This window comes from Nannobrachium achirus (genome assembly GCF_963921795.1).
Source record: "Nannobrachium achirus genome assembly, chromosome: 15".
In the NCBI taxonomy this organism is placed as follows: Eukaryota; Metazoa; Chordata; class Actinopteri; order Myctophiformes; family Myctophidae; genus Nannobrachium; species Nannobrachium achirus.
The window spans coordinates 43015200-43087288 of record NC_137822.1 but is presented as its reverse complement, the minus strand read 5'-3'; the positions used below and the strand labels follow the sequence as shown (position 1 = coordinate 43087288).

Below are 72089 nucleotides of genomic sequence, written 5' to 3'. Positions count from 1 at the left end.
ACAATATCACGAAAGGTGGCCCTACGGTGGAACTTTTCCTGCAAACTGTAGGCAACCTCTCTCCATTTCTCCCTGAGCTTATAAGGCAACTTCCTGACAACTGTTTGCATGTTACCAGGGACATCCAGTTCATATGTGGCCTCGAACTCTCCCAGAGCGTTGCAACAAGCTCGCAGCAAGAAGCTATATGACTGAAGAGCCTTAACGTCCTCCGACTTCAGCGCTGGCCACAAGAAAACCTTGTCCATATAAGCAGAGGTGATCTTCAGTGGGTCCCCAAAGTACTCTTGCAGCAAGGATTTAGCTCTGGCGTAACCGCTCTCAGGTGACATAAACTGACAGCTTCGAACCATGTCTTTGGGCTGCCCTTTAGTATATTGCTCAAGATAGTACAAGCAATCCTTGGCACTTTGAGTCTTCTCCTCAATGCAGTGTTCAAAGGCTCTCATGAAGGTTTGGTACTCCAAAGGATCACCATCAAAGACCTGAATGTCGCGCCTAGGAAGGAAGAACAACGACTGCTGTTCTGCAAGCAAGGATGTTATCTGGTTTTGTTTCTCCAAGATGGCTATCAGCTGACCATGATCAGAGCTGCCTTGCCTTGGTGCAGGTTGGTTCGACTGCAACTGCGGCTCAGGACATGCTGGAGGGTTGTGCGTTCCACTGTGTCGCACCCTAACAGTATCAGGCCCTGGCTGCGACGGCAGCCCCACATGATTCACCTTAACCCGAGCATCCAATTGATGAGGACGTGGCTGCTTTGGCTTAGCATCAAGCAAATGTGAACGTGACTGACGTTCACTAGAAGCACGTTGAGATGGCTGAGCGACTGGCTGCCTTACAGACACGGGCACAAAGGGCTCAGCATCAGCATCCAATGAGTAAAGACTTGGCTGCCCAGGCCAAGAATCAAGCAAATGTGAACGTGACTGCTGTTCACTAAAAGAACGTTGCGGTGGCTGCCTTACAGGAACAGGCACAAAGGTCTCAGCTTCAGCATTTTGTTTCTCAAGGTAGGAATTCATCCCATCTGCCTTACTAGCTGCAGAACTAGACACTCGAGAGGTGCCGGAGATCCTTAAGACACTTATTTTAGCTGCTGATGCCGCTATCTCCATTTCCAAGTTCAACCTCTCTTTCTTTTTTCGGAACTGCGCCTCTCGCTCTTCCATGGCCTTTCTATGGTTCTCCTCTTCCTCTTCCAAAGCGTGCTTCTCGTCAAGCACCTTTTGACGAGCAAGGAGTGCTGCCATTTCTGCTTCTGCAAGGACACGTGCAGACGAAGTTGAGGAGGCAGCAGACCCTGCTTTACTCCCAGCAGTGTTCCTTTTCTTTGATGCTTTAACTGCAACATTAGAAATGCTATCAAGAGGGGTAACATCATCTACAAAAGCAGTTCCCACCTCAGGCTCAGGGTGTTCTGAAACACAAATAATGTCATCGTTATTCACTGCATCAGGTGTTTCAACAGAAGGTGGGTGTGGCTGAGGTAAAGCAGGAGTAACACTAGCACCTTCACATAACTGCACTGTACTTTGAATTGGGCCACTTGCATCTGAAAGCCATTTATTTGTACTTTCAATGAAATCATCCTTATGTTTTTGTATTTGTGAAAACCAAATGTTTTGCTTCTCTTGTTCATCCGGAGGAAGCAATGGAATAACAGCATCATGAAGCTGACTTGCTTCATCGTACAGTGCAGACATATTGTGAAGATGGGACTGTATTGTTTGAGCATTATCAGTACTTTGCATAAGATCATTAATTAATTTGACACCTGCTTTGATTTTGTTAACCTTAGCTTTTCTTTCATTTTGAAGATGTTCCATTTTATTTGCTAGTGCTTTGGGAGTAGGCTTTGGTTGTCTTTTCCGTTTCAGGATTAGAACCAGGCATTGGTGAATCCATTTGCATTCAAAGAATGAATAAAGAACAATAGCAGTTCGCACCTAATCAATACAGCAGTTCACAGCCCTAGTATGTGCGTGTAAAATGTAAATGTAAATCAATAGAGAAAACGGTTAAATAGTATGTGTGTAAGTAGGCCTATTATTCCCCACTAAAACTGCCTAAAGAAACTAACCTACCAAACAACTCTATGGCTTCAGCAGAGGGACGATGGGTATTTACGCACCTGTATATCTCTTTTCAGAACCGCGGTGAAGTTGGATTCAGGTTGGATATTCACCCAGATGGATATTCGACATTTTTAGGGACCGTCCACAAATAGACGGCACTCCCGGGCCAACCCAACCGGGCTTTGAAATGCGGGCCGAACCCGTCCATGCACAGAAAATAACAAACCAATAGCACGTACGGCCGAAGCCGTAGGCTAAAGCAGCTTTGCCTACGGGGAACAATAGGGAGACCTGTAGCAAGCGCTTTTAGCGCGCGTGTTTGCGTGTGTGTGCGTGTATAGGCTGCATGCGTAACGTATCGACTCGGTGAGAGAATGAATCAAAGTTTCAATCAACAACGAATGCAACCTTACGTTGCGGTGCGCGGCCATGCGCATTCCAGTTTCCTTTGTTTGAAGCGAGACAAGCCAGGAGTTCAACGTCAAGTTCAAGTCAAGATCAGCGCTTCAGAAACATTTTTGTTGACTATGTTGCGGCTGCTAATAACCCCAATAGTTAAAAGAGCCGGTAGGCTAAGCATGGGAGGTTAAAAGACTGTATGACGCGCACATTAAAACACTCACATCCACAAGATCGCTCATAAGTTTTAAAATGCTTTACTTGAATTCTCAGTGACACCAATTATTACAATTATATATACGATAAAAATGCAATAAATCTGTGTATGAAAATAAATAATCAGTGAGCAAATTACAACAATAAAAGTACGATTTAAAGCTATGAAAAGTGCGTGTGCGGTCAACAAAAGTTTCACTCCCCCAGCTCACCCTACCTCCATGGACCAAAACCAGCCTTGAAGGTGAGCATGGGAGAAGTGTCTTTTGTAACCCCTTGAGGCCACCTTCAGAGACACTCCCACAAAATGAGGTGCCAATGGGTGCCTCCACCAAATAGCCAATTAATTAACCCAAATTAACCAAGTGCCCAAATACCATTTAACCAGTTTGGCTCCTACACTATGTCTACACTCATGTCATCAACATGGATCTGTCCCATATAGCGCCACCATCAGGCCGATTTTTGGACACTGCCCTAAAATCACGTTGCGCTTATCTCCCGATAAGGGAGTCTTAATACACTCACAAGGATTATATATTTACAGTAATGCATCCATGGTTTCACTCCACCCTCAACATTTTTTTTTTTTAATTTTTATCCCGCGATTTTGCAACCCATTTTCACCCAGTGCCAATTGTCTATGTAATCCTGGGCTCTGCTCTCCCTCTGCCGCGCCTGGGGAGACAACGGACTGACCTCATGCTTCCTTCAATGCATGAGTAGCCCAAGTTGTTTCTTTTCACCTGACAGGGGGGATTTCCCCGGGATGGACATAGCGCGTGGAAGGAACACGTTATTCCAACCAGTTCCTTTCCCCTCCATCAAGCGCCCCGGCTGGCCAGGGGAAGGCATTATTGAGACCAGGATTACTGCATGTTTTTGTGAGGGTATCAACCCTAGGAGACACGGGGAGAACATGCAAACTCCACACAGAAAGGCCCTATCGCCGACCCCACCTAGGGTGTGGGCGCTGATGACGCGGAGGGAGAAACACGCCCCCAGCACCCACAGCTTCCCCCGGCGGGAATCGAACCCAGGACCTTCTAGCTGTGAGGCGAAGAGCTAACCACCCTGAACAGTTTTAAAGTACCATCTCTTAGTACTATTGATTATTGAACTCTTTTGTATGTTAGTTAGTAAAGTTGAAATACTCAAGCATTTAAAGCTACATTGTGCAACTTTACTATTCTACCCTGTGTTTATCTTTTGATTGATTGAATACTTTATGAATGGACTGCAAATCGTACATTGTGTATTCAATGATGCTACACCAGAAAGCCCTCACGCAGGGGTTGTTTCCATTGTGGTCCTGATACCTTAGTTACTTTGTAGATTTAGATTATTATAAAACATGCACATCAACCACTATTATCCAACATCAGAAAGTGTACTGTTTGCAGCTTCCACACAGACATATCAAGATGCACTGCACCGTGCACTCCTTTAATATGTTTGTCGGGGAACACGGATTAGGAGTTCCTAATGTATGGCCCCTGGCGTCCAGTTTAGGCAGCCCCAGAGCAGAGCCCACTAATGTTCATGATAAAATAGCACACATTTTTTTCTTATCAGCCTATGACTCACATAGACTAGATATTGTGCCCGCAAACTTCTAGTTTAAAGGGCCACTTCACCTCTGGGACAACCCTATCTTATTTTATTATTGTTTGGGACACGATCAACACAATCCTGAGTTATTTTTTGTGTTCAATCTGTGTTTTTAGATATTTTAGTATTTCAGCATGACTAGTGATGCATTTTGCATCATCAGTGATGCGTTTTGCATCATATGATGCAAAACGCATCACTAGTAGGCCTACATGCTGAAAAGAATAACAAAAAATAACTCAGGATTGTGTTGATCGTGTCCCAAACAACAATAAAATAAGATAGGGTTGTCCCAGAGGTGAAGTGGCCCTTTAAGTAATGACAGTTTCTGCATGCCTACTGCAGGGGTGGGCATCTTTCATGGTGGCGAGGGCCACTATATTTCCACCTTCACTCCAGAGGGCCACATTGCATATTGCTACGTCCTACTTTGTCATTCTAGTATCTCATACAAAAGAAGCAAAAATAGCAGATCTAATTTTGAGCTTGCAGATCGGCTATTTTTGCTTCTTTTGAATTAGAATCCTGAATATTTTTTTGTTATTTTTTAATTGGAATCCTGAAATGTTACATTTTGATTTAATTTCATTTAGTTATAAACTCATGTTAACTTTATGAACCTAAATACAAATACATTGGACATAAAAAAATACATTTTAATACTACCATACTAGTCATTAAGCTACTAATATAGACTGACGGAATTCAAGCAGGTCATGTTTGGAATTGTAACAGCTGAAATAAATAATATATCCTGCGGGCCACATAAGGTGGGGGCCTGTTGCCCATGTATGGCCTACTGTTTGCGTTTTAAGAGGTTTCACAAAACAAGTCTGTTTATTTCTTCCCTTTTTTGTAAATGCCAACTAGAGTGAATGCCCTGACCTAAAAACGCACCAAAAGATACCTAATAACATCAACTGTTCTAATGTAGATCGTAAACTATGGGAGATTATAATAATGCACGTTTCTCTCTCTCTTTCTCTCTTTTTTTTACTGCAACACTGGGTTTTCTATACTGATTTGGTTGATGAAAAGAGAAGAAACTTGTTTTCGTTTTCTTCATAGAATAGCTATTCGCTGGGGTGAATTGCATGAATTCCTGAACCATCTTGTTATTTGTTATGGATTTATTTTAAATTATTTTCATAATTTGGTAAATTGTTAATGTTAACATTTGGATATATGGGGCTATGTGGGTTTTAGGGTTATAATTTAATACAGTCAAAAGGATTAAAATATGTTGGCTATTTTACAGTAATGCATCCATGGTTTCACTCCATCTGGAACAAAAAACTGTGCACATCTGAGAAATGGGCTGATTTTCCTGCCCCTTTACCTGTCTGTAAAAGGTTCTCTCTCCAGACCATGAATGCAGTTTTTAATATGGTGAAAGAAATGCAAATGCCCTGTTTCCATGCCATACCTGAAGGCAGAAAGCAGTATCCAAGAGAATTGCCTTGTCCAAACTCTCCTGAACATGAATGCAGCATCTTATGTTGAAATAATTGCCCTCCTTGTGTAGAAATCAATGCCATACTGTACGTAGGCCACATCTCCAGTATTGACTTGATTATGAGCTTAGAGTGGTATAAGCACAGAAAAAAGCCGACCTCCAAGCTCACAACGCGGCCTGCTGTTTTCAATATTTTCACTTCAAAGGCCCTTTTAGAAATGTCAGCCCTAACTCTCTAACATTCTCTGCACGTCTCTGTAACACAGAGTTGGAGTCACAAAATCATACAGATTCTATATGTCATTGTATGTTGTAATGTTATCATTATTCTAGAATGTCATTGTATGTAATGTTCATTTCCCTTGTGGAGAAAGGAACCTGGAGCCCCAGACCATCATTACTCGTCCATCAGACTTACAGTAACAGGCTTTTAGACCAGTATCGTTCTCCTGGCATCTATGAAACCCAGATAGGTCTGTCAGACTGTTTCACTGCAACCGAGTCCAATGTTGCTGAGCTTTAAGCTTCTCCAGCAGACACTAGGCACTGTGCATGATTCTCAACATGTGGGTTGGGAGGTCCCCACATTATTTTGGGAGTCCCCAGATGATTAACTTAATGTGCAACATTGTTTTCTCACTCAACTATAAACAAACCAACACAAGTTTAAGTGTATAGAGGGCATCTGGGGCACATTTCTAAAGTGACAATTTAAGGACTTTACCTCTAAAATTACAAAATAAACATTGGCCAAATTGTGAAATATTAGTCAGAAATTGTGAAAATAGCCGAACTACATGCTCACATGAAGATCTGCCATTTTCACAATAGAACTGTGTTATACAAAATGTAAGAGCCTCAACTCTTCAAGCACATCAGGGTAGGGGGTTCCCGCAGATCATCTTATGAACATTAGAGAGGGCAACTTATATGAAGATAGGCAATGTTTCACAAACTGTACAAATAAACCCCTGTATGATGAATCATTAAACCAGTCTTTACCAAAAAGAAAGAAAAGTATTACATTTGGGAACATAGTAGGCATTTATAATAATGAAATACATATCACCAACAAAAATGCATCCAAATGAAAAGTAAAGGAGAAGTACTGCAGTGAGATTGTTATGCCTCTGTCAACCAGTTGAAGTTTCATTCATCATTACAATATCATTTTAATAAATACTTACTCCACTCCACTCACCACAGTACAGACATTAGCAGTGGAGTGGTGTGTTCTACTTTTTTTGAGGGCATAAAATCCGTGGCTATTCTTGGCGCCAGGGCAGACGCCAGTGCATAATCCCTTTCAAATGCAGACGCTATTCATATTTTCTTTTCCGTTAGCAGACACTGTATACGTGCATTACAGGGCGTTAGACAAAAATCAAACCTCGGTTCGAAGTGGAGCGGTGAATCTGAGCGTGCGTGCGCGTATCTGTTTTGGATTCTATGTGTTCTATATCTATGTTTTGGATTCTATATGTTCTATATCTATGTTTTTGATTCTATGTGTTCTAGATCTATGTTTTTGATTCTATGTGTTCTAGAGCTATGTTTTTGATTCTATTTGTTCTATATCTATGTTTTTGATTGTGTTCTAGATCTATGTTTTTGATTCTATGTGTTCTAGATCTATGTTTTTGATTCTATATGGTGTTTTGTTTCTATATATTCTAGATCTATGTTTTTAATTCTATATGTTCTAGATCTATGTTTTTGATTCTGTGTTCTAGGTCTATATTTTTACATTCTATGTGTTCTAGATCTATGTTTGTGATTCTATATGTTCTAGATCTATGTTTGTGATTCTGTGTTCTAGGTCTATGTTTTTACATTCTATGTGTTCTAGATCTATGTTTTTTATTCTATATGTTCTAGATCTATGTTTTTGATTCTGTGTTCTAGATCTATGTTTTTGATTCTATATGTTCTAGATCTATGTTTTTGATTCTGTGTTCTAGATCTGTTTTTGATTCTGTGTTCTAGATCTCTGTTTTTGATTCTGTGTTCTAGATCTATGTTTTTGATTCTATATGTTCTAGATCTATGTTTTTGATTCTGTGTTCTAGGTGCGTGTGTGTGCGTGCGTGTGTGTGATGCGTGCGCGTGTGAGTGAGTGGTGAGTGTGCCTGGCCTGCACAAAACAGCGCCCCTCCTTTAACTAGTGTGTTGTGTGTGGCCACTCAAGGTATTGCCAGGCTACGGACGGACACGGCCAGCCAGCCACCCAACCACCCACATACCCACGGACATACCTGTCTATTGGGAGCGCTTTCACCGCTCCAAAAAGTGTTTGAATGCAGCAGAAATGGGTAACATTTCCATAGTAATGTGAGCTCCACCAATCAGAGACATCACTGCTGCACATTAGGATTGAAAACCCCTGGTCTAAGGCACATAAAGAAGTTAAAATGACATGTAATTTATTCAATACATCATCTGACACCCTCTTCTCTATGTAAATTATAATACCTGTGTGTTTTCCAATTAAAGTGCAGTCAGTTAACCACATGAACCCTAGCATCCTTATTCTGGGGCACATCCTACTGGGACGACATTCAACAGAAATAGATCATTATTTGTCTAAAATAGCTCACAATGTTGTGGGCTTGTAGATCAGCTATCTTCACTAGTTGACCAACGCACAACAAAGCAGGGTTTAAGTGGTTAGAAAGTTGATCTGTCACAGTAGTTGTACCAAAGGCAACATGCAGTAATAAAAAGAAACACAAGAACCAACCAGATGTTTTCTTGGCTTTTACTCTGAACAAGATAACACACTGCCTCCAAACAAGGCTGTTTGTAAGAGCCCTTTGACTTCTTATACAAAGATTGAAAAGGAAATGCACAGAACTTTCAGTTTTAGGGAAGTTTGGAAAATACACTTGAACAATATATGCATACATCCAAACGAAAAGTAAAGTAGAAGTTCTGCAGTGAGGTTATATGCCTTTGCAAAACCAGTCCAAGTGGACATTTCATTTGTGCCAAATGTCATGAAGTTCCTGAGGTGTGTACGAATTGACAGATGGACAAAAATACAAACAGATCCATCTGCACTGTCATATAGAATTACCGTGAATGAGAATACATTTGAAAGAAATCAAGTCACCTCAAGATTACGTCTCTGAACAAAGCATTTTATCTTCATACACTGCCAAAGACACCAGGAGCTTCCAGCCAGCAAATTGGTACTGTGGGAGCCAACACATGGGCACCGGTCGCGAGGACGTCCCACAAAAACATACGTGGACGTACTCAAGGAAGACGTAGGGACACAGAACACCAATGAGCTGGCCAGATGTATGGAGAACCGAGATGACTGGAAACAACGATGGAGAGTTCATAGAGGGGAAAAGCTCTTTGTCTGCTCTGAATGTGCTAGAGTTTTTCTTTACTCGAGTAACCTGAAACATCACATGGTTCACCATGCAGGCCAAAACCCCATCAGATGCACGGAGTGTGGCAAACCCCATGCTTGTATATCTGATCTGAAACGACACATGAGGGTTCATACGGGAGAAAGACCCTTTAGCTGTCACCGGTGCAGCCAGGTCTTATTCACGTGAGCAAGCTTTTCCACACTCGGTACAGTTATAGCTATCAACTGTACTTTTTGAACCTTTATGAGTAGCCATGTGTCGCATCAGACCACGCGTTCCACTACAGACTCTGCCGCACTCAGCACAAGTACAGACTTTCATGTCGGGTCTACCTGCATGAGCCCTCGTGTTTTCTTTCAGGGTTATCATACCGGTAGAGCATTGTTCACCTCTATGAGAGCTCATCACGTGTTCTTTCAGGAGGCTCCTGTCATCAAAGACTTGGCAGCAGTCGTGACAAGTAAAGGGCTTTTCGCAGGTATGAACCCGCATGTGTCGTTTAAGTTTATTCAAGCAGAGTTTGCCACCGAAGAGTTTCCCACAGTCTGTGCAACTTATGGGGTTTCCTCCTGCATGAGTGACCAGGTGGTCTCTCAGGTTACTCACTGTAATGAATGCTTTGTCACATTCAGAACAGGTAAATATCTTGTGGCCTGTATGAATGCTCATGTGTACATTCAGATGTGTCTTGTACCTAAACACTTGGCTACACTCGCTACAAGCAAAGCCTTCTTTACCTGTATTGACCCTCAAGCCCGTGGGTGGAGTTTGTTGTGATGATGAGGAGTCCCGGGACAGCTCGTTATATATCTCGTCCATATCTTCTGTCTCATGCGAGTTTAGTTTGTTTAAAGCGGGCTGGTCTTCCTTGGGCTCCTCCTCACAGTCATCACAGTCTTCAGTGATGTCAGATTTAGAACAATTTGAAGAGAGGACCTGGTCATCACCAGCTGGTTGTGATGATGGCACACAGTAGTTTATATAAGCTTGGGTTTCCATGTGTTCATTTGAGGTGCTGGCTAGAGGCTCTGTGTCTCTGTTTTCATTGCCGTCTTTTTCTCTTTTCTCTGCTAATGTCAACGTTGACCCAGCAGCCTCCTCCTCTGGTCTCTGAAGTGATTCCTCTTTCTGTTCCTCTTCAATCTGTAGCGATGTTGGACTCGAACCGAAGCCTTTGATGTGAGAGCTCATCACGTGTTCTTTCAGGAGGCTCCTGTAGTCAAAGACTTGGCCACACAGGTAACAATTAAATGGTTTTTCTCCAGTATGAACCTGCATGTGTCGTCTCAGATGAGTTATTCTATCAAAGGGTTTGCCACAGTCTGTGCAGCTAAAGGGGTTTTCCCCTGCATGACTATAAACCAAGTGATGTTTCAGCAAACTCACAACGTTAAATCCTTTCCCACATTCAGTACAAGCATAGCGTGTTTCACCTCTATGAGAGCTCACGTGTTCTTTCAGGAGGCTCCTGTCATCAAAGACTCTACTACATTTGTAACAAATAAATGGTCTTACTGTGGTATGAGCCCCCATGTGTCGTCTCAAATGGTGAGAATAAACAAAGGGTTCCCCACATTCTGTACAATTAAAGGGGGTTTCACCTGCATGACTAACCAGGTGATCTTTCAATTTACTCACGTAAACGAATCCTTCGCCGCACTCGGTACACGTATAGCTTTTACTGACTGCATGACGCCTCATATGTCGTTTCAGATGACCCAGTTGTACAAAGACTCTGCCACACTCGGCGCAGCGATTTTCAACGGCGTGAGCTTGCGTCGTGTGTTGTCTAAGGGCACTCCGCCAAACAAATCCTTCTCCACACTGAGTACAGGTAAAGCGTTGCTCGCCTAAATGAGAGCTCACGTGTTCTTTCAGACGGCTCCTGTCGTCAAAGACTCGGCCACACTGGTGACATCTAAATGGTTTTTCACATGTATGAAACCTCATGTGTCGTCTCAGATGATTCAAGTAACTGAAGCCTTTGCCACAATCTGTACAGCTAAAGGGGTTTCCTCCTGCATGAGTAACCAGGTGTTCTCTCAGGTCACTCACTTGAATAAATACTTTCCCACACTCGCTGCAGATAAAGCGTTTGTCACCTCTATGAATGCTCATGTGTTCTTTCAGAAGCCCCCTGTAACGAAAGGCTCGGCCGCACTGGCTACAAGCAAAGCGTTTCTGGCCAGTATGAACCCTCATGTGTCGTCTCAGGTGAGTCGGGTAAAGAAAGACCATGTCACACTTTGTACAACTAAAGCATTTGCTTCCTGTCTGACTGCTTGTGGGTGGAGTTTGTTGTGATGAGGAGTCCCGGGACAGCTCGTTGCTCAAAGACAAGCGCCGTCCTTCCATATTCTCTGTCTCATGAGAGTTCAGTTTGTTTAAAGCGGGCTGGTCTTCCCTGGTCTCCTCCCAGCCATCGCTGTCTTCACTGATGTCAGATTCGGAACAATTTGAAGGGTGGAGCTGGTCGTCCTTTGCTGGTTGTGATGATGGTACAGAAGCTTGTGATCTCACACGTTCAGTTGAGGTGCTGGCTAGAGGTTCCGTCTTTCTTTTTTCATCGTCTTCACATTTCACTGCTGGTGATGTCAACGTTGACGCAGCAGCCTCCTCTGGACCATGAAGTAGCTCCTGTTCCTCTTTAATCCTTAGACGTTCTAGTTTCAAACTAAAGACTCTGCTATTAACTGTACTGGTCAAGTTCTTTGAACCTTTATGACCCTTCATGTGTTTTTTCAGGTTACTCATGAAAACAAACACTTTCCTACAGTCAGGGCAGTTAAAGAGTTTTTCACCTTTATTATGAGAGCGCATGTGTTCTTTCAGGAGGCTCCCGCGGTCAAATACTTGGCTGCAATCGGTACAAGCAAAGGGTTTCTCTCCTGTATGGACCATCATGTGTCGTTTCAGATTACTCATGAAAAAAAACACTTTCCTACAGTCAGGGCAGTTAAAGAGTTTTTCACCTCTAGTACGAGTGCACAGGTGTCCTTTCAGGTGGCTCCTGAAGTCAAATACTTGGCTGCAGTCGGTACAAGCAAAGGGTTTCTCCCCTGTATGGACGATCATGTGTCGTTTCAGATTACTCATGAAAACAAACACTTTCCTACAGTCAGGGCAGTTAAAGAGTTTGTCACCTTTATTATGAGAGCGCATGTGTTCTTTCAGGTGGCTCCCGCGGTCAAATACTTGGCTGCAAAGGGTACAAGCAAAGGGTTTCTCCCCTGTATGGAGCATCATGTGTCGTTTCAGATTACCTATGTGTGCAAAGACTTTTCCACACTCGGTGCAGGGAAAGGCACTGAAGCGCCTGTTCTCTGTCTGGCTGCTCGTGGGTGGAGTTTGTTGTGACGATGACGAGTCCCGGGACAGCTTGTTGCTCAAAGACGAGCGTCGTCCGTCCATATTTTCTGTCTCAAGAGAGTTTAGTTTGTTCAAAGCGGACTGATCTTCTGTGGTCTCCTCCCAGTCGTCACTGTCTTCTGTGATCTCAGATTCAGAACAATTTGAAGGGTCGTCATTAGCTGGCTGTGATGATGGTACACAGTAGTTTATGACAGCTTGTGTTTTCATGTGTTCAGTTGAGGTGCTGGCTAGAGACGCTGTCTCTCTGTTTTCATCGTCATCATCTTCACATTTCACTGCTAGTGATGTCAACGTTGACCCGGCATCCTGCTCTGGTCCATGAAGTAGCTCCTCCTGCTTTTCCTCTTTAATCTGTAGAGGTTCTGCTTTCAAACCAAAGTCTTTGCTATTATCTGTACTGTTTTTTGAACAAGTATGAGTCCTCATGTGTTGCTCCAGAGAACCCATTCCACCAAAGACTCTGCCACAGTCAGTGCAAGTGCAGTGTTTTTCACCTGCATGAGCTTTCATGTGTTTTTTCAGGTGACTCATAAAAACAAACACTTTACCACAGTCTGCACAGGTAAAGCATTTGTTTCCTGTCTGACTGCTCGTGGGTGGAGTTTGTTGCGATGATGGTGATGAGTCCCGGGACAGCTCGGGATGCGTCCTCATGTGTCGTTTCAGAAGACTCACGTAACTAAAGACTCTACCACACACTGTGCACCTAGAGCTTTTCTTCCCTGCTTGAGTGGTTGTGGATGGAGTTCTCTTTGATGATTTCAGGTCTTGGTCTTCCCTGGTCTCCTCCCAGAAATCACTGTCTTCAGTGCCAGATTCAGAACGGTGTGAAGAGAGGAGCTGGTCATCACTAGGTGGTTGTGATGATGCTCCACAGTCCTCTACATCAGCTTGTGTTTCCATGTGTTCAGTTAATGTGCTGGCTAGAGGCTCTGTGTCTCTGTTTTCATTGTCATATTCACGTTTCACTGCTACTAATGTCAACGTTGACCCAGCAGCCTCCTCTGGTCTTTGAAGTAATTCCTCTTCAATCTGTAGAGGTTCTGGTTTCACGTGGATCAGACTGGAGTTCCTCTCCTCCAGTTCGGGTGTAACCTCCTCTTTACACGCAGGTTGGTGTAGAACACCTAGACAAAGGATAAAATGAGTTAACTATTGAATGTGTTTTCTCTTCTTGTGCGTGTGTGTGTGTGTGTGTCCTCATGTTCTGATAGTTTGGACCCTATAGAACCAAGATCTGCAAAAAAATCTATTTTAGCACAAAAATCCTACGGGAGCTGTTTTTTGGACATAGCATACCCACATAACCACTGCAGCACCAGATCTAAATGTTCTTTTTGGAGGCATATTGACTCTCTCATAAATCAAGTACAAGCAGCCAGGCCTAGAGTGAAGTTGGGGATTAAGGGGAAGGAGGAAGGGGGATGGGGCCACGGCAGCAGTGGCATAGCCTATTATTACATTATTCTGTGGTGTCGTCTTGTGTGAGATCTTTGTTTTATTGCATATTAAAACAAGTAAGATGCCTTAAGGGCGAGAAGCGACCGCACGGCGCGGGGAAACAACACTACCAGCAATGCTCTTTCACCCAGAAGTCCTGTTTGCAGTATTTTACATTTTGTCCTAAATTAAGCTGTGAATGTAAGATGTATTCTATGGAGCTGTGCTTCTGAAGTAAATCTTGTAAGGGCATGACTCCTCTCTTCCTGTTGCACTATTCACCTGTCAACTCCCTCCAGAGAGATGATTGTAGACTACTCTATAAGATAAATTATATTTATATCTAATTTCTAAATTTTATATTGCAGGCCGTAAGGACGTGATTTGGCTCTGTGATGGACAGCAGCGATGCTCTGCTGTCCATCTCTCCCTGCTCTCCCTGCTGCTGTCACTTTGCCAAAGTTTAAGGTGCGGTGGCTGAAGGAAGAGGACAGGAGAGACACCTTGAGGACACTGCTGATGAAGAGGATACAGCATCCTTCAACCCAGATAAGGAGGTCATTGACTATTTGAAGTCTGGGTCTGAGATTGGGATCCTGAACAGGTTCCCTACAGTAAAGAATATATCCTTGAAATACAAGACAGTGACAGCTTCTAGTGCCCCGGTGGAGAGACTGTTCAGCCAGTGGGCAGCCTTATGCTGACTCCAAGGAGGATCAGGTTGACAGAAACAATTTGAGAGACTCCTGCTTATGAGGTACAACCGTGGCATAGCTCAGGGGTAGAGAAACCTTCATTGGAGCACAAAGGGTTCCCGAAGGGTTCCCAGTTCGAATCCGGACTCCCCCTGAGTTAATGTCGAAGGGTCCTTGAGCAAGAATCTGAACCCCTAGTTGCTCGTGGTGAGCAGTTTGGTGCCTTGCATGGTTTCTCTACCATCGGTGTATGGATGTGTGTGTGAATGGGTGAATTTTTGAATTCTGGTGAATTGGATAAAAGAAGCGCTATATAAATGCACCATTTACCATTTAACAGCTGCTTTAGTGAGAAACCTGTTAATAAGAACTACAGTCGTCTAATATAAAGCCATGGTTTGGTGAGGGAACAACTTTGTTCCCTCACCAAACAAGGTTTGTCTTTTGTTTTTGTATATATCTAATATTTTTTTTCTTTCCTTTTTTTGAGGAAGCCTATCGCTTTAACTTGTTCAACAAGCTATCGCTCCTCTGCACGTAGTTAGTGTGTTACTTGAGAAGGCCAGTCTATTTTTTATTTTCATTATGAATGTACTATTTTTGAAGCAGTTGATATTTGTACTAAATAAGTAGTGTTGGGAAGGCATGTTATTGTATTTATTTGTGGATATTTTATTTTGTATTTGCAGTGCACTAAGTAGTTTGGGAAGGCAAGTATGTTTTTGATTTATTTATTTTTAGGCAGTTAATATTTGCAGTAGACTGTTGTGTTTTATTTTGAGGCAGTTATAGCCTACTGCTTTTTCTTGTTCAACAACCTACCTCTCCTCTGCAGCACTGAGTGTGTTGGTAAGTGCATTTTTTATTTTATTTGTGGATAGATTATTTTTGAAGGAGTTGATATGTGTAATAAATAAGCAATGCTCTGACAAAGGCTCTTAGCCGAAACACGTAAGCGTTCCTTTTTGGTGTGTGCCAATACATAAGTGGAATGTGAGTACTTTGTCCACCTGATTTAAAAATTGGGGATGTGCTACCTTTTTGGAATTCAATTCCTACTTTTTATGTAAATTTGACTTTAGGTCTAGCACTCCACTGAGAAAACCATTGCTGATGCACACCTTCTTTTTCTTATATAATAAATAAGCAGTGTTGGGAATGGGAACGCAAGTCTATTATTTATTTTATTTCTGGATATATTATTGAATCAGCTGATATTTATTTGCGTTGTGTTGTGAAAGCCAGTCTGTTATTTTGTATTGGTTTATTTTGAGGCAGTTTATATAGCCTACAGATTTTTCTTGTTCAGCAACCTACCCTCCTCTGCACAGTGGGAAGGCCAGTCTGATATTGTGTTGTTATTTTAATATATTTTGGGAAAGTCAATACCTGTGGCACATGCACCACAGGTGGTACTTGAGCCCCCTCTGGTGGTTTGATTGATTGATTGATTGATTGAATAATTTATTAGAAGTTTGCATAGGAAAAGGTATAGTTTCATGACAGTACAGTTCACTGGTACACGGTCAAGAGAACAACTGCACTAGACAGTTTTGGAAAGGCCCATGTTGTTTTCTTCCTTCACATGGTATTAAAAGCCATAAAGAAAGACTTGTGTACTGTATGTCTTCTTTATTTGGATTATAAAGATTTGTGCTAATATATAAGCATACAGAAGGTTATATTAAGTGGCATATTATGTGACAATGCATCTCAAGTGTTTTTATGGAGTAACCCAAAAGTAAATGTAAAGAGTAACGCCAAAGTAATGTACTTTCTCCAGGGAGTAATCAAAAGTAATGTGTAGTGTGTGACGCATTTCTTTTTTGAGTAACGGACCAACTCTCGTACCAACCACCACCATGTCTGCTGTGTATGACAAGTAAGACTGTAGGTAACACTGTTCTGCTGTAACTGACAGTGATTGTGTCCTTTGTACAAGGCATTGTTGTACATCTGTGTGTGTGTGTGTGTGTGTGTGTGTGTGTGTGGTCACTCACAGTCTGCCTCAGTCTCAGTGCTCTTGTCCTCCAGGGTGAAGATGGGAGCCATGCAGCCATCAGTCCTCCAGGGGGCAGCAGAGCTCAGGGAGGACACACAGCTATCACTGTTGGACATCTGACACACACACACACACACACACACACACACACACACACACACACACACACACACACACACACACACACACACACACACACACACACACACACACACACACACACACACACACACACACACACAAACACAGGAAATGTGTCTTTGTTATATGAGCTGACATGAAATAATCAATAGCAATATTATGGCTGCACACTAGCAGCAAGCGACTTAGATTCAAAAAATGCAAAAGACAAGCGACAAGGTCTATTAACACACTTCTCCAGCCGAAATAGAATGGCTTGTTGGTAGATTAGCCGTGAAATTTCTATTATTATATTATGATCTGAACAGCATTCATTTTATAAGACCCATCTGCGCAATATCAGCTCAATATCATCGCCCCATCCCCATTACGCTCCCCGCTGTAATTCTCACCAGTGTCACCAGCTAAATGGCTCGATCTGCATTGGCATAGAGTGGCAGTTTTGGTCGAGGCATCTTCTCCCTGTGCGTTTCGCGTGCGCGATCCGTTCACGTAAATGTGGGCGCATATAATCCAAGTATGACTGAAGAGTCGATGTGAACATTTTCGCTAGCTTAGCCCCTAGCACTCCAACTATGCTAATGCTATCGTCTAAACAGAAAGTGCATGGGAGCTGGGAAGCTTTACCAGGGAAAGGACCTGACGTCACTTCCGCTTCTATCGTTGGACGAGCGGTGACAATGGAAGGCTAGACGATCGACGATTTTCAGATACAGATCATTTATTTCGTTTTTAATGACCCAGTACGGTAAATTACGGTCCGGCTGAGACTCCTTGCTCAGATATCCGGTATATTACGGTTTTAATATGGGCATCTCCATACGGCTGTCAAAGTGTTAAAACAAGCCCAAAGGCTTCACAAATTGAACTCTATTTCATAAGCTATTTTATAAATGAAGAATGTTGAAAGCAAGGCCAAATAAGCAACTACACTTCAGAAACAAGCCCAAACAAAAGCCACCTGCAACTAGAGTCTTTACATGAAAACAAGACCAAAGTCCCTTATAATGAGCAGACCTGTATAATGAGCAGCAGTGCTCATCTGAATGCAATGTTCCGTGCCATACTACTCCATAGGCAGTGTCGCGGCACCCGCCGGTGCCGGGAATTGTATTCGCTGTCCCTCCCATTATATCTCACCTTTAATAATACCAACTTGTATTGTGTTTTTATATCATTTCTATCGTTGATCACCTTTACAACGAGGTACAGCTTGTAAGCATCGGGCATTCAAGGCATGAACTACACAGCCAAATGTGTGGGTAACGCCGACCAAAATGTTGCCAAAATGGCTTGCAATACTGTTCTGCTGGCATTTACTCTCGTTTTGGGCTTCCCTGACACTGAGATTAACATTAACAAAGTATTTTTACACTTTGTTAATTTTAAGTTCTGTGTCAGGGAAGCCCAAACCAAGAGTAAATGCCAGCAGAACAGTCAATATGTGTTGTTTTTTTCTTTTCCTCATTACTGTGGGAGAGTGCAATCATTCAATGCACCAAGCAACAAAGAACACCAACATAAAAGTAATTTTAACCATTTTTGGAGGGGCGCTAGCCACACGCTTGGCTATGTTACTCATTCCACGAATGCCAGATCCTTACAAGCTGTACCTTGTTGTTCAGGTGACAAAACAACAATAACAATGATATCAAAGACAATACCATTTGGCAAAATTAAAGGGGGGATATAATGGACCAAATGTTGGCAAATTTTGGGTCGGTGCTACCCACACGTTTGGCTGTGGTGCTCATTCCACAAATTCTCAATGCTTACAAACTATGGCTATGTATGCTGAATTGCTGATGATTTAACGCTCTACAGAACTGCTACTACATTGTATGAGTTGGAAGCTGCTTTGAATCAGGATTTAGAAAGGGTGTCTAACTGGGTGAAGGACATTAATTAGCCCTCAATGTCACCTAAATGGAAAAAAAAGCATTGTTTTTAAATCCAGGCATATGCTTAAGGGTGACACTCAGCTGCATCTACTGTATCTATGACAGGAATATCTATAGAACAGGTTACAAGCTAACACACTGACCACTAGTGGTGTCAAAAAATAATCAATTCAGCGATGCATGGCGCAGTGCACGATTCTGAATCGATTCAGCAACGTGACACAATCGATTATTATAGCCGTACATACAGGAGAGTGCATCTCTCCACTCTGACATGTCTCCTTTCCGACTTGTCTCCATTCCGACACTAACCCTATCTCTAACCGTAACCCTAAACCTAACCCCCATGGGAGTGTCGCCACTCCGACAATTAGAAGTCAATTTCGGAGTGGCGACATGTCGGAATGGAGAGAGCCTCCCCATACAGGGGTGGCTACCGGTTGCAGGTAAATACAACATGCAGGCAGGTGGAGTTAGATTTTTGCAAGTGCATTTTTGAGTGGGGATGCAAACAAAACAAAAACCACCAGAGTTTTGTTGCATGTGTTGCGGTCCAAATAATCCAGCAAGCCGCTTATAAGCCTTCCTATCCATCCTTGACAGCCGTGGCAGCCCAGTGTTTAGTGAAAGAAGAACGGTCAAAGCTAAGCTGAGCGTCAGCATAATCAATGTGTGTCAGTCAGACCAATGTAAACCCTTGATGTCTGGTCGGAGGACTTCAAAATAAGAAAAACAGTGTCGACTTATGGAAAAGTAAGAGTCTTATGGTCTGTGGAATGTAAAATTACAGCACTGTTGGCTTGGCTATAATATGCTGTTTTGACTGTTGGTACAAATAAAAAATAAGGGAGAATCCATAAATTCATAGTCATTTATATATTTGGCATGTATTCAGTATATCTGACTGCTTGTATTGGCTGATGAAAAACCTTTACGTTGTGCAATAATATAGAAAATGTGATGCATCGCAATGCATCGTATAATCAAATCGTAATCAAATCCTGAGGGCAGTGCCAATGCACACCTCTACTGACCACACTTGGCAGTTGATAATGTCTGATTTAACCCATTAGGATGGGATAGGAATGCCTTCTAAATTAGTAGTTACCACACTTCTCACAGATCTTAAAAAAAAAAGATCACATCATGGCACTAAGGGAGAGGCTTGTATATGTTATTTTTGAGCAGTACTCCTGAAAGGAGCTAAGCTCAAACATCTGGCATTTTCCAGGCCCCCAAAAATGTGAAGCGTGGCCTACATCTGGCCTAGATATGACTGACCTACATCTGGGCAAAAACAGCTCAAAGTTTGTTGTACGACCAGGGTCCCATTGCCCAAGCTTCGCAGGACGCGCTGTGATTGGCGGAGCGCGGCACCACGATGAAATTAACTCATACATAGCACCGCTCACTTCACACTGGGTGTGATTTTTTAATAACCAATGCAAAAATCTAACATGACACATACGTTTCACGGTATTTCTAAAGGTCTGTTGTTCAAATGTGCAACTTGATATGGAAAATAACCAAACCTGAGTGAGTACAACGCAAAAACTATCATCCATGGTGACCCTCATTTATAGCCCTGAATACAGGACTCTCATATACATGAGAGTCCTGGTGCCGCCTCAACATGAGGAGTAGTGGGCAATCGAGCCCTTAACGGTTTGAGCTAGGAACGTCAGATTTCAAAAATAAACTGCTTACCTAAGCCAACTTTGCTAACGATTTGACGCCGCACAACGTTCATTACACGCCGCTCCCCGGTTGTTGAATAAAACGCATTTTTGTCCGAAATTATTTTGCTTAACATAGGACGTCCGCCTCTAGTGGACAGTCGCGTCATCGCATCATCTCCGTTCACTACAATGATCAACCGGAGATGACGCGACTGTCCACTAGAGGCGGACGTCCTATGTTAAGCAAAATAATTTCGGACAAAAATGCTTTTTATTCAACAATCCGGTAGCGGCGTGTAATGAACGTTGTGCGGCGTCAAATTGTTATCAAAGTTGGCTTAGGTAAGCACTTTATTTTTGAAATCTGACGTTCCTAGCTCAAACCGTTAAGGGCTCGATTGCCCACTACTCCTCATGTTGAGGCGGCACCAGGACTCTCATGTATATGAGAGTCCTGTATTCAGGGCTACCTCATTTACACAGATGGTATTTAGGCCTATGTGAATTAGTTCGGTCAGTCTTGTAGTATATTGACGAGGCTTGACAACGACTTTATAGTTCAGTGAGTTTACTTATTCCACAGCGTAGCATACAGCAGCATAGCATTCACATAGTAACAACTGATCTACTGAAAGTTGCACGACAGTACCGTTAAGTGTACTGTAGCTACGGGTGCCCAAGAGGCACAACACCTAATATGTGACATCCCCCTTTTTATAGATTTTTTCCATTACATTTCATTTTCTTTTAATACATTTCTCTCTCTTTTTTTTTAATGTTTTCTTTTTTCTTTTTCTCTTTTTTTTTTTTTTACACACTCAACCATTAATAACCATATCGAACAGGTGGTTTACTTTGCCGACCTGACCTGGTGTGATACGAGAGTCCAGGTTGTTCAACAGTTGTTGCTGTTGGGACTGTAACAACTGCGTGCTCAGGTGAACTTGGTGGTGGTGTTGCAGGTCTGACACTTGTGTCACAGTCTTTTGTCCCAGAGCCTGTGTTCAGATCACTGTCCTCCTGACCAATGTCACGTTCGATAGTAGCAGGAAAGGTTTCCTCACTCGTTGGTCTCAGATGTTTGCGGTTTCTCCTGTACTGTCTCCCATCAGGTGTACGGATAATGAAGGATCTAGGCAGCTCGTGTCTTTGCAGAACCACAGCTGGCTGCCAGGTCTTTCCTCTCTGCATCCTGACATTGTCACCTGCTTGCAACTCAGACAGGCTGGTGGTTTGCCTGTCAAAGTACAGTTTGTGCTTATCTTGTTTTTCTCTCAGCTTGCTGCGTACCTGATCAGACCCCTCTGGAGTAAGCAGTGTGGTTGAAGTTGGCAATTTTCCTTTTAGCCGCCTTCCCATTAGCAGCTGTGCTGGTGATAATCCTACACCCTCCAGCGGTGTGTTGCGATATTCCAATAGTGAAATGTAGGGATCACCATTGCTGTCTTCTGCTTTTTTCAGCAAGTTCTTAACTGTCTGTATTGCCCTTTCTGCCTGACCATTAGATTGGGCATAACCAGGACTGGAAGTGAGGTGTGTGAATTCCCACTTGTTTGCAAAGTCTCTAAACTCAGCACTAGCATACTGAGGAGCATTATCCGAAATCAACAAATCACAAATACCTTGCCTAGAGAAGATCGATTTCAGTGCTACTATGATGACACTGTTACTGGTGGTATTCTTTAGCTTTACGATTTCTGGAAACTTAGAGAAATAATCCACACACAGTAGAAACTCAGATCCTCTGAAATGAAAAAGATCAGTCCCTACTTTCTCCCGCGGCCTGTGAGGTAGGGGGTGTGAGAGCAGCGGCTCTCTCGGGTTGCTGTTATGGTTCTCATTGCACGTGGCACACTGAGACACCATTTCCTCAATTTGTGAAGACATGTGTGGCCAATAAAGAATGTCTCTGGCTCTTTCTTTACACTTCACAATTCCTAGATGTGACTCGTGTATCTTGTTCAGCATCTCCTGTCTCATTTGAGTTGGAACAATGAGCTTGGCCCCTTTAAACATCAGTCCTGATGTGTGAGTGATTTCATCTCTAAAGGTCCAATAAGGCTGCATTGTTTTTTTTCACTTCCAAATCTTTCTCCAGCAGCTCCTCTTTCTGCTCATTAAGGAACGCACGGCTCAGTGCGTCTGCTATATGAAGCTCCTTGCCTGGACGATAGTTGACTTTAAGGCTGTATCTTTGCAGCCTCAGCAGCATCCTCTGTAGCCTCATTGGAGCTTGATGTAAGGGCTTTTTAAAGATGCTCTCCAGCGGTTTATGGTCACTCTCAACTTGAATGACCTTCCCATAAACGTACTGGTGAAACTTCTCACATCCATAGACAATGGCAAGTAGCTCTTTTTCGATTTGCGCATAACGGCGCTGACAGTCACTGAGTGCCCGTGACGCATACGCTACTGGCTGTCCCTCCTGCAGTAGGACTGCTCCGATGCCTTCTGAGCTGGCGTCTACTGACAGAGTCACTGGTTTGTTCACATCATAGAACTTTAACGTTGGAGCATTAGTGACCAGCTGTTTGAGTTGCTCAAAACTCCTCTGCTGTGGTTCCTCCCAGTGCCACTCGGTGCCACCTTCAAGCAGCTTTCTTAAAGGAGCACTGATTTCTGACAGGTTAGGAATAAACTTTGCGAGATACTGGATCATGCCATTGAACCTCATTAATTCCTGTTTATCCTGTGGCGGTGGAAGCTGTGTCACTGCTCTGATTTTTTCCTCATCCGGTTTCAGTCCACTGGCACTGAGTTTGTGTCCAATGTATTTTATTTCCGTTGTCCTGATTGTGCACTTCTCTCTGTTGAGCTTCAAGTTATTGTCTTTTGCTCTCTCCAAAAGCAATCTCAGCCTGTGATCATGCTCTTCCACAGAGTTTCCCCACACAAGCATGTCATCAATGATATTCACAACTCCTTCAAGCCCCTCGATCATCTGTGCTATGGCCCTCTGGAACACCTCGGGTGCCGAGCAGATGCCAAACGGTAACCGCAGGAAACGGTACCGTCCAATTGGGGTATTAAAGGTGCAGAGCTTTGAACTCTCTTCATCCAATTTGATTTGCCAAAACCCTTTATTTGCGTCTAGTACTGAGAAATACTTAGCGTTTGGCATACGGGAAACTACTTCCTCAACAGTCAGTAATGGATAGTGCTCCCGTTTAACAGCTTCATTCAAGTCTTTTGGATCCATGCAAATACAGATTTTCTTAGGGGTGACCACAGTAACCATACTATTGACCCACTCTGTTGGCTCTGTCTGCCTTGTTATGACGTCCATTTTCACCATGCGGTGTAACTCCTCCACCACTTTGTCTCTAAGCGCCACCGGAATCCTCCTGGGAGCGTGCACGACAGGTGTGACAGTGCGGTCAATCTGAATATGGTGCTGACCAGGTATGCAACCCAGTCCACTGAATAACTCCTCATACTCTTTGAGGATGTCATCCTCCTTTGCAAGTTCATGCATCCTCTTCACCAAGCCTAATTTCACACAAGTGGCTCCCCCCAGTATAGCTGGTACATTTTCTTGTGTGATTTCAAACTCAATGTTGTGCTTCTGGCCTTTATATTCACAGGTTAGAGCTCTCTTGCCCAGCGGTGCTATTTTCTGCCCAAAGAAAGCAACAAGTTTGCTCTTACTCGCCTGGAGTCGGCCTCTGACCTCTAGTGCATTGAATGTTTTCACTGACATTGCATTACAGTCTGCGCCTGTGTCCAGTTTAAAAGTCACAACTTTTGAATTTATTTTTAGGCTTTCCATCCATTTTCCTCCCTCAGTTTCAGATGACTCCATCACACCGATGTGCTTGTACTGTGACTCCATCACACCGATGTGCTTGTCATGCTCCTTACTGAGTGTGCCAATAAACATTAGCAGCATTTTCCTCTTCACCTTGCTCTACGGCATGCATTCTCTTTCTATATGGCTGCTGATTCTGTGTCTGACTCTGTGATCTACACATTTGGCAAAGTGATTTTTCTTGTGACATTTGTTACACTCTTGGCCAATTGCAGGACATTTATTTGGTCCATGTTTGAAACCACATCTGTTGCATTCAGAACCACTCTGTTCTGTACTTGATTTCACTCTAAAGTATTTTTTTCTGACAGTTTTCACAGCATGCATTTCCACTTCTTCTGTCAGTGCTTTGACTTGAGTAGTAGTTATTTCACTTGCCCTGCAAATATCAATGGCCCTTTCTAGTGACAAATCTGATTCTCTTAACAGTCTGCCTCTCACTTGATCATTAGTAATGCCACACGCAATTCGGTCACGTACCAGTGAATCGTGCAGATCTCCAAACTCGCAGTCCTTTGCCTTGTGCTTTAAATCCGTCACGTAGGAATCAATGGGCTCCGACTGCTTCTGTGCTCTAGTGAAGAAGATGTGCCGTATATACGTTAAGTTTTTCCTTGGCTCACAATAGTCCTTAAACTTCTTCTTCAGCACGGCTATTTTATCTTCTTCCTCGTCGGCGAAGACGAACGTATTGGATACTTTAATCGCCTCCTCTCCCGCGACGTGTAGAAAAGTAGCGCACTGCACTCTTTCGGATTTCTCATCGACTCCACTGGCGACACTGAAGAGTTCATAACGCTGAATCCAGCTTCTCCAGTTCTCTGCGAGGTTTCCTTGTAAACTCAAATTTGGCGGTGGCTGGAACTGTGCCATCTCGCTCTTCCTTCTCCCGTCTTAACTTCTGACACCATGTAGTATATTGACGAGGCTTGACAACGACTTTATAGTTCAGTGAGTTTACTTATTCCACAGCGTAGCCGTAGCATACAGCAGCATAGCATTCACATAGTAACAACTGATCTACTGAAAGTTGCACGACAGTACCGTTAAGTGTACTGTAGCTACGGGTGCCCAAGAGGCACAACACCTAATATGTGACAAGTCTGAGACAAGGTAAACATGGTGAATACTCACTGATTGACGTTGCATATTATTATTATGCAGCCCATGTAGGGCTGCGGTACCTGGCGTAGAAGTAGAGGTAGTTCCAACTACAAACTTGACAACAACAATAAGCTCTCAGCATCCTCCGCACGGAGTACACTTCACAGATAAAACGGTTGTTAACCAATAGCCATTAGCATGACTTGAGCATCATTTCAACACTATTACAGGAACCGAAACTTCCTTAACAGAACATGTCCAAAATAGTTTTCAGTTAACTCTTAATTCGTTTTCAGTCGGCATAAGTACATAATAAATTCCTCCTTGCCGTTGAATGCAAAAACCAAAGCCTATGGTGGCTGCCGAGGGACAAAAAGGTAGATCACACAATACAGCAAATTGCACCATCTGCTGGCAAAGACCATCTATAAACACTACCGTGTCATGTATTACTTGGGTTGAGTAAAGGTACAAAAAGTATTGGTACCAAAATTGGAACAGGTTATGCAAAATGTCCATGTTTTACAAATGGTATGTCTACAACAAATATTTGAAAATAGCAGATCTTCAAGCTCAAAAAACGCATCATGATTCATGATGCGTTGTAAGGATAAGTGGACCCCTGTTCAATTAAATTGTTAGATGAATTAATAATAATTAGCCTATATAATACAGTGTTTACAGCAGCAGTGTTGCATTGGTATCACTAGTCGAACTTTCTACTCCAGGGGGATTCTGTCATCTAGTTGCTCGTATTCATTCCTGCACTGACCTAGGCTATAGTCATTTGTTTTATGTCATGTTTTTATTGTTCATCATTTACGGTTGAAACCACAGGGATAGGTGTTTTGTGGTTCTTTTAATACATTTCATGATTAAAAATAGATATATATTTTACAGTAACTACAGCGCTGCAGACACTGGCTGTGGAAGCAGTAATGCATCCATGGTTTCACTCCATCTGCAACAGGTGTTTCATAGTCCCTTTATTATTATTATTGTACACCTGAGATATTGGCTGATCATCAGCACGCTGTGTGACCCATTTCAACGAGTGAATTTCCATGACAGAACCGTGGGTTCTGGACAGGCCTGACTCAGTATCTTGAGCTGGTAGCTGCTCCCTGCCTATGTTCATCATTTGTAAGAAATTGATCACTGTTAAACATGCAAAGAAATACCAATAATTGGTACAATAATGATTAAACAGCACTTACATGGAGCTTTATTTTGCTAAGGACCTTTGCTAGGAGGAAATCAACAATAAGAGAGTAGTTTATGCAAGTAAAGAACCGACAATATTTCCTGTAACATCACATCACAGCGTTTTCTCTGAGCAAAAGAACGTCCTCGTCAACAAACATGGCTCTATTTGCAAGAGCTCTGTGACTGTGACAGAAAACACATGGAAATTGGTCATGAATATTATACTGTAATAATTAAAAATGGAAATGCAGAGAATTTGGGGAAGATTAAAAGTATATTTGGGAACATTAAGAATTGATTTAGTTAGAAAATTCAACAATAAACATGCAAAAGTAAAGTAGAAGTTTTGCAGTGTGGTAGTATGCCTCTGCCAACCAGTTATCTGTGTCTGGCTAAACTCATTTATAAACTGCCCAAGAGGACTCTTCATTTGTGCCAAATGGCATGACGTTCCCTAAAGGTGTTCCAGTGGTTCGTGCGGCATGACAGAAAGATGGACATAGCAACAGTTTGTGTAATTCAACAGCACTGCCACAAAGGACTAAAGTGAATGATCATACGTTTGAATTAGATCCTGTCACCCTTTGAAAAACTACTGGTCAGCTGTGTGGATCCACCAGATTATAGAAGCAACTCACCCATTTTCAACCTTATGTTCATATAATATTTGGTCCTTTCTTACCACTGCGCACTATAAAATGGCACAATTTCTGCCTACTCCCTCTGAGTCTCCTTGGTGGCCTATGGACAGTTAAGAGGCCTGCCTACTGTATCTGTCGTCATCAAGCTATTAGAAACTACAGCTTTACTCTTCCCGGAGAGTTGGTATGCTGAACATGCTGAACAACAAAAGCCACCGACATTCTATAAATTAAGATGAGAGAACAATTCTAAAGTTCAAAACAGAGGTGTGAAGAAGGCACAGTGGTCCTTTAAGTTGAGACGCATTCTTGACCAAATATTTTGTGACAAACTAAATTTACAATGAAGGTTTTTAATTCAAACTACAATGAAGGTTTTTAATTCCCCTGTATGACTTCAGGTGGATGGACTTGGTTCATGTGCTTCTCCAGATTACGATTTTTTGAGAAGTGCTTTTCACAAATTGTACAAACAAAGGGTGTTTCACTATGAAATTTGAAATTAAAGCCCTTGCTATTAGCTGTGCTAGGCAAGGGTTTTGAACTTGAACTATGAGTATTCACGTGTCGCTTATTCATGTGTCTCTTCAGATAACCCATCCCACTGAAGACTTTGCCACAGTCTTTACAACTATAGTCTTTGTTCTCTGTCTGACTGCTCGTGGGTGGAGTTTGTTGTGATGATGAGTCCAGCTTCTTTCTCAAAGACAAGCGTCGTTCTTCCATATTTTCTGTCTCGTGCAAGTTCAGTTTGTTTAAAATGGACTGATTTGCCATGGTCTTCTCCCAATCATCGCCGTCTTCTTCAGTGATGTCAGATTCGGAACAATTTGAAGAGTGGACCTGGTCATCACTAGCTGGTTGTGATGATGGTAGCCAGTAGTTTATATAAGCTTGTGTTTTCATGTGTTCATCGTCATCATCTTCAATTTTCACTTCTAGCACCGTTGACTCAGCAGCCTCCTCTGGTCCTTGAAGAGGCTCCTCCTCCGGTTCCTCTTTAATCTGTATAAGTTCTGGTGTCATCTGGACCAGACTGGAGTTCCTCTCCTCCTCTTCAGGTGCAGGGAGTGAGAGCACTAGGAGGAGGAGAGAACAGGTAACATCAGTGTGTTTTATGATTGCATCTGTTTTAAGCTGGTTGCACACTGCTGCGTTTTTCGGGCCGAATATCGGAGTGAATTTCGGAGCGTGCAAAAAGAAATCGACCTCACGTTATGTCAGTCACGTTTGCACACTGCCGCCCGTTTCGCACACCACTCAGTCCCTTGCTCTATCTCTCTCTCTCTCCTTGCCCTGAAAAACGCAGCAGTGTGCAAAGACCTTTATTCTGTGTTTTAAGTGTTTTTCTCATCCATGGACAGTTGTCAAAGGGGTCGTGGGAAAAGTATGAAATGATATGTAAATACTACTGAACTGACCCACACACCCAAACAGCAGTGAGCAATGTTTCCAATACCTAGTCTGTTGATAAACGCACCAAATAAAATACAATGTCTAAGGTCAAATTGAGAATCAACTGTTTAATTAAGAAAGCAAAGTCCATTCGTATGGACAACTCATCCTCTCAGATCTGAGTACAAGCTGCCTCCTTCTGGCCTTCGCCTGAAAGTTCCAGGGGCCAAAACAAACAGGTATAAGTTCTCCTTTGTGCCTGTTTCCATACAGGCTTTAAACACCCTTGAGAGGAGGAGGTATAATCTGTAGGTAGATTGTAGTAGGTAAATCTGCAATTAACCTACGTTTCTTTTGAATTGCCCACGAATTCCAATAATGTACTTTAGGTCCCGTCTGGCCAATAGATTACTTTTTACTTTAGCTAGGCCCTGTTTGGTTTAACTGCACGCACATACTGATACCTTGAACTTGAATAAATGAACTTGAATTGTCACACTTGCTTTGGCAGTGTACACACATGTTTTTCATGCCAATAAAGCTCCTTTAAATTGAAGTGTGTGTTGTGTGTGTGTGTGTGTGTGTGTGTGTGTGTGTGTGTGTGTGTGTGTGTGTGTGTGTGTGTGTGTGTGTGTGCGTGCGTGCGTGCGTGCGTGCGTGCGGTCACTCACAGCCTGCCTCAGTCTCAGTGTTCTTGTCCTCCAGGGTGAAGATGGGAGCCATGCAGCCATCAGTCCTCCAGGGGGCAGCAGAGCTCAGGGAGGACACACAGCTATCACTGTTGGACATCTGACACACACAGACACACAGAGACATGAAATAATCAATGGAAATACTGAACACCTACAGCAAACAATATAGATCCTATCTATGCAATCTGCACCAAAGTTGCAATGATACATGAAACAGACAAGTCCTAGAGAGTATGTACAACTGAGTATGTATTAAACCAGTGGTTCCACAAACTCTTTCGCTCGAGACCCAAACAAGAAATTACATGTTAGCCTGTGACCCAAACACGTAAAAAGAAAATGCAGATCTACAAGCTCACAACACGTCGCTTTGAACCACGAGCTTGAAGATAGGCTATTTTCACTACTTCTTAATTCTGTTCAGTGGCAGTCGCCGTATATGGACGATGCTTCATCTGTATCCTGAAATACTTGTTGAGTCTCCCAAGTTTGTGCATCTACAACTGTTTGTGTTCAAGAATTTCCTGTTAAATGTGAACGCAAATAAGGATATCAAATGTGTGTGTTTGTGTGTGTGTGTCTGAGCCTCGGTAATGTCCACACATTTGTTGTGATGCCTGCAGATTGCAGGAATGCCCAAGCCAAAAGCTAAAGCTGAATTCTGTTCAGTGGCAGTCGCCGTAAAGGAGTTTCCCAAGTTATTACATCTACTACTGTTTGTTTTCAAGAATTTCCTGTTAAATGTGAACGCAAATAAGGATGTTAAGAGTGTGTGTGTGTGTGTGTGTGTGTGTGTGTGTGTGTGTGTGTGTGTGTGTGTGTGTGTGTGTGTGTGCGTGCGTGTGTGAGACTATGCAACATGTTATAATACAGTCAGCCAACTTCACCTCAGGCATTCCTCTGACTTCAGGAGTTGAAGTCCAAGTACCAGAGTGTCCTCCAAGGCACTCCCAGCTAACCCTCATCTGAGACCCGACGTAGGTCACGTGTGTGTCGGTTATGGGCTTTCCACAGCACTGACACTTCCTGAAGAGCTCTCTGATACAGGACTCATAAAGAATGGCTTTAGGCCAATCAATCATCGGGGTGGCGCTGGTGATTGAATAGTCTTCAGGGAAATAGTTGGAATCCTTGGAGTTGAAGGCTTCTCCACTGCTGCTGCTTGTGTCCAAAATACCCTATAATTAAAAAAAAAAAAAGAATGTTGAGGAAAATAAGGAAATGAGCAAACACAGTGTTTCGTTCATGAGTACAAGACTCGTGAACGATTGGTCCAAATCCCTGAAATGTGTTGTTCACACCCCTCCCCCAATAGCCCCCGGCAAACGGGCTGTACTCACGACGTAATAAAAACGCTCCTGCGTTAGTGTTTTTCACTGGACGATCGCGCAATGAACAGTGAACGTGAACACATCGTTTGAACGGATCATTACTGTAAACGTGAACGAAATTATTTGTTCACTGAAATGAACGGGATTGCCCATCACTAGACCACATTGGCAGTTGATAATGTCTGATTTAACCCATTAAGATCTGAGGCCGGTTCTACAAATGCCTTCTAAATCACCAGTTCTCACACTTTCAGGATTTTCAGAAAGTTACTTTTCTCGTTTTTTATATTAACCACTTGAACCCTAGTGTCAATATTCTGAGAACTTTAGCCAAAAATAGCAGATCTACAAGCTCACAACACGTCGCGAAGCGTTGAGAGCTTGTAGATCGGCTATTTTTGACAAAGAGCTTTGGTGTAGAGGGGAAAAAGAGCTGACTAAGTACAGAGTGAATGTCAAGTTATGTACGATTCAAGTGGTTAAATACGTATCTGAAAACACAAATTGACATGAATCCAAAATACACTGATGATTTTGCTGTCAAACAATGAAACTATATGGAATCTATAAGAAGGTTGTGGGGGTCCCTGCTCCATCTCTCTCTCAACTAAGGGTTCCTTGGCCTGAAAACATTGAAGACCCCTGCTCTACGGGATGTAGAGTGGCCTTGTGGTTAGAGGGTCCACCATGGGCCTGGTAGGTTGGGGTTCGATCCCCGGGAGGGTCAACAAGTAGGTTGGGAGTGGCTTATTGTCGGCATCAGCCGGTAACACGCGGGAGTCTGTCCCCGTTACAATGCGCTAGACCCCTGGGAGATGGACTGCTGAGGTGGAGCGCCACACCTACCATCAGCTCCCATTACTTGCCGCACGACTTGCCAAGCCGTGCTACTCGTACGCTGAGTTGGCGGTGCCCGGAATCGAACCCATGACCTTGCGGTACAAAGGCGAGAGCTCTACAGACTGAAAACCAAAGAAAAAACTTGACCGAATGCCACCCTGGAGCTGGAGATTTCAGCCGCTAAAACTGGATCTTTTTGTAACCGGATAAACAAGCGAAGATTTACAAAAATATTCGATTCAGTGGATCTGTGTAGGCATGGATTGTTTTTTTTAGACCTAGATATGTTTGTTGTGTGGACCACTGGACCTACATATTTTTCTATGCGGATGTACGAAAGACAAACTAGTCTCGCGTGGCCAGACTATCCGCGATTTGCAAATGCTCCAGTCATACAGTCTGGAATAACGTAAGAAGAATGATGAGTGCCCGGTTAAAGCGGACATGAAGCCTCCTCCTCATTTCCGTTTCTGTCTCAAACTGCGCACATTTATCCTAATATAAATATAAATCATCTAAGCATATTTAGCTTGTTGATTAGCAGAAATTACATTTTAAAATACATTTTCATGAACGGAAATGCCAGCTTCCATTACTCGCCGTTCAGGAGGTGTAGTTCCAGACTCTATATAGCATTCGGAGATTGTGGAATAGTTGTCTGGCTACGCGAGACTACAGACAAACAGACGTAGCTTTTACCATCAGGCGTGCTGGTTCTGGCGCTCCAGTGTGGCCTTGTTGTCCAAAGCCCTGGCGCTGCTGCTGTCTCTTCAGGCGCCGCCGCTCTCTGGTCAGGCGGCGCTGGTGAGCGGCGGCTTCCTCCGTGAGATTCTGGCGACGGCGACGCTGGCGTTCCCTGTCCAGGCGGCGCCGGCGCTCCTCAAAGGTCTCCCCCTCCGGCACGGCAGGCACGGGCTCGGGCTGGAGCTAGGGGTGGGCGATATGGAAAAATACAACATCACAATATTTTCCCAAGCTGTATCACGATACACAATCTTAGCGCAATTCTTTTTCCATGTTGGTTTATTATGGTTATTTTTCAAGTTACTTAACAGTACGACCACCTACAGTTCAATGTAAGAAAAAGGAATAACAGAACATTTAGACCAGTGGTCCTCAAAGTGGGGTCCGGGGACTCTCTGGGTTCCTTTTGGGAGGTCTAAATTGATCCTGGCAAGTATGTAATGTATGTATGTAATGGACCCTTACGGATTTACTGTCAGAGTTGAGGGGAGACCTTGACATTTTAAAGTTTGAGAACTACTGATTTAGAACAAAATGCAGGTTTAAATGAATTCCGCAATGAATTAACAATTTAACAAGATTTTTTTAACAGGCTCCCTCATTGTATCACAGTATATATACCATAGCTCTGAAAAGGCATATATCGTGCAGACATTGTATCGTCTCAACGATATTTAACACCATATTGCCTACCTCTAGCTGGTGCTGCTCGTCATCGACGTCCTCCGTGAGTCTCTGGCGGTAGCGCTGTTGGCGTTCCCTGCCCAGGCGGCGTTGCCGCTCGCTCTTCCAGTGGTACTCCTCGGTGTCAACGTCCTCCGGGAGTTTCTGGCGGCAACGCTGCTGGCGTTCCCTGGCCAGGCGGCGGTGGCGCTCTTCGTCGGTCTCCCCCGCCACATAGGCGCCTGCAGGCACATAGGCGGCGCGTGTAGGCTCGGGCATGGGTGGCTGCGTGGGTACAAAATAAAAAGTCCTCTATGAGCGTTATAATTTATGGTTAGGGGAAAAACTCACTGTCAGTTGTATTCGGTTCAAAAACACTTGACTTAAGCCCCTTTTCGACTGCAGCTTTAGCACCACACCACACTACACCACACCGCACCACATAAAAATATCTACATTTTCCATTACACAAAAGTACAAATTTACCCTTTTAACTGTGATTATAATACAATATAAATTTGTATTACAACTATCCTAAATTATAATACACTATAATGGATTATAACTGTGATTATAATACACTATAAAGTATTAATGTATTACTATGATAATTATAATACACTATAATAGATTATAATAGTGGTTATAACACAATAGAATCTATTATCATGCATTACAACTATATCCTGGTGGTCTAAATGAAAAGTCAGTGAGTGATCAGTCATTATGAAGTGTTTGGCCCTGTTTGGCCTAGCTCAGTGAGTGCGTGCGTGCGTGCGTGCGTGCGTGCGTGCGTGCGAACAAATGGGCCTGTGGAATGACAAAGCACTACAGGATGTCTTTAGCAACTTAGCATAAGCCCCTCCCATGACCTTTTATGGTTTAGGGGGAGGTGTATCTGATGTGATGTTGCTGCTGTGACTTATTGACAAGATAGCTTCAGTGTGCATGCGTGTGCATGCGTGTGTGTGACTGTGTGTGTGTGTGTGTGTGTGTGTGTGTGTGTGTGTGTGTGTGTGTGTGTGTGTGTGTGTGTGTGTGTGTGTGTGTGTGTGTGTGTGTGTGTGTGTGTGTGTGTATTTCAGGTGTGCAGGTGTTCTGAGGTAGGAAACTGCTACTTTCCTCTGGGCTTTGCATAACAACAGGGCTCCATTCCTTTGGATTTACATTCATTAGGGCCCGTTCACAATGAGCCGAACCCGGGGCCGAGGATCCCCGACAAGATTTCGGGAGGACCCCCCGGGAAAATCGTTTGGTCGGCCCCGGAATCGGTCTTGGGCTTGAACAGTACCCCGACACGATCGGATTATGTTAATTAGCTTTTTTATGACCTCGGGACTCGTCGGGAGCACTCACGATAATATCAAAAAAGCTTGATATTGTCGGGTCATCGGGTAGGAATCCTTTACAGTTATTGTCGTCTGAATGAGCTCACGGGATTGCTTCAGATTATATGAAGCCAGCTCCTCCCTTTTTAGGCTGCGCAGAGTGTAGGCTATTCGGTCACCTCACAATAGAACAGCCTACACTTTTATTATTATTATTAGCCTACTTACTTTTTACTTTAGCCTACTCTCTCCCTAAAATGTTGTAATCACTTGTTCAAAAACGTTATAGCCTATAGCGTTCTTTTTTCTTCTTCTGCGCAGTCATTTGGCGACAAGGCAGTGCATTCTATCGCCTCACGAAAGCCTTTCCCCATATAGGCTATATATAATATATTTTTTATATTTATAAAAGATAATATTAATCACCATTTGAAACGCCTGTTTCAAATAAGCGCACGGTTCAAGCGCCTGGGCCGTTATTTCTTATTTGCAATTAATATTATCCTTATTATGTTTTATATAAGAGCCCGGGCTATTATTTGTTTGGTTGTTTGGTATTATTTGCTATTTATTCAACTTAACTGGTCATTTATGTTGCATGGCAGTGGTGCGCTGAAAACAGCAAATCTACAAGCTCACAGCAGTGCTGTGACAGCACGTTGCAAGTGCAACGCACCGCACTCACTGTGCGTCGCTAGGGTCATATGTTGCATGCGCTGAAAACAGCAAATCTACAAGCTCACAGCCCTGTGGACAGACACTTCTAAAAATGTATATGCTGCCCAGCCCAGCCCAGTCAGAGTGCGTCGGGGAACAGATTGCCAAAGGACTCCAAAAAAAAGAGAGAGGAGTCTGCTGCTCTCTGCCACTGCTGGATCAGAATAACTCATTACCTGTTGCTGCCTCTTTTTATCCAGTCCGCATTTTGAAGAAGTAATCCATTATTTTGAGGTGCAAGGGGAATGTAGAAGGCTCAATACTATAATGGTTTAATGTCAGGAATGGATAGTGGAGTGGTCATGTCAGCGAGTCAGAACACCGCAGCTGCAGGACTTCTGCGCTAATTGGGTCGTTGGCTCGTTGACTACAGACCTAGATGTGTGTGTGTGTGTGTGTGTGTGTGTGTGTGTGTGTGTGTGTGTGTGTGTGTGTGTGTGTGTGTCTGTGTGTGTGTGTGTGTGGAAAGGGAGAGGACGCGTCGTTCATGTTCAAGTTCAAACTCTCACGCAACATGTCGCTTTGATGTCATGCAGAATGTAATGCGCAATTTCCTATTGATCAGATACACACCTGAAAGTATTCACGCTGATTAACAGTTAATTTGAGCAGTGATGGTAAAAGTAGGCCTAATCAGTGAGAATGCTTTCAGGTGAGCCTTTCTCCGTGCTCAAAGGCCAAGTAAAAAAAAAAAAGAGAGAGAGATTAATAAACTTGAACTCTGTCGGTCCACCGCCTCATCCAAGCCTTCAACCAACTGTCCAAAAAGGAAAATGGACATGTATGGTTCATTTAGTTCCATTACACTGTCAGGGTATTGCATATCACCTAAAACCGGATTAATTCTTCAAAATGTGGACTACATCACATCACAGATGCAGCACTCAAGGTAATTAAATGTCAGACCAAACCTCACCGTTGTGACTCCGACCAAGCCAAATATATTAGCCTATCTTATATAAATATAATAACGATATTATATATTCCCACGTGTGGGGAAAGGCTTTTTTGAGAGGTGATAGAATAGGGTGGTAGAATAGGGTGGTTGGGCCCATTAAATATAAAAAAAAAACTCTTTAAGAGGCTGCGCAAACAAAGAAAAGGAAAAAAAAGCAAAGGGGCAAATACACGTTATAGCCTACACAGTAGGTCTATATGTAGGCTGGTAACGTGTCCGTTGGCTTCACGCTGGTCGCAACGACTTCACTTTTAGCGTTTCTTGGTTATAGACCTATTCATTCTTTATTTTTTATTCTATTGGTCGGCAATGTGCGAGCCCATGGCACCATCCGCGACCCCACGTTGGGTCGGGACACATAGTTTGAGAACCGCTGCCACTTTCTCAATCCGTGGAGGCTGGAGCCTTGTTTCTTTATTCAATCAACTGCCAGAAAAAATAAAAGTGAGTGAAGAAAGAGAGAGAGAGAAAAACACTCTTGATTTTATCCCTCTTGAGGGGGCGGAATTTTCATCTAGTCGCGTCTCTCATGGCACCACCCCCCCCGAGATCGTGGGTGGCTAGAATCGCGAGACGTCGGTCTCATTTGTAATGGTCTGAGATATTTCACTTGGCACAGCGGGATATACCGGGCCCGATCGCAAGACAGAGGATCGCTGTCGTTTGAAATGAACACCGATAAACCCCCGGGCACGACATCTGATCCTACCCAACATCGCGTTTAGTGTGTGAGGCTCTTTAAGTGTGGACCTGAGGAAGTTAATTGCTCCTTCCCAGTGTTAGTGTTTTGTTATGTCGCCTGAATAAAACAACACTTTGTCAGAGCAGACACACAGAATGAGGGCCAAGATGGCTCAATAGAACCCTGACTACACGTTTCCTCCGCAGCAACAAAGGACACAAAAATACCGAGCGTAATATCGGTGCACATCTCATACAGAGTTTCTGCACGTAGACTTGCTACAAACAGGCAGGTACTAAACTGCATGGCACAAAAGTGTGAAGCATTACATATTTTGTCAATATATGTGCAAAAAAATAGATTTTGTTGCACTGGTGCTATAACATATTGGCAACTTTACCTATCCACACGCTGACAGGGAAACAGGTGACAAACACAGAAGACAGACGTCTATTTTCTTTCTACAATCTCCAGCCTATATACGGCCGCGGTGCTGAGAAATGCAAGCTTGCTCAATTCATGGTTCAAACTTATTTGTAGGCTATTCTATAGCCTATTTGTAATTAAGCTGTGTGGGTTTTGATACAAGTCCGGTCTGGAGAACGGGAGACGGGGTGCGCTCGTAATGTGATGAAAGCTGGAATCTTTACCAACTCTTTTTACGGTGCTATAGCCTATTTTTTGTCTGATTGGGACGCACGCAATGCGCTCATGTGATGTGATGAAAGTTGGAAGCTACCAACTCAAAGAGCTGCATCAAATAGTTTCTCGTCGTAAAGTGTTTTACTGAGAAGCGAGCGTCGAGGAATACAGTCTGGTCATCCATCGGTGACGCGTAAAGAAAAAAGAAAAAGAAAAAACAAGCCCACAATCCCACATGTCATGTGCAACACGTTGCATAAGCGATCCTTTTCTGAACCTTATGTGACACATAAGGTTCACATGTGTTGTTTCATGAAGAATATTTCTTGTAACTTGTTAAATCCATTGGTGAGTGAGAAAAAGAGAGACGAACAGAAGTGAGTCGCTGCTGCTTTAGCAAGCGTCCAGACAGTGTGGTGCGCACTGCAGGTTCCGTTGCCATGCCTGCTAATTATAAGTGACTATGGTCTTGATTTCCGTAAAGTTGCTTGTATATATTGATCGTTTCTGGCTGCGTTTTATTTGTTGTGATCTTTTAGATCGGTAATTGTCAAGTAGCTGATGTGGCGATGCTTATAGTTTTAAATTGCTTGTAGATAATATCACTTTTTGGGGCTTATTTTCGTACACCTGGTTGCTTATTTCTCTCGCAAAGTCTGGCAACACGGACTTTAATACCGCGACAATGCTTTAGTGAAAACGATGTATTTTATGGCTATGCCAGCATTTTTTGCTCATGTGAAAACACCCAAAAAACAAAACTCCCGGCAAATTGAAAATGATTATGCTAATTATTTTGCAGGAAAAATTCCGGAACTGTAGTGAAAACATGCCTCTACTCTAGATTGGATACTTTTTAGTACCACGTTTAGTACCACTTTCACACCACTCTACCCAGGTCCTTATAGAGGAAAACCTGGCACAAGTGGGTGGTGTGGAGTGGTGTTGGGCCTGTGGAAAAGGGGCTTTATGTGGTATATTTCAAGACAGAATAATATGCTTCTTAATACATCATATTATTGGTTATTTTCATTTAGGCATATGAGCTGTAGATTTGTCGGATAGTTGAACAAATGGCTGTCTGTCCTGACAGTCACCAAAGCATCTCCCAGTGCTGGATCTGCCCTTTTATTTGAATGACCACCACCTGGAGTTGGCAGCATTGACGACAAAAGGTCTGGTAAAGTCTTTGAAGCATAGGTTAGGTGTCAACACCGATTATAATTCTCTTTGTCTAACTGGAAACGGCTGTGAGCCCGGCCTCCCCATAGGCCTCAGTCTCCTTCAGACACTATTTTCTCCACACAACATATAGGATGGATTCAAGGTCTATATCCTTTCTAAACTGTAAGATGCACACACATATTACTAAAGGTTTACACATTGCATTGTACACATGTATGGGCATGTTTTGACATAACATAACTATCATGAAGGGGTCTCCATATATGAGTAACTGGTCCCATATACATCACAGATGGCCAAGAATTGGCATGACGCATGTCACCCTGAGGTCGCAAGTCACCCTGAGGTGTCTTAGATACTTGTTTTGAGTGGTCTTGTGTAATATTGTAATATTTTGAAATATGGATGTTTGAATTCATGAACTGTATGCCATAAAAATTCAAAATCGTGACAAAAAAGGGGGGAATAAGTTTGTAATAACTGAATGTGGTTCTCAAACTTTTTAGGCCGTGACCCCCAAAATAAACATATTTGATCTGGGGACGTTTAAGAATATATTTTATGTATTTATTCCCCGGATCCAAAGAATATCTGTGGACCTTCAAGATGTGTATTTGAGGACCCCTGGCCTATAGTCTTCTTTCTGTTATAGTTTATTACTATAGTACGACACTTGCTTTGGCAATGTACATTATGTTTTCTCATGCCAATCAATAAAGCTCATTAGAATTGAATTGTATATTACACAATGCAGCACGTGTTGCTTACACAGTTAGCCGTTAGTACAGCATTATAACTCCAAACTCACCTCTTCTGTTCTGCTTCTTTTGGCCATCAGGTCCAGGTCAGCAGCTGATGTTGACGCCTCAGCCTCCGTATCTCCCGTCTTGTGGGGGAATATAGACGGAACGGCGTTCTCCCTCAGCAAAGCCTTTGTTTTCCTGGTCTCTCCCGGGGCCTTGATGTCCATCAACTCTGCCATCAGGTTCCTCTGAAAGTCATCTGCCGTGAAATGTTCGCTGCACACCCGGAGAGGACCGAGCACGGCGGGATCCGTGATGCTTTCGTCGTAGCGAGGGTGTTGGATGGCTCTCAGCCACTGCTTGCAAAGCTCCAGTCGGTTGAGTTTTGGGAAGCGGTGGAAAGACATGCCTCCCTCTGTCTGCTTCTCTCTGACTCTATTGTCACAGCCGGGTACAACACAGAATATCGGCATTTTTTCCACCTACACGTTTCCTAATCACTAATACTTATACTGCTACTAAAGCAATCTTCCAGCTACAAAGTCCCTACACACTATAAGCTCTCTATTGTTTCCCGATCAGGGCGAAATGCTAAATGCTACTGAATCCCAGCTAGGCTAGGGCGGACTCCATCTGGCGTTTCCCAACGGGTCGGAGGCCCTAAGCTAGATGCAGAATAGATGTTCCAAGTGCGAGTAAACGTTTTTAACTCGAATCTTTCTGACATGACAAAGTTTGAGAACCACTGATGTAGGCCAATTCTACAAATGTCTTCTAAATCCTAACAGTTCCAGAGATGTCATTACGTGCGCATCCCGCATCAAAAACTCATTCAAGTCACCCAGGGACTCATTCATGTCATGGTCCTGGGGTCCCGGGGATGCGCCTCCATTGGAGTCCATGTTAAAATAATTTACCGCGTCGCGACTCGCGGTAAAAGAAAAAAAAATGTCCACAGACACCACCATTGTTCATGGGTGAAAGCATCCTACTTTACCATACGTTAACACAAATAAAATCCACGTAGAAAGTCTTAAACAGGCGATAGAAACGTCAATGTTTTGTAAACTTTATATTGAGGACTCATAAAACTTTTCTGGGACCCATTTGAATGACCACCTGTGGGTCCCGGGACCCATTACATTGAAAACCTAGTAACATCACTGCAGTTCTCTGAAGAAAAGAAGAAAAAACGTATGTATGTTGGATAATGTTGCTCTCAAACGTTGTCATGTCAAGGACCCCCAAAATGATATGAATTTGGCCGCGGACCCCCAATCTCAAAATATATTTTGTTCCAGGGACCTCCAGACCTCCAGTCCCAGAAGCAAAGATTTGAGTTGAAAAGATTCACTCTAAACGTGGGTCTATTCTGCATCTAGCTTAAGGCCTCAGACCCGTTGGCAAACCCGCACACACAGGGCGGACACTTTTTCTGTGTGCGGAACTCTCCCGCACGAACACATTAACAGAGTGCACCGAGCGGTGCACTCTCTTAATATGTCCGTGTGGCATTTATTTCTACAGCCCTGAATACATGACACCCGTCATGTTTCCACCTCACCTGGCTTTGTCGTGAGGTAGACAAAAAGCAACAGTTTGAGCTACAAACGTCAGACTTAAAAAATAAAGTGCTTACCCAAGTCTCATTTCGGTCAGAAATTATGCCGTTCAACCAGAATTACATGCCGCTCCCGGATTGTTTAATAAAAAGCATTTTATCCGACAGATTTCTGCTTTCCATTGTACGTATTCCCTTGTTTTCCCAGAGCCCTCTAGTGGAGAGTAAAGTGAACGAAGATGATGTGACTCCACGTGAGGGGAAACCAGGAAATACAAAGGAAAACAGAATAAACATGCTTTTTATTAAACAATCCGGGAGCTGCATGTCATTCTGGTTTAACGGCATCATTTCTGACCGAAATGAGACTTGGGTAAGCACTTTATTTTGGAAATCTGACGTTTGTAGCTCAACCCGTTGCTCTTTGTCTACCTCAAGAGAAGACAGGTTGAGGTGGAAACATGACGGTCATGTATTCAGGGCTATTATTTCCAGAGGGCCACACTGACTTCGATAATCAAGTCAAAGTGAGTTACAGCAGCCTCACATTGTATAATTGAATTGAAATTTGAAACACACGAGAATTATGTTAAAACTGCATGAATGGTTAGACATGCCAGACTACTTTACAATAAGGTCCTTCCACGACAAGACAGCTGTACTACTGTACTGTATCACTCTAATATACTCTGGCCTACCATACAAACATTACAGTTAGCCTACATAAAAGAATATGTGTCAATGTGCTGTATCAACTTTTTTAAACTAGTCTATACATTTATAATGTATATTATCTGATCTGCACCACTCCATAGGTCACCTTTAAATATGGACTCACGGTTGACTGTTTCGCTCTTGCATTAAAAAACGTAAAACATTTGAGTAGGCCTACATACAGAGGTATGCAGGTAAAACTTTACATATACATACAACCTTTTGGAATGTAAGATTTTGATTAATCATTTAGTTTGAGGACTTCGAGGCCAGACTGAGATGTTCAAAAGACCCAGCCCCAGACCCATGTTGCCCTTGTGTGGCATAGTAATATAAGGGGCATATGGCAAGCCGTTAGAACATTTAATAGATTCACCCTCTTACCTGTAATGTTTTAAATATTCAAAATCACATTTCTCCTCGTCAAAACTGCATTCTCAATAGTCACCATAATAAGATATACATAATAACAATCTTACTAACATTTGTAATTCAAGATCTGAAACTGTAGTTTGTCCTAGTAAGAATTAAATTGTAGATATCGTTAACTGTAGAGATCCCCTAGAAAAAAAAAGATAGATATCCAGTATTTTGGTTTTAGATATGCATAATGCATTTAGGATAAACCTAAATCCCAATAGACATGAATGGCACAAGGGAAGTCATTCTTCCTTTTTTTATATAGCACGCTTTAAGTCACAAAGTGCTTGACAGAAGAATGCATAATACAAAGAAGAATTCACAATACAAAGGCAACAAGATAACATCACAAAGGAAAGAATAACATATAAAATATAATGGACAAACGAATTATATACATAAAACTCAATGGTGATAGGGGTTGAAAGCAGCTCTATTGAGGTGAGTTTTCAGAAGGGATTTAAAACGGGGCAAAGATCTCTTTCTCTATCAAGGCATATAACCCCCCAATAGACCACTGCATGCACCTACAGTAATAGCATTACAATTGCAATATCTATCAAGAAGAAGTTAAGCCAATTACTTAAGCCACTATTAGACTTGGAGCAGTGGAATCTAGGACAACAATCCCAGGACAAATATCCAATCACTCTAGATTCTTAGCCCTCCTGGCCCCCAAACTGTGGAATAAACTCTTAAGTTTCACTTAGAACTGCAGACTCACCCTAGCTTCCGCCGAGGCCTCACCTATTCAAACTCCACCTTAGCCCATAGCACTTACCATAGTACTTTCCTACCCTCAATGACCATACATGTAATAGGCCATGGCTACACAGAGCTGGATTTTTCATATATCCTGGTTTTTCAGATATCCACATAAAAATATCTAGGTCCACACGACAAAGATATCTAGGTCTAACAAGCACACACACAGTAAAGTCTTCAGAGATACCCGGGTTACCTGTCTACACGGATCCAGTGAATCGGATATTTTTCAATCTCTCCACTTATTTATCCGGATTAAGCCCTGCAAGCCCCAACAGCACCAACAAATGTCTAGATTCAGAAATAGTCCAGTCATTTTAGGCCAAAATTAGGCTAAACCTCAAACAAATTGCAATAGTAGCAAACTCAACTGATTTTGTATCCTCAATATGTCCTTAGTGAGAGAAAAAAAGTCCCAAGGAATCCCACCAGGGCAAAGTTTTGAAAACGACCTACCTACCTTCACTTACTATACACTACAATATAAAGGAAAAAATGACTGAAAAAAAATCTGCTTTAAGTGGGATGTGAGGGGTCAAACTAGGGGTTTTTAATTATTCTGAATCCATTGCAAGCATTTGTTTTGCACGAAAAAAACGATGGTCAAAACGATGGTTTAGTGATGAGTCATCAATTTTCACAGTCTTTTGGGGTCCGTTTTTAGCCCAAGGAATGTTTTTCATGCAAAACAAATGTTTGCAATGGATTCAGAATAATTAAAAACCCCTAGTTTGACCCCTCACATCCCACTTAAAGCAGATTTTTTTTCAGTCATTTTTTACTTTATATTGTAGTGTATAGTAAGTGAAGGTAGGTAGGTCGTTTTCAAAACTTTGCCCCGATGGGATTCCTTGGGACTTTTTTTCCCTCACTAAGGACATAATGAGGATACAGAATCAGTTGAGTTTGCTACTATTGCAATTTGTTTGAGGTTTTTTCATATAATGACTGGACTAAAATATCCAGCTTCATGTAGCCGGCACCTTAGCTAGCAATGTAAACATTGTCATGAAGTTTTTACTGAATAGGTGCTTGGTCTACCTGCTTTCTTAGATTAGGCTACTATTTATATCCATTTGATGTATAGATTAGCCTTCTATTTCTTTCCATTTGATGTATTAATGTTAATGTACTGATGTATTACCTTGCTTATTGTAAATCGCTCTGGATTACGAGTGTTTGGTAAATGCTTAAAGTGTACATCTAAATTACTTGCCAGGTTTCTCAATGGTGGTCATCACAAGCTGGTTGTGATGATGGCACCCAGAACTTTATATAAGCTTGTGTTTTCATGTGTTCAGTTGAGGCTAGAGGCTCGGTCTCTCCGTTTTCATCGTCACCGTCTTCACTTTTCACTTCAGGTAATGTCAACGCTGACCCAGCAGCCTCCTCTGGTCCTTGAAGCAGCTCCTCCTCCTGTTCTTCTTTAATCTGTGGAAGTTCTTGTTCCTCCTGGACCAGACTGGAGTTCCTCTCCTCCTGTTCAGAGCTAGGGAGAGAGAGACCTAACGGCGTGTTACCTGGTTAATTGTCACACTTGCTTTAGCAATGTACACACACGTTTTTTTATGCCTTTAAATTAAAGTGTGTGTGTGTGTGTGTGTGTGTGGGCACGTGCACAAGTTGGTTGTGAGGGTCATCTCCAAAAGGAGGGCCAAACAATTAGCAAGGTGCTAACCTCGCCTACCAGGCTTTCTGGGGGAAAGCCTGGTGTTCGTTCACAACAGGCCGTTTGGTTTCCGCCCAACGCGGAAACCACTAGAAGAAGCGGCGTCGCTTTGATTTGGTTCCCCCAATCCCCTTGAGTAGCCTAGTGTAGTCTTGCCCGTCGCTACAAGTTGGACTAAAAGATGCATATACCAAACTCATTTTTCAAAAGCAAAACTACTCCGCATCAAGGAGTTTATTAGGTAGGCCCTAAAAGTATGTCCTTGAGCGCACAATTATTTTGGGTTAAAACTGTTTCCGGTGGATAGTTCCGGCCAAATTGTAGTCTTTGAGTACTACAACATGACGTGTTGTGGTTTCCGCTCCAGACCGGTTACAAGCCCGAAAAGTGAAGTGATCCCAGATCTAGCAAGGTACTGCTCAGCATGAGCTATTATAGGAAGCAGCTCAATGTGGATGAGGCGTTGTTTTTCCTTTATCCATGATTGATGTCTGCTGAGTCTGACACGTATGTATTGCATATAACAATGTTCTGCCTTATAGGCACTTTGTAACTAGCTGTTTTCCTATTGTCTGACTGCATTGTCAGTGTTTGTCCTTTGAACAAGGTATTCTTAAACTTCTTTTTATGTGGACACAAATACATATTTCATGTATGGGTGCGTGTGTGAGTGTGTGTGTGTGTGTGTGTGTGTGTGTGTGTGTGTGTGTGTGTGTGTGTGTGTGTGTGGTCACTTACAGCCTGCCTCAGTCTCAGTGTTCTTGTCCTCCAGTGTGAAGATGGGAGCCATGCAGCCATCAGTCCTCCAGGGGGCAGCAGAGCTCAGGGAGGAATGCATGTGGCACTGAGGGGACATGCTGTGACTGGACACACAGCCATCACTGTTGGACATCTGACACACACACACACACACACACACACACACACACAGACACAGACACACACACACACACACACACACACACACACACACACACACACACACACACACACACACACACACACACACACACACACACACACACACACACAGGAAATGTGTCTTTTATATATGAGCTGACATGAAATAATCAATGGTAATACTATGGCTGCACACTAGCAGCAAGTAACTTAGATCCTATCTATGATATCTGCACCTAAGTTGCAATACCCTCCATTGAATGAAAGACCATTGATGATTGATGAAACGGACCTACAGTCCTACAGTATCTGATTGTATTAAACCAGTGGTTCCAAAACTTTTTAGCTTGAGACCTAAAGCTAAAGAGAAATTAGACATTTTCCAGCTGTGACCCACATTAGTGAAAGCACACAGTGCATCAGTTTGCACAGCACACTTGTAAATTGTCTATTTTCACTACTTATTAATTATTTATTTGTTTGTATTTATTGAATTTCTTAGATGTTTACTGTGTGTGATTGTGCGCGTGTGTGTGTGTGTGTGTGTGTGTGTGTGTGTGTGTGTGTGTGTGTGTGTGTGTGTGTGTGTGTGTCTGAGCCTCAGTAATGTCCCACACATTAGTAGTGAGATGCCTGCAGATTGCAGGAATGCCCAAGCCAAAAGCTAAGGCATTGTCTGAATTCTGTTCAGTGTCTGTGATAATCGGAACGGCCATCCCTGTTGATGGAGACGATGCTTCATCTGTATCATGAAATACTGGAGTTGAGCATTTCAAAATTCAAGTTTGTTCATCTACTACTGTTTGTGTTCAAGACTTTCTTGCCAAATGTGAATGTAAATAAGGATGTTTAAGCAACAAGTTACAAACTTACAATACAGTCAGTCAACTTCATACTCACCTCTGTGATGGTGTTCCCCGTGAACAGCACAGAGGCAGCGCTAAGAGAGTTCACCTCAGGCGTTCCTCTGACTTCAGGAGATGAAGTCCAAGTACCAGAGTGTCCTCCAAGGCACTCCCAGCTAACCCTCATCTGTGCCCCAAAGTAGGTCACGTGTGTGTCGGTTATGGGCTTTCCACAGCACTGACACATTCTGAACAGTTCTCTGATACAGGACTCGTGAACAACGGCCTTAGCCTCCTTCCAATCGTGTATTTTCTCTGAAACTTCTCGAGATCGTTCATATATGTTCAAGTTGTTCACAGCCCGATCTCGTTCGGTGGTGGAGGTGAAACTGAATAAACTTGGCACGTAGTCGGGGTGTAGCGGATCATCACTCTTTTTTCCTTAAAAAAAAAAAAGAAAAGAAAAAACACACAAAAACAAGAACGCATTTAGTAGAAATAATATCATTTGTTTACATGTAATGGTGTTTTCACATAATTATGTCCTGTTTCAGCCCTCAAAACCCAAGCCGTTTAGGGGGGAATTTGTTGCACATAATATGTGAACAAACTGAACATCCAGACCCCTTTGAAGCAAAGCGTACTCGTCTGGGACCCCCAGGGGGGCCACCTAATCTTTGTGTGATAGGATTTTTGTTTGTTTGTTTGTATTTTCTTTTTTTACATTAACCACTTTAACCCTAGCTTCCCTAATCAGGTGGGAACATTTGCAGACTGACACAATATGTCCTTATATAGGCATTCCCAGATATGGGCTTAATATTGATGACTTCATGGATCTCCATATGAGGGCATAAAAGGGACGAGGATGGAATTCATTTGCAAGTAGGCCTTAACAATATACTAGCACTGAAGTGATAGTACATAATTTACCCAACATGTTAGCATACAAAACTGCACTGAAGTGATTAGCCTGAACCAATGTAGATAGATAGATAGATAGATAGATAGATAGATAGATAGATACCTTTATTATCCCAAGGGGGAAATTTAGTAATGTCTACTGTAGGAAGTAGATTAGCTCTGTTTCATGTTAGAAGGAATCGGATTTAAGGCCATGGATGGACCAGAGCTAAGTACATCAAGGTACCACCAGTTTACCACCAGTTCTCAGGTGGAAACCAAACATAAAACCACCCATACTAAATCATATCAGGGTCGATCTGGATTATACTAATATACCCAGACCTAGTATCAGGTAACACAGGTAACCTAGGTCTGAGTGAGCTCATCAAGCCAGACTTCGACTGCAGCTTTAGCACCACGGCCCACGGGACAACAGCACACCACACCAGATACAAATGTCTATATTAACATTACACAAAAGTACCCCCTCTCAAATCCACAGGTATGAGTATAGCGGCCTCCGGTCATTGACACTCCTTCATAGCTGGAGGTCATTGCCTCTTGCCTAACAATATCATGTAGATGAGTAGCCTACTGTCCTGTATTCCAATGAAGATCATTTTTGCACATGCAGGTGTACAGTACCCCAGCTATAGATAGGTAAGAAATAAATGGACCAAGTTTTAACTGTGATTAAAATACTAATTATAATACACTATAATAGATTATAACAGTGATTATATCAAAATTATCATGTATTATTTACCCCTATATCCTGGTCTAAATGAATGTCAGTGAGTGATCATGCAGTTTTGGCCCAGCTCAGACTTACTCTGGAGTGGAAACTTTTTAGAAGTTTTAGTACCACTTTCATACCACTGGGTCCTTCCTACCACCAGTGTAAAACCTAGGCACAAGTGGGCGGTGTGTGGAGTGCAGGAGTGGTGTGGTGTGGTGTTGGGCCATGTCAGTCGAAAAGGGGCTGCTAAGAAATTACGGTAACAGGTAGAGTCGCCGAAATGAAGCTCGCCGAGAAACGGGGGATGCGTTCGGAAATGCACACCGGGTGTGGCAACGGTGCACTTTTTCAGCCTAAACTCTGAAGGTAAACTTTCTGAAAAGCAGCAGTTGCTAACCTAATGTTGCTATTGATGTTTATAAACTAGAGCAAATTATGGTTAGGCCTATAGTCTTAATCTCACAGTATCATAAATGTTAATGCTAGCAACAACAAACATGTAAAGTAGGACACACATTCACAGTATGCCTTCTTCAGTATCAACATGTATTAATATTCTAATATTCTATTATAATTTACCCTAGTTTATAAACATCAATAGCAACGTTAGGTTAGCAACTGCTGCTTTTCAGAAAGTTTACCTTCAGAGTTCAGACTGAAAAAGCGCACCGTTGCCCCACCCGGTGTGCATTTCCGAACGCACCCCCCGTTTCTCGGCGAGCTTCATTTCGGCGACTCTACTGGTATTCGAAATTACATGTGGACAGAAAGAGGACTGAAGCCCGAACAGAGCTGAAGTGGACCGTAGAACTCGTTCAGATGAACTAACAATGTTTACAATGTTAATCCACCATTGTCCACATGAAGAAGACTGTTCGGTTCGTTTAGAACTGGACATTATGTGAAAAGAGTCAAGACCCTTTTACATATTAGTGGTGTGTATATCCTATTATACGTATGGATCAAACAGAAACATACCTGACACGAAATGGCACCCGCAGATCCACGTCTCGGTGTCTGGATCCCAGTTGTCTCTGCGCAACGCGCGGATCCATTTGGTTCGTTTGTCTTTGGCTTTGGGCAGTCTGAAGAACGACAGCTCCGAGTTCTTCTTGAACCTGTTTGTACAGTCGATCGCACAACAGCTCTTTCCCATTGTAGATGGGTCTTTTTAACGGTGTTAAGAGTGAATGAAAGCTGCGTGGCTAGTGCTACAGTGTTGTTTACTTCCTAGAAAATAGTTTTTTATTTTTTTTGCCACTCAATGGGCGTTACAGCACGACTTCCGCGTAGTGACGTCACATTCGGGGGGAATAAATAAGACTCGGCTTTCTAGGATCTCCTTTTAGTTGACCAGTGATTGTACTGTCATGAAACTGTACTTAGGCCTTGCAAACTTCTGATAATCTGATTAATCAATCAATGAAACAGCTTTCTCCTTCAGTACATGACTTATAGACCTAAATAAGAAAACACATCAGTAGAGATTTCCTTTCTTTTTTCTTTCCCTTTTTTTATTCAATATTTTTTAATGAATTGAGTACAAAAAAGACACCAATGTAAACAAGCCAAGCCATTGTGCTTTTGTGTGGTTTAAATTCTATTAGTATACCTTGTATCTAAACTGTACTGCTCTGTACTTTTATTCTAAGTGAACTGATAATAAAGTATTCAATCAATCAATCAATCAGACTAGCCCTGAATACATGACGGCCATATACATGACACCGTCATGTTTCCACCACAACCTGGCTTCTCGTGAGGTAGACAAAGAACAACGGTTTGAGCTTCACACGTCAGATTTCAAAAAATAAAGTGCTTACCCAAGTCTCATTTTGGTCAGAAATGATGCCGTTCAACCAGAATTACATTCCGCTCCCGGATTGTTTATAAAAATATATTTTTTTTGTATTCTGTTTTCTCTTGTAGTTCAATCCTGGTTTTCCTCTCCGTCCCCAAAAGTGAACGGAGATGACGTGACTCTCCACTAGAGGGCGCTAGGAAAACCAGGAAATACAATGGAAAACAGGATACAAATGCTTTTTATTAAACAATCCGGGGGCGGCATGTAATTCTGGTTAAACGGCATCATTTCTGGCCAAAATGAGACTTGAGTAAGCACTTATTTTTTGAAATCTGACGTTTGTAGCTCAAACTGTTGCTCTTTGCCTTCCTCACGAGAAGCCAGGTTGAGGTGGAAACATCACGGTCCTGACTTCTTAGCCTTCCCTATCAGACTCACCTCACCGCTACTCACCAATTAAGAGTGGGGTGGCTCAGAGTAGATGACAGAGTACAGCAGCTTGCAATGGGCCTGGTGTACAAGATACACTACACCACTATGATACCCAAGTACCTGTCAAAATACTTTATAAACATTAAGGATGTCCATAATTACAACACCAGAGGCAGCGCCACAGATCACTTTCAACCCAGAGTCAAAACCAACAAAGGGTCAAACTCTTTTTTCTGCTATAGGCCTACCACCAAAATGTGGAAAGCCTTACCGAAGGCCATAAAGGAGTGTGGATCACTTGCATCCTTTAAAATTGCCCTGAAAAGCCACTTACAGGCAGCAGCCGTTCGCAACTGGTAATAATGAACCTAGCCCCAACCCTACCCTCCCCTGCCCCTTCTTTGTATATACTGTTTGTTTAAGAATTACTGTCTTTGTTTTGTTTTTCTTTACATATCTACTGCATAGTACTGTGTTCTATCTGTCTGTCATTCAATGTTATATGAGATACTTAAATGGTTTCCAGTGGAAATAAGCTTAGTCTTTTCATGGATCTCCTTTTAGTAGACCTTGTACCAGTGAACTGTACCGTCATGAAACTGTACCTTTTCCTATGCAAACTTCTAATAAAGTCTTCAATCAATCAATCAATCAATTCTTCTGTGTGCGGAACTCCAGATTCGCGTCCACGCACGAACACATTAGGGGGGTGCACCGAGCGGTGCAGTCTCTTAATATGTCCGTGTGGAAGCTGCAAAATGGTATGAATGAATGATGCACTCTACTGTTAGAAGGTTTCTAGATCTGTTTAGTTAGTCCCTGTCGGCCTTTCCCGTCACTATAACATCATGTGTTGATCTGGTCGAGACTAAAGGGAAAGAGATAACAAACACTATAATGTAAAGTTAGGCAAACATTTTGATCAAGTCTGGCTGTGTGCAGACAAATGTGAACATAAATAGTTATAAGGTGCAGACAGAACTTCCAAACTAAGGGTTGAAATTCACCTTAAAGGTAACTCATGAATATGAGTTCCATTGATGATTTAATGCCAGCTGCTCAGAGTGTGTGTGTGTGTGTGTGTGTGTGTGTGTGTGTGTGTGTGTGTGTGTGTGTGTGTGTGTGTGTGTGTGTGTGTGTGTGTGTGTGTGTGTGTGTGTGTGTGTGTGTTTTGATTGAATACCTTATTAACAGTTTGCAAATAAAAAAAGGCACAGTTGTACAGATATATATACAAAATGATGCTATGATGCATTCTGATGGCGTAGCAGTAGAACTTAAATGGTTTCAGTGGAGCTCGGCTACACTTCATGTACCTAATATTCCAAATACACCGCCATATTGGTCCTATGCCCCCACGGTTATGTGCCTTAAATGTGTGACCCCAGCCTATGACTTGGAGCAGTAATTGTCCTCTAGTTTCATATCCTTTTAAAGTTCTGTCAGGCCGGGGCCACACATTTAAGGCACATGCTTTATGCTTTACGTGAGGGGAGGCGTGGGGTAAAGCAGCATCCAATTCATTCCCTTTGGAAGAGGCAACTTCCATAGGGAATGACCCCCCCAGGTAAAACATAAAACATGTGCCTTTAATGTGTGGCCCGGCCTCAGAAAGTTTAGTAAAATATCTCCACTTTTCCACGAGCTTCACGCGGACAACCTTCTCTCTGAGCGCGGGGGGCATGTGCCTATCTTTCACACGTCACTTCAAGTAGCTCGACCCTTTCCCCCTGCCTACCCGTTCGGAAATCTTCCAAACTGGAGAGAAGAAAGTGAATGAAATGTAAAGAAAATAACACCACGCTCACAGAGGCGCAAGGACCGCTTCAGCTCACACAAAACACAGGCTAGAGAGAAGAAAATGAGTGAAATGTAAAGAATATAACACCACGCTCACAGAGGTGCTTCTTGCCACGGGGTCCCAGGAATGAGTGCGGGACTGAATACATCAAAACTTCCTTTGGGAAGCACAAACATATGGTGCACACAATAGGCAGATGGCAGAACTTTCAAAGGGATGTGAAACTAGAGGACAATATTTGAGTCCACGTCTTAGGAATTCATTATTGGGTGAGTATACAAGTAGTGTGGATGCTTAATGTGCTGCAGAGATCATTCAGTCTGCTAACCACGGGGGCATAGGACCCATCTATGGCTGTTTATTAGGATATAAGATCACAGACATTCTAGGGCTAGTGTCTTTGTGTCTTTTACAATGTAGTCTGACCAGTACATGGGTATCCCTGTTTTCTCACGTACCTTGAAGACCAGGCCCATTGCAAGTTGGTAACCGGAGCACCAAAGTGGCTGCATGGCTCCCATCTTTACCATGGAGGACAAGAGCACTGAGACTGAGGCAGGCTGTGAGTGACCACACACACACACACACACACACACACACACACACACACACACACACACACACACACACACACACACACACACACACACACAGGCAAGCAAATATTCACTCATGTTGACTCACAAGCTTCAGACACGTTTAAAGCACATGCTTTATGCTTGCCGAGGTAAAGCAGTGTCCAATCATTCCCTATGGAAGTCAAATGGTTTTGAAGAGGCAAGCTGCTTTAAGCTTGCTTTAAGGCAAGAAGCACCTGTAAAGCAAGTTGTTTCTTCAAACCTTGACCTTGCCAGGGCAAGCTTCAGTCAGCTGTCTTAGCTTTCAGTGTTATTTTGCCCACTCACACACAGTGAGGTCATACAAATAAAACAACAACAAACAAATGTACAAATCCGTCTGTGATATGTTTATGGGCTGCTGGGCTGGCTTTTTTCGTATTCCCGCCTGTTAAAGTATTATTATTAACGTTTGTTGTTGGTCTATTTATTTACTGCTACTTAGTCATACCGTGCGGTACATGAAAACTCCTGTCCGTACCGGTGATTATAAATGATAATGACGTTGAAGTTGATTTTGTTGGATACCGTTTCTCCATCTAACATTTCCCTGTGTTTTTAGTTTATTGAAATAATGTCCTGCACATAGCTTACTGCAGGCCTTGTTGACTCGATTTAGGAGAGATGTATTATTTATTTAGGGAAATAGACGTCATATAACATGCAAGTCAGTGGGTGAGAAGCAGAGAGCTTGCCAGAACGTGGCCTGGCAGAGTGGATTGGGTGGGGCTAGGTGGAGTAGTAATTATTACTTAAGTCACTGTTTGACTTTAGGCAGTGGAATCTAAATGAGTTGCCAGGTTTTTCAATAGACTAGATATTGGAAACATCGGTTAGAGCTGTTTGGATTTTGCCTGGCTCCAGCCCATAGACCTGAAATCAGGCTAGTTTGGATTTGTAGGTCATTTACACTTTTCATACTTTGTACACTTTGTTTTTAAAGCGAGACTGGCTACTGTTACTGATCCAATTATAAAACACAATTGTTCGTCTCTGCTAACGATTACTTCTTCGCTCCTCCTAGGTCTCTCACTCCTTCATGTGTGGAAAGAGGAGGTTATCTCTGAACATGAGGAGAGGAACTCCAGTCTGGACCAGGTGAAACCAGAACCTCTACAGATTAAAGAAGAACAGCAGGAGGAGCTACATGTACTTCAAAGACCAGTGGAGGCTGATGGGTCAACGTTGATATTACGTAGACTTACATATGGACCCAGATATGTTCAACAAATAGAATATGCAGGTAGACCTCTTTCAAGTATCTATTTTAACCCATCTATTGGTACCTTCTAAGGCAGGGGTGGGCAACTTTGATGATGGCGAGGGCCACTAGATTTCCACCTTCACTCCAGAGGGCCACATTCCTACATACTTCCTACTTTGTCATTCTAGTATCTCATATAAAAGAAGCAAAAATAGCAGATCTTGAGCTTGTAAATCGTCTCTTTTTGCTTCTTTTTTTAATTGGATCCTAAATAATATTTTGTTATTTTTTTAATTGGAATCCTGAAATGTAACATTTTCAGTTAATTTCAAACACATTTAGTTATATATTCATGTTGACTCTATGAACCTAAATACAAATACAGTACCTACATTGGACATAAAACTAGTCATTAAGCTACTAATATAGACTGACGGAATTAAAGCAGGTAATGTTTGGAATAGCAACAGCTGAAATAAATAATATATCAGTATTCTGATGTTAAACAGCGGGCCGCATTAAGTGAAGGTGAGGGCCGCATGTGGCCCCCGGGCCGCCAGTTGCCCATGTATGTTCTAATCTAAGGCATAGACTACACAGAGCTGGATATTTCATATATCCCGATTTTCCAGATATCCACATAGAAAAATATCTAGGTCCACACGAATATCTAGGTCTAACAAACACACACAGTAAAGTCTTCAGAGATATCCCGGTTACCTGTCTACACGGATCCAGTGAATCGGATATTTTTCAATCTCTCCACTTATTTATCCGGTTTAAAAAATATCCAGCTTCGCAGCTGAAATATCCAGCTTCGTGTGGCTGCAAGCCCCAAACACATAAAAAATGTCTAGCTTCAGAAATATCCAGCTCCGTGTAGCCGGCGCCTAAATCCCAATCTAAGTTTTCTGAAAAACCTCCAATATTAATTCAACAATGTAAAAAAAAGAAAAAAAGGTTTGTTGCTATTTATTGTACACAACAACCCGAATTGAAAGGTATAGTTACATATAGGGGTTCCCAGTCTAAATGGGTTAAATAGAAGAATAAACACATTTAATAGTTAACTCTAATTGCGACCGTGGGTCGCATTTAGTATGAAAACCTGCAGATCATGTCCGTCCTTCTGTGCGTCTCACCCCATGTCACGCTCCATATATGGCCAAGACAGAAATCATGTGCAAGTGTGACTCGCGTCACCGGGCGTCACGGCAACCCATATGTGGAGATCCCTGATGTCATCAATTTTAAGCCCACATCTGGGAATGCCCATATATGGACATATTGTCAGTCTCTGTTGTCTCTGTGCGGTTCGCTTCTTCTTACTGGTTTTGTCTTTTGCTTAGATTTCCTGCATCAGATTAAAGAGGAACAGGAAGAGGAGCTACTTCAAAGACCAGGGTCAACGTTGACATTAGCAGAGAAAAGTGAAGATGATGGCAATGAAAACAGAGACTGTGGAGCATCATCACAACTAACTAGTGGCCAGCTCCTCTCTTCACACGGTTCTGAATCTGACATCACTGATGACAGCGATGACTGGGAGGAGACCAGGGAAGGTCAATCCGCTTTAAACAAACTGAACTCGAAGCCGTTCCCGGACCTGAACTCATCAAAGCAAACTCCATCCATGAGGGCTCACACAGGGAAGGAAAGATGTAGGTGTAAGGAGTGTGGCAGAGTCTTTGGTTGCATGAGTAATCTGAAACGTCATATGATGACTCATAGAAGTGCAAAACCCTTTCCCTGTACAGTCTGCAGCAGAGCTTATAATTCAAGGCATACTTTGAATTTACACATGAGGATTCATACAGGAGAAAAACCCTATAATTGTACGGAGTGCGGCAGACCCTTTAGTTACGCGAGCGCTCTGAAACGACACTTAATGACTCGTTCAAGTGAAAGACCCTTTAATTGCATTGACTGTGGCCGTGTCTTTGATTACGTGTGTCGCCTGAGACTCCACTCGAGGAGTCATAGAGGTGAAAAGCGCGTTGCCTGTACAGATTGTGGACGTGTGTTTAATGACGAGCATAATCTCAGACGACACATGGTTATGCATAAAGGTAAAAACCTGAAAGAACACATGAAGACGCATACAGGAGAAAAAGTCATTACTTGTACAGAGTGTGGAAAAGTGTGTAAATACAAGCGTAATCTTAAACGACACATGAGTATTCATACAGGTTCAAAAAACAGTGCAGTTAATAGCAAATGCTTCGGTTTGGAACCAGAACCTCTACAGATTAAAGAGGAACAGGAGCTACTTCACTGTCCAGAAGAGGCTGCTGGGTCAATGTTGACATCACTAGCAGTAACACGTGAAGATGTTGACCATGAAAAGAACAGTGAGACAGAGCCTCTAGCCAGCACCTCGAATGAACACATGGAAACCCAAGCTGATGTAGTGGACTGTGGAGCATCATCACAACCAACTGGTGACCAGCTCCTCTCTTCACACTGTTCTGCATCTGACATCACTGATGACAGTGATTTCTGGGAGGAGACCAGGGAAGACCAAGACCTGAAATCATCAAAGCAAACTCCATCCACGAGGGCTGCTACTGCTAGTGCAGTTAATAACGGCTTTGGTTTGGAACCAGAACCTCTACAGAATAAAGAGGAATCAGAGGAGGCTGCTGGGTCATCGTTGACTTGCACTGAGTGTGGGAAAGTATTTAGTCTCATAGGTAGTCTGAAACGACACATGAGAACTCATAGAGGTTCAAAACGATATAGTTGCTCCGAGTGTGGAAAGGTATTTGGTGACATGAGTTCTCTGAATCACCACATGTTTCTGAGAAATCACACAGGTGGAAAACTATTTACCTGTTCTGCCTGTGACCAAGTCTTTAGTGGCACGTGTGATCTGATGCAACACCTGATGACACACACAAGTTTCATACCCTCTATTACAGTTACAGTCACTAGCAAAACATTGGTTTAAATTCCCACAGGGGGATTAAAAACCTTAGTTAGTAACCTTGTAGTTTCTAATAGCTTGATGATGGTAAGCGGGCTTTTGAACTGTCCATGGCCCACAGAGTGACACAGAGTGAGTAGACAGCCATTGTGTCATTTCATATTGAGCAGTGGTAAGGAAGGACCGATTATTATATGAAGATAAAATGCTTTGTTCAAAGACGTAATCTGAGGTGAATTGATATCTTTCAAATATATTCTCATTCACTGTAATCCTATATGACAGTGCAGATGGATCTGTTTGTCCATCTGTCAATCCATATGAAACTCAGGAACTTCATGACATTTGTCACAAATGAAACGTCCACTTGGACAGTTTGAGTTTAGTCAGACACAGATTTAAACTGCAAATGGTTGGCAGAGGCACACAACCTCACTGCAGTACTTCTACTTTACTTTTCATTTGGATGTATGCATTTATTTTGTTAAAGTGTATTTTTGTTTTACAAAAATATTTAATTTGTTCCAAAATGTTATTTGAATCTACCCTACACCTCCAGATTCTGTGCATTTCCATTTTCTTTCTTCTAATAATTATAATATATTGTAATAACCTGTCGTGCCCCGTTTCTGTTTGTGTTTTCCGTGTCACAGCAGTCAGAGGGCTCTTACAAACAGGAGAGGCAGTGTGTTATCTTGTTCAGAGTAAAAGCCAAGAAAACATCTGGTTGGTTCTTGTGTTTCTTTTTATTACTGCTTGGTGTCTTTACTATGACAGAGATCTACTTTTTAACCACTTAAACCCTGCGTTGTTGTACGTAGGCCTAATAGTTAAGATGGCTCTCTCAAATAATGATATATTTCTGTTGAATGTCGTCCTACTATGATGTGCCCCAGAATAAGGATGCTAGGGTTCATGTGGTTAACTGACTGCACTTTAATTGGAAATCAATAGTGTACATAGCGAAGAGGGTGTCAGATTTATTGAATACATTACATGTTATTTTAACGTTTTTATGTGCCTTAGACCAGGGGTTTTCAAACGTCTTTGACCCGGAGCACCCCTGTGAATAACTGTTTCATCCACGGCACCCCTGAATTACACTGTTAATTTATATATCTTACGTTATATCTTTCCACCTGAGATACGGTAGGCTATATGTCACAGAGGAATATCCGTTTACATCAGAACTGACTGAACATAACTTTATACTTGATGTTTAACCACTTGAACCAAAGTATCCCTATTCTGGGGGGAAGGTTCACCAAAGATAGCTGATCTATAAGCTCACAACGTGACGCGTTGTGAGCTTGCAGATCGGCTATCTTTTTGTGAAGAGAGTTGGCTGTACTGTAGACGGGAAAAGAACTTAAAGGGGCACTCCACCACTTCAACCTATGTTCATATAATTGGTCCTCACTCAAAAATAGCTTTTTTTTTTCTCAGAGGAGGGCTGTGGGCAGGTCAGAAACCCATCGTCTTGTGACATCATCGATTGCCAATCCAGCTTATAGAAACTGCAGGCTTTCTATTCCTGAAAAGTTGCAATTTTAAAGTGGAAGCCATTGTTCTCGCGATAATAAAAATCTAAATATTTTTTTCAAAAATATTGATTAATTATTTTTTTGGGAAAATGATGATGTCACAAGACGATGGATTCTGAACTTCCCACAGCTCTCCTAGGAGACTTGGACTGAGTAGAAAGAAATTGTGCTATTTTATCATGAACATTAGTGAGGACCTATTATATGAAAACAGGTTGAACTTGAAAAGTGGTGAACTACTCCTTTAAGTAGGCCTACAGTGCAAATGAGGCATTTTTACTAAGCATATTTGATATTGGTGATATTGATGAAGTCCAAATATTTTGAGGAAGATTAAAGATCAGCAACCTTGGACTTTGCCACTAAAACAGCTGACAGACTATTGATCGATGGATTGAATACGGTTAGACATTATGGCTATCTTTCCATTGTGATTCTTTGTATTAAATTAATTACAAATATAAAAAAAAGGAGGGGGGAAAAAGAAGAAAAATAAAATTACCCACAAAATGGCAGAATCGCCAAGGATATTAATCTATGAGGGAAACAAGCTTCTGTTTCCCTGATAAAAATGTCTCTTTCCATCACAACCAAACAACCATTAGAAAGAGTCGAAAGACCTACTCGTGATACCAATGATGCAGTAACAGTAACACAGTAACACTATAAGTATTAGCAGTAAGATCATAATTTGTGGTAAAGCAGCTGACCTATTTTTTTTTAGGTCGAGGAGTTCACACAAGTAGGTCGAAGGAAAGAAAGGGAAAACAGAAAACAGACTATTTTCTGTGTGCGGAACTCCTAGTCCGCGGTTCCAGTTCACACGGACATATACATGGAATGCACCCATATGTGTGCACTCCCATATTATGTTCGTGTGGGAACGCGGATTTGTTTACACGCGTCCCGCGACACATTGGTTGTTGATTTGTATCTGTTCTCTGTTCTCTTCGTCGTTTTGATATCGTTTTAGACACTACTGGTCCAGGCTAAAGGGAGATAATACAATAGAAACGATATAGGCAAACAGTTTGACCAAGTATCACTCCACTCTGTAGCCTACAGACAAAAGGTAAGGCATATGTCGTGTGTGTGTGTGTGTGTGTGTGTGTGTGTGTGTGTGTGTGTGTGTGTGTGTGTGTGTGTGTGTGTGTGTGTGTGTGTGTGTGTGTGTGATTTTGTAAATGTAACTTTACTACACCTATAATATTTGTGTCCTTGTATGCATCTCCTTTGTGTGGACATAAATACGTGGTTTTGTGTGTGTGTGTGTGTGTGTGTGTGTGTGTGTGTGTGTGTGTGTGTGTGTGTGTGTGTGTGTGTGTGTGTGTGTGTGTGTGTGTGTGTGTGTGTGTGTGTGTGTGTGAGAGAGAGAGAGAGAGAGAGAGAGAGAGAGAGAGAGAGAGAGAGAGAGAGAGAGAGAGAGAGAGAGAGAGAGAGTGTGTGAGTGTGGGTGAGTGAGTGAGTGAGTGAGTGACTAAATATAAGAAAACAACAAAAAGAAAGCTTGGAATCAGAAAATGTCCAATATTTCCTTACCAAATGTTTTCTTCCCCCTTGTGTTTGTAAATCTCTCAATGATTGAAATTCAGTTTCACCAACAAGGGAAATCTGACTGCTGCTGAAAGTTGGGATACACACGATACATACCATTAACCTTATTATGCAGGGACATTATGCGCTAAGTTCCTTGTTAGGGTGAAACTAGGGTTATTTCAAAGATGAATCCATTACAAGCATTTGTTTTGCATGAAAAACACTTCCTTGGGGGGACATAGCTACTTTTCACAAGTCATTCATCATCACATTTTGATTGATTGATTAAAGAATTTATTAGAAGTTTGCAATAGGAAAAAGTACAGTTTCATAACAGCACAAATTACTGGTACAAGGTCAACTAAAAGGAGATCCTAGTAAGCTTTACGGCTTATTTACACAAGAACCACTTTATGTAACTCATGGCATTGAAAGACAGGCGGATAGAACAGAGTCCTTTGCATAGTTTAACATCAATTGCAAAAGCAGAAAAGGACATGGGGCTTAGTCTATTTACAAGTCTCAAGTAGCAGGTGTCTGAAGGTGACTTTCCAGACCACTTTTGAAGGAGGCTAGGGATTTGCTCTCTTTTAAGACCTGCAGAAGGGCGTTCCACATAAATCTGGAGAACCAATTAGAGCATGTTATAGTGTCAAATTTAGGTTGAACATGATCGTGGACATCCTTGACCTTTTGGAAGTACCATAATTGCTGGACTATCAGCCGCACCTGAATATAAGCCGCACCAGCTAAATTTAGAGCAAAAAACAAATGTTTACATATATAAGCCGCACCCGACTATAAGCCGCAGGTGTCCTTTCCTGCTTCCCGCTAGAGCGCCCCTGGTGGCCGTTAGCTGTAAAGATCTAAATATAAATCCTTGTTTAAGACCATTGTAAAACTAACGTACTGGCCGTTAGCTGTAAAAATCTCGATATAAGCCGCACCATTGTATAAGCCGCAGGGTTCAAAAAAAGCTGCGGCTTATAGTCCGGCAATTACGGCAGTTTGTATCTTTGAGGTGTAGTATATCTTGTACACCAGGCCCATTGCAAGATGCTGTTCTGGTTTCAAGCCATTGTTTTGTGTTTGGGCCGTTGCTCAGTGACCTTTCAACACACAGATGGGGACTGGAGGCGAACCGTTGACCTTCAGACATATACAGCCTATTACTATACATATTGTATAGATACAGATGGGTTGAATGTTGTTCTTAAGTTGGCAAGGTACATAACGTCAGCTCATAGTACACGTACGTGTGTGTGTGTGTGTGTGTGTGTGTGTGTGTGTGTGTGTGTGTGTGTGTGTGTGTGTGTGTGTGTGTGTGTGTGTGTGTGTGTGTGTGTGTGTGTGTGTGTCAGATGTCCAACAGTGATGGCTGTGTGTCCAGTCACAGCATGTCCCCTCAGCCCCACATGCATTCCTCCCTGAGCTCTGCTGCCCCCTGGAGGACTGATGGCTGCATGGCTCCCATCTTCACCCTGGAGGACAAGAGCACTGAGACTGAGGCAGGCTGTGAGTGACCACACACACACACACACACACACACACACACACACACACACACACACACACACACACACACACACACACACAAGCAAATATTCACACATGCATTGACTCACAGGCCTCAGACACACATTTAAAGCATGTGCTTTCCTTTGCGCCGGTATCAAGATGTGATTGGCTATTTTCGAGATGGGGTGGGTGATCCGTGGCCAAATAAATATAATTTTGGGAGTCCTTGACACGAAAAGGTTTGAGAACAACTGATAATATAATATAGCAACACAGACTCAATGTGGAAACTAGAACAAAAAAAATATTTAATACATAATGAAATGTCATTGATCAAATCTGGCAAGAATGCATATCTAAACTTCATATACATTCTAAATTACCACATATAAATTGCACATTTCCAATACAACTACAAATACACCCTAAACCATCATAACAATCAAGACAATAAAAGTCAATGAGCATCCACAGTGAACAATTAGGCCTAACAGTACCAAGAAAACATAAAACAAACATAGTACCTATTGTCCCTTCCAGCTATGTGCTAAATTCGCTTGGCCGTTCCAAAATGTCCTTTCACATTGGTCAGTTTGTCCATCTGTGGTCCATTCTCTGTGCATTGAGTTCCTGTAGGCAGGAAACCCTTCAAAATAAGTTTTGAGATCTGACCTTTTCACAGGAAACCCCTTCAAAATAAAAAGCCTAGAGAACCCCCACCAACGGGTCTGTTGCAACTTGCAACACGTGTGAATGTAAAACCTTACAAAACGATAAATATGTTAGAGGAATCATAAAACACATGGAGTCACTCTCTGCTGAAGTTACCCCCTCTCTCCTCCTCCTAGGTCCTGTGTGTAAAGGGGTTTACCCTGAACCGCAAGAGAAGACCCCCAGTCTGGTTGTCCAGGTGAAACTAGAACCTCCTCAGATTAAAGGGGAACAACAAGAGACGAGTCTCAGTCTGGTCCAGGTGAAACCAGAACCTCTACAAATTAAAGAAGAACCGGAAGAGGGGAGTCTCAGTCTGGTCCAGGTGAAACCAGAACCTCTACAGATTAAAGAGGAACAGGAAGAGATGAGTCCCAGTCTGGTCCATGTGAAACTAGAACCTGGTATGAAAGCCTCCAGCTCCTGTCTGTCACTTTCTGGTCTGCCTGTCACTCTTCTGACATCACAATATAGCTGACCTGATCACCTCACCTTACCATGGTAACCAGCTACTGTAACACGGCTGTGGCCGGGCTAAGGGATGTTTTGGCAGGGGAGGTGTTTAAACAACCAACCGTTACACTTGCAACTGAATTCCCTCCATGTCCCTTTTATGCCCATGTATGGAGATCCTTGATGTCATCAATATTAAGCACATATATGGACATATTGTCATTCTCATGTTGTCTATGACATCAAATATCTATCATGTCAGATGTCATTCATCTTCATATTTGGAAAAATATGGCCACGTTTTGTCCAACTTTATCAACCAACCAGGTTTGTCAATTTTTTGGGTCAAAGTTGATCCCATTAAGTAATAGTGTACTAGCACACACCAAAGAGCCAATAAATATTTTAGGACGTAGAGGGAAAGTTGATTGCATGCCAAAGCGCCACCCAGCTGTCTGCTGTCACCTCGCCCATTAAGGCGTCTTACTGGTATTATATGGGCTCTTCATTTAAAGTAGCTGCATGGGTTATGGTCGAATAGCTCTTTTCAAGTATCTATTTTATCCCTCTAAAAGTGCCTTCTAAATCTCGATCTAAGTTTTATGAAGAACTTCATTGTATTCAAAGAAAAGAAGATGTTGCTATATACTGTACATAGCAAGAACAACCGCAAAAGGAAAGGTATAGTTACAGTACATAATGTATTAACACTTTCCTAGCCGAAATAGAATGGCTTGTTGTAGATTAGCCGTGAAATTTCTATTATTATATTATGATCTGAACCGCATTCATTTTACCAGACATCCAGCGCTATATCACGTGGTCTTCATCCCCCATTACCATTCCGCGATCGCCGTTGTTTTACTCACCAGTTCCCAATGAAAATCTTCAATCTGTATTGGCTTAGAGTGGGGTTTTCGGCCGACGCATAATACTCCCGTGCGTTTCGCGTGCGCGATCCGTTCACGTAAATGTCGGCTCAAATGATCCACGGATTTCTCAAGAGTAGATATGAACAGTTTCGCTCGCATAGCCCGAAGCCCTGCTGCTGTAGAAGCACTTGTGTATAAACAGTAAACGGACGGCTCCAAGGAGCCTCTGAGAAGGAGTGGAGCTGACGTCACTTCTGCTTCATCTCAGACCAGCCATACGCTATCGATGCACGAGGGAAGGTTAGACGATCGCCGATTTTCGGATAAAAATCATTTATTTCGGTTTTAATGACCCAGTACGGGAAAAGACGACGCGGCTGAGACTCCTTGCTCAGATGTCCGGTATATTCCGGTTTTAATATTAAGGGGCTCCCCGTGGCTTGGAAAGTGTTAAGGGTTCCCGGTATTAATGGGTTAAATAGTAAACAGGATGAATAAACAAAATTAATTGTTAACTCTAATTGTATCGTTTTGTTTAGATTTCCAGCACCTCCCTGTGTGTAAAGAGGAGATTTCCCCTGAACAGGAGGAGTGGACCTCCAATCTGGTCCAGGTGAAACCAGAACCTCTACAGATTAAAGAGGAACAGGAAGAGATGAGTCTCAGTCTGGTCCAGGTGAAACCAGAACCTCTACAGATTAAAGAGGAACAGCAGGAGGAGTTACTTCAAAGACCAGAGGAGGCTGCTGGGTCAACGCTGACATCACTAGCAGTGAAAAATGAAGATGATGAAAACAGAGAGACAGAGCCTCTCGCCAGCACCTCAACTGAACACATGAAAACACAAGCTGATGTAGAGGACTGTGAAACATCGCAAACAACTAGTGACCAGCTCCTCTCTTCACACTCCAGCTCCTCCAGCTCCAGCTCCTGTTCTGAATCTGACATCACTGATGACAGCGATGACTGGGAGGAGACCAGGGAAGACCAAGACCTGAAATCATCAAACCAAACTCCATTCATGAAGAAAGGCTGCTGGTGTACAGAGTGTGGCCAAGTCTTTACTAGCATGCTTGGTCTGAAAAAGCACATGACGACTCATACCGTTGGAAAAGGGTTTTCTTGTAAGGAGTGTGGCAGAGCCTTTCGTTACATGTGTGCTCTGAAACGCCATATGACCACTCATACAGTAGGAAGACATGTGACCACTCATACAGTAGGAAGACATGTCAGTTCTACAGTGTGTGAGAAAAAGAGTGAGGTGAAACGACACATGAAGACTCACACTGGGTACACTTGCACAGAATGTGGAAAAGTGTTTCAGAAAAAGAGCGTTATGAAACAACACATGGTCACTCACACAGGGGAAAGACCATTTATTTGCAACGAGTGTGGAACAGCATTCAGTCACATAAGCAGTCTGAAACGACACATGACTACTAGATGTACAGGTAAAAAGGTGTATACTTGCTCCAAAAAGGGGTATACTTGCTCCGTGTGTGGAAAGGTATTCAGTCACTTGTGTTCTCTGAAAGCACACGTGTTTCCGAGAAATCGTACACGTGGAAAACCCTTTGCTTGTACTGCCTGTGACAAAGTATTTTGTGTCATGTCTGATCTGAAGCAACACCTGAAGACGCATACCTGAAGACGCATGAAGGTTTCAAACCCTCTGCTACAGTCACTAGCAAAGCATTGGTTTGATCATACACATAATACAAGTAATCTGAAGAACCACTTCCCCCTGTATTGACCTAGTCCATATTCCGGATTAAAAACCTTAGTTGTAGGCAAATTCTTTGGTCAAAATGCATCTCTTAAAGGACCACTGTGCCTATCTCCACATACCACTTGTTGGTGACAGGTACATTATAGAGATTTTAATGGGTTATGGTTTCACTGGTCTCGCCATTCACAAATCGCTCACGTTGTATTGGTGGCTACGTCAGTCAGGTGGTGGTAGTAGTAAAGTCAGCTGTTCACCGGTCGGTGGGTTTAATTGAATGGAGAGGCGGGGGGACGGGGGAAGTCATACTTTGCTGACCGCTTTGCACCAATCAATATAATGCCAGGATTTTCCTTTTTTAGTATGATGCCATTAAATTAACTGTTTTTAAACTTTAATAAATGAACAAAACGCAGTATCCTGGAGCCGAACAGGCTTTTAAGTTAAGGCATAAGAGCTGGTACTTAAGACAAGCCCTCAGTCTTAGTCTTCTAAAATAGTTTTAGTCTAATCTTGTCTTATCAACAAAATATTAAAATCAAAAGTCTTTTAGTCTTAGTCGTCAACAAAATGAACACTGCATACAACCTCACTGCAGTACTTTTGTTTGGATGTATGCATTTATATTGTTGAAGTGTATTTTTGTTTTACTAAAATACTTAATTTGTTCCCAAATGTCATTTTAATCTTCCCTGAAACTCCAGATTCTGTGCATTTCCATTTTCCTTTTTGTAATAATTATAATATATTGTAATAACCTGTTGTGCCCCGTTTCCATTTGTGTTTTCTGTCACAGCAGTCAGAGTGCCCTTACAAACAGCCTTGTTTGGAGGCAGTGTGTTATCTTGTTCAGAGTAAAAGCCAAGAAAACATCTTGTTGGTTCTTGTGTTTCTTTTTATTGCTACTTGTTGTCTTTACTATGACAGAGATCTACTTTTTACCCACCCTGCTTTGTTGGACGTAGGTCAAATAGTCAAGATAGCTCACAACATTGTGAGCTATCCTCGACAAATAATATTTTTTGTTGAATGTCGTCTTACTATGATGTGCCCCAGAATAAGGATGCTAGGGTTCATGTGGTTAACTGACTGCACATTCATTGGAAAACACGCAGGTCTTATAGTGTACATAGAGAAGAGAGTGTGTCCGATGATGTATTGAATAAATTACATGTTATTTTAACTTTTTTTATGTGCCGTAGACCAGGCGTTTTCAAACGTCTTTGACTCCGATAGATAACCTTTTCATCCCCTGAATTGCACTTTTTTTTTTTTTTTAGAATCTTACAAATGTGAATATGCACATCTTTCCACCTGAGATGTCATGGAGAAATATCCGTTATCCATCAGAACTGACAGAAATGAAATAATATTTATACTTGATGCATAACAATAGCCGATCTACAAGCTCACAACATGATGCAAATATGCTATTTTTAGTGAAGAGATTTGGCTGTAGATGGAAAAATAACTCATCAAGTACAGTGCAAATGACTGGCGGATTGAATACTTTATAGTGGGAAATGAGAACAGCATGTGGTGAGAAATTATAGCTAAAACACAGACAAGTCATGGGAACTGTTGTTTCCATTGTGTTCTTATGTATTAAATGAATCAACATAAAAAAGTAAACAACAATCATTTACATGTCATCAACCCATACAAAACCCTGTTTTGGAAATTCACTTGTTCTGAAGCTCAGCCCATTTCTCAGCTGTAAAACAAATATCTGTGAATTTCCTGTTACAGAAGGCGTGAGTGAAGCCATGATGAATGAATGTTATGAACCCAAAATCCCAAATATATGAACCTGCAAGCCGTAAATAATGCAGGCCACTGAATGAAAAGAAAAACAGAAAACACCAACACAAGTCGTTTTGTGTGCGGAACTGCAAATAAATATGCGTTCTCACACGGACATATTAACGGAGTGTACCGATTCTGTGCACTCCCTTAATATGTTCGTGTGGTGAATCAAGCCCCCAGAACCCGCCAAGAACTCAGGGCTAGAGTTGAAGCAAAAGGACATGGTGGCCAAAGCTGGAACTGCAGGTGGGGTGAAAAATAGATGCACGAGCAAAAGAGCGTTCCGCTGGGGTCTATAATAGTTTTTTTTTTTTATGGTTCAATGGACGTCGAGTGACGTTCGTGACGTCTCCACGTAACACATTTTGGCAACTGTACAGTTGCCAATTTCCCCCACAATGCACCGGAATTCAGCTACCAAACGCCACTGGGCACTGAAATGAATAGCTGGGGGCGGGGCCGGGCCATCCGTTCTCTAGAACGCGGTTTTGTTTGTGTCTCATGGCCGTGCAGTGATACAAACAAGCGTCTCCTTGTTGCCACTTGCGAGTAGCGACGCTATACGTTGATTGCTGATTTGTATATCTGTTTTCTTCGGCCTTTTCCGTCACTTTCATCAGGTATTGTTTAGTTAACCTACCTACTACTGGTTCAGACTAAAGGGAGATAGGCTACAAGCCTACAATTATCAACAAGCTAAAGTCAGGCACAGAGAGAGTGCACACAACAGAGCGTCCAAAAGCAAGGCTTTATGATAAATAGATCAACAACAGCCTCTCAGCATTGAATTCAGAATTGGAATGATTTTGTTAATGTGTTATGATATAGGACAGCATGGTGGTTCCTGTGGAAAAAGCCTCGGCTTTCTAGGATCTCCTTTTAGTTGACCTTGTACCAGTGATTTGTACTGTCATGAAACTGTACTTTCTTCTATTGCAAACTTCTAATACATTCTTCAATCAATCAGTCAATCTTTACATGAAAATAACATAATAAAGATCTTTTCAACCACTGAAAACAACTAGGCTATTATCATTTAAATTCTGACGATTACCGGGACATTTTCGTAGTGAATGTTGAAAACTTAGTCTTTTAGAATATATTCCCAGTTTAGCTTTGAAACTGGGACAATCCCAGCCAAGTGGGTCGTCTGGTTTTGATTGATTGATTGAGATAGGCTATTTATTAGAAGTATTGCATAGGGAAAGGTACAGTTTCATGATACAGTACAGTTCACTGATACAAGGTCAACTAAAAGGAAACTCGACAAAGCATATTTCCGGTCTCCCTAATGTAGTGATGCGTGGAAACGGGGATTGAACCTGGGGCTCCCACTCGCCAGACTGCGAATAGGGCTGAGCCCGATTGGCAGGGCTGTTGTGAGCTGGTTCATGGCCTTACTAACTGTGGGGGCTACACTAAGATAGATAGATAGATAGATAGATAGATAGATAGATAGATAGATCGAGACATCAATCTCTCTCTGATTGCTTTTGATATTAAATAACAGACTTTTCCTATGTCAACTTCTAATACATTTGTCAGTCAATCAAAATCTTTTATATGTTCATTGAAGATGTCACAGCAGAGCACACGTTTTAACATCAACCCTGGCCATTGAATGATTGATTGAAGAGTTTATTAGCAGTTTCCAATAGAAAAAAATCACACACAATGTGAAGTGAGCGGTGGTCGTGCTTGCATAACGTCTTCAGACTAGGATATGAGTCTAGGATGTACAGGCTACAGACACACACACACATTGCTATGGCAAAACATGACAGGAATCTGGCTACAGACACACACACACACAGCCACTCTATGGAGTGGTTTACCACCGCTCAAAAAGTACAGTTTCATGACAGCACAAATCACTGGTACACGGTCAACTAAAAGGAGACCCTAGTAAGCTTCACGGCTTATTTACACAGGAACCACTTAAAACCACCATCGGCATCCAATAGTGCCAAAGTATTGGACTTGGGCACTACAGTATATATTCTAATCTCTACAGAGTCTCTCATCATCCGTCAGATCAGCAGGTGCTGAGGACGAGGTGGAGAGGAGGAGACTCCTTTGGAGGAAGCTGTGAAGACCAGACAGGCTGACCAGATGTTCACAGGGACTCACATCAGCATCGGAGGAGGAGGAGGAGGAGGAGGAGGAGGAGGAGAAGGTAGTGCTGGCCTGGAGGATCACAGTGATGGGAAAGCAGCTGGACATCCCAGTGTAACAGAGGTCAGTGGGTCCAGATAATCAGCAATCTATGCACTGTACTGTGCTTGTGTAATCTACTCTACTTTACAGCCGTGGTAACCAACAGAGGGTATGAGTGTGACATCATCATCATACCCAGAAGTTATGTGGGAACGCCTACTGAGTGGCAAAAAAAAAAAAACTACTTTCTGGCCTTTCTGACAGTCCATACATCCAAACAGAAAAGTCCTATCTGATTGCTTTAAGCAACGTTAAACTCACTTTGCCACTCGATTTGCCATACACTTTATGCATGTGCATACCCTCTATCGGTCGACAAAAAAAAAATTAAAGCAATATATTGTGATAGTAATTGTTGCTCTAGAATTGTAGCTCGTTTTGTCCTGTCTGAGTTCTCTATCCTGATTGGATGAAATTGGTATCCTGACCTGAACATGCATTTTCTTTTAATAAAGCGCTCGGTTAGAGAGACACGTAAATAGTAAATGGTGCATTTGTTTAGCGCCTTCATCCAAGGTGCTTTACATTGATACAGATTGTGCATTACATTCACCCATTCACACACATTCATTCACCGATGGCAGAGGAAACCAAGCAAGGTACCAACCTGCTCACCTGGAGCAACTAGGGATTCAGAGGCTTGCTCAAGGACTCTTCCACACTAACTCTGGGGGAACCCTCCGTGTTCTAATGGCGGTATCTCTACCCCTGAGCCACTGCTGCCCCATAGACTCCTGGCTGTTAATGAACACTCTAGCAATATAGAGCTATTTAACACTTATTTCAACCAAAGAAAATCACTTGAAATCCTGGTTCACTTCACCACGGATGGACCCCTATCGCAATATATTTTGTTCCAGAGACCCCCAGAAGCAAAGATTAGATTTCCCGGATTACTGTCATTGCCTTCTTTTTTGGTCTCCCCCAGAAACTCCTCCATAAGCTCCAGCTGGTCCTGCCAGGATCACAGTGGATTATTTGTATTTTCCCGAAAGTAAATTGCGCTTTTGAGGCACTTTTGCATGCACATCACAACTTTGCATGCACATCACAAGTAGCGAAACATTTTTTATTTAAACAAGGGGTGTGGCCTAATGGCTCAATAGCGCCCCCTACAAAATTTCAATGGCACAGCCCCACTATACGGTTTCACCTACATGTACGAAAACCGTTCTACACCTGTATTATGTCCGGACTTACAAAAAGGTCTCTTGGCGCCACTTCCGAAACCAAACAGGAAGTCAGACATTTTGACCTCATTGTGGAGTTTTGGTGCATTTTTGGCAGTTTTCACGTGTCACACTTTAACAAACTCCTCCTAGGGAGTTAATCGGATCAACTTCAAATTCGCCCAACATACACAAGACACCTTAACGATAAAGTAATCAAAACTTGAGTTTTTGTAAAAAAAAAAAAATGTTGTGACCGTGGCAAAGCATCAAACTTCCTTCGCAAAACAGGAAGTGACTCCTCTTCTGATTGGGCGATACTTGATTGTTCCTTTTTTGGCTACTCATCAACCGTTTGTCGTACACACTTGTGGGTGGTGTCATTTGACTTGTTTCAGAGTTCTTCACCTTAATTGGTTTAACTTAGCCCCACCCCCTCTTCTGATTGTCCGAAACTTTATTTGGCTATAACTTATCAACCGTTTGTCGTACAACCTTGTGGGTGGTGTCATTTGACTTGTTTCAGAATTCTTCTCCTTAATTGGTTTAACTTAGCCCCTCCCACTATTCTGATTGGCCGAACATTTATTTGGCTATAACTCATCAACCGTTTGTCTTACAAACTTGTGGGTGGTGTCATTTGAATTGTTTCAGAGTCCTACACCTTAATTGGTTTAACTTAGCCCCGTCCCCTCTTCTGATTGGCCGAAAATTTATTTGGCTATAACTCATCAACCATTTCTCATAAAAACTTGTGGGTGGTGTCATTTGAATTGTTTCAGAGTCCTACACCTTAATTGGTTTAACTTAGCCCCGCCCCCTCTTCTGATTGGCCGAAACTTTATTTGGCTATAACTCATCAACCATTTCTCATAAAAACTTGTGGGTGGTGTCATTTGACTTGTTTCAGAGTTCTTCTTAAATGGTGTAACTAAGCCCCTCCCCCTTTTTTGATTGGTCGATATTCAATAGTACCTGTCTGTAACTTTTCAACCGTTTGTCATACAAACTTGTGGGTGGTGTCATTTGACTTTCTGCTAAACAGGAGGAGGAGCTACTTCAAAGACCAGAGGAGGCTGCTGGGTCAACGTTGACATCACTAGCAGTGAAACGTGAAGATGATGGCAATGACAACAGAGACACAGTGCCTCTAGCCAGCACCTCAACTGAACACATGGAAACACAAGCTGTCATAAACTACTGTGTACCATCATCACAACCGACTAATACTGACCACCTCCGACCTTCAAATTGTTCTGAATCTGACATCACTGATGACAGTGATGACTGGTGGGAGGAGACCAGGAAAGACCAGTCGGCTTCAAACAAACTGAACTCGAAGCCGTTGCAGGACCTGAAATCCTCAAAGCAAACTCCATCCATGAGGACAGGAAAGAGAGTCTGGAGGTGCACCCAGTGTGACAGAGTCTGTCGTTCCATGGATAATCTGGAACAACACATGAGGACTTTTCATTCAGGTTCAACATCCTTAATCTGCAGTGAGTGTGGTAAAGTCTTTGGTTACATATATCACCTGAAACAACACCTGGTCAGTCACGCAGCAGAAAACCCATATAGTTGTACAGATTGTGGGAGATTTTTTGATCACTTGTGGGGTCTGAAAAAACACATGAGAGGTCATTCATGTGAGAAGCCGTTTCCATGTTATCACTGTGATCAAGTGTTTGATGACAGGGGCCTCCTGAAAGAACACGTGAGCTCTCATAGAGCTCAACAACTCTTAACCTGCCCTGTGTGCCGTAAAGTGTTTGCTGCTCCAGGTGGCCTGAACGCTCACATGAAAGCTAAAAAGGATCACCAGGTCCTCCCTTCAAATGACCGGGAGGAGACCAGGGACCACCAGGTCCTCCCTTCAAAAGACCGGGAGCAGACCAGGGAGGTCCAGCCACGTAGAAAAGGCTTCGCATGCTCAGAGTGCGATCAGACGTTTCATTACAGGCGACATCTGAAAGAACACATGAGAGTTCATTCATATGAGAAACGTTTTGCCTGCACAGCTTGTAGTGAGTGTTTTTGTCTCAAGAGCCATCTGACAGAACACATGAGAGTTCATAGAGACCAAGGTCCCCTCTCATGCACACGGTGTGACAAGGTCTTTGTTTACCCAGGTCACCTGAAACAGCACATGAAACGGAGCCATCTAGAAGCACACATGAGAGTT

The 72089-nt window shown here is 42.5% G+C and overlaps 3 protein-coding genes across 3 annotated transcripts; 1 reads left to right on the top strand and 2 right to left on the bottom strand.

The window, feature by feature from the left end:
- Positions 1 to 26559: 26559 nt before the first annotated feature.
- Positions 26560 to 39592, bottom strand: LOC308298913 (uncharacterized protein). Its single transcript, XM_080742607.1, has 6 exons — positions 39118 to 39592; positions 32828 to 33082; positions 32090 to 32317; positions 30107 to 30397; positions 29199 to 29316; positions 26560 to 28211 (listed from the first exon to the last, which is right to left on the bottom strand). The coding sequence occupies exons 1-6, from the start codon at positions 39523 to 39525 to the stop codon at positions 27511 to 27513; spliced, it is 2001 nt and encodes a 666-aa protein (XP_080598733.1). The 5' UTR covers positions 39526 to 39592; the 3' UTR covers positions 26560 to 27510.
- A 3819-nt stretch (positions 39593 to 43411) lies between these two features.
- On the bottom strand, positions 43412 to 48733 carry LOC308299511 (uncharacterized protein). Its single transcript, XM_080743292.1, has 4 exons — positions 48550 to 48733; positions 45982 to 46367; positions 44920 to 45073; positions 43412 to 44017 (listed from the first exon to the last, which is right to left on the bottom strand). The coding sequence occupies exons 1-4, from the start codon at positions 48725 to 48727 to the stop codon at positions 43737 to 43739; spliced, it is 999 nt and encodes a 332-aa protein (XP_080599418.1). The 5' UTR covers positions 48728 to 48733; the 3' UTR covers positions 43412 to 43736.
- Positions 48734 to 61524: 12791 nt separating this feature from the next.
- LOC308299874 (uncharacterized protein) lies at positions 61525 to 68629 on the top strand (the record flags this gene model as incomplete). Its single annotated transcript, XM_080743655.1, has 5 exons — positions 61525 to 61540; positions 61802 to 62068; positions 63529 to 64046; positions 66695 to 66767; positions 68556 to 68629. 5 exons carry the CDS (start codon positions 61525 to 61527, stop codon positions 68627 to 68629), a joined length of 948 nt encoding a protein of 315 aa, XP_080599781.1.
- Positions 68630 to 72089: the final 3460 nt, after the last annotated feature.

Coding starts and splice junctions, on each gene's coding strand:
- LOC308299511 (XM_080743292.1), bottom strand. CDS start 48,727: ATGGGAAAGAGCTGTTGTGCGATCGACTGTACAAACAGGTTCAAGAAG. Junction 46,368..48,549: donor CGGGTGCCATTTCGTGTCAG/GTATGTTTCTGT, acceptor TTTTTTTTTAAG/GAAAAAAGAGTGATGATCCG. Junction 45,074..45,981: donor CGGGGAACACCATCACAGAG/GTGAGTATGAAG, acceptor TGTGTGTGTCAG/ATGTCCAACAGTGATGGCTG.
- LOC308298913 (XM_080742607.1), bottom strand. CDS start 39,525: ATGCCGATATTCTGTGTTGTACCCGGCTGTGACAATAGAGTCAGAGAG. Junction 33,083..39,117: donor AAAGAAGCAGAACAGAAGAG/GTGAGTTTGGAG, acceptor GTACCCACGCAG/CCACCCATGCCCGAGCCTAC. Junction 30,398..32,089: donor CAGAACCAGCACGCCTGATG/GTAAAAGCTACG, acceptor TTTTAATTATAG/GGTATTTTGGACACAAGCAG.